This window comes from Cornus florida, unplaced genomic scaffold (genome assembly GCF_030987335.1).
Source record: "Cornus florida cultivar Cherokee Brave unplaced genomic scaffold, ASM3098733v1 CherokeeBrave_3.0.0_Hap2_Chr08, whole genome shotgun sequence".
NCBI lineage: Eukaryota > Viridiplantae > Streptophyta > Magnoliopsida > Cornales > Cornaceae > Cornus > Cornus florida.
In genome coordinates this window covers 30,326,078-30,398,166 of record NW_026775578.1, presented here as the reverse complement: position 1 = coordinate 30,398,166, position 72,089 = coordinate 30,326,078, and positions in this window count along the sequence as shown.

Here is a 72,089-nt window from a genome sequence, read left to right as displayed (position 1 = left end):
AAATCCTAATTTTATGTCGTGTCATGGCAATGAATCAGTTGAGCGGCACTACATTGGTTTGGATGGGAATTTATATATATAAAATATGGTACCGCGATTTGAGCTTGAGTCTCATAGTCGACGGTTAGGGTGCGTATATGCGGTAGGATGCGTAGCTAGTATGTTGGTTGAGGTATACCCTGTTAGGCTTAGGTAGTTATGCCCACTCAGGTGCGTATTGCATGTTACCTTCTATTCAGGTTGAGACCCTCAGCAGAGTTACTGAGAGTCCTGTAGTGTGGATATATATTTATCTATTACGGACTATATAGATATGATTGAGATGTCTAGGATGTATCTGCGTATCGGGTCTCTGTTTTGATTGTAGTTAGGATAGAACTTGTTCGTGGGCCTGACTCACTATTATTTTTCAGGTAACGGACGGTTCTGGGTCTTAGAGCTTGTTCGTGCTGAGCAGAAACGTCTACTCATTCTACCGACGATGTAGGAGGTTCTTCATGGTTTAGCAGTGGACTTCTTTTTGGTTGTTCGCTTTCTAGTATTGGCTTTTGATTAGGGGTCCACCAGATGGATTCCCGAGTTGTATTATAATTGGAAAAGTTGGTTGTAATAGACTAGTTCTTATTTATAAGATTTATTCTGAAGTTTTCAATAAAGGATTTTCATTTAGTTTCTTTCCAGCGAATTTTAGTTACTCATGTTTATCTTAATTATATTCTGTGTTCGATTATTGCTAATTGATTTGATATCCTCGGGTTATCGGGCGTGGGCCTGGCCAACCCGCATCCGGAAATCCGGGGGTATCACAATTAGCGAACTAAATGGACTAGTATGAGAATACTTTTGGGGTTTCATAAAAGGTAGTCCGTGTAGATTTTTGAGTGTCGTTATATCAGACACAGGATTGATAGTGAGGATTAAAGGGACGTCATGTAATTTAAGTATTACTTGACATGCCGTCAAGGATTGTGCAAGTTTAATTGCTAGTTTGATTTTAGCAAACGAACAGGACTAGTATGGAGGTATTTTTGGCATTTTAGTATAATGTGTTCAGTTATAATTCTGGTTGTCATTATGTTGCGCTATGGATGTTAATTGATGAATTGTTATAACTTATGTTCGATCAATTATATGGATGTGAATAATTTAAATTGTTTATTGTTACTTTAACAATCTAAAAGGATGATTTATGATTATAATTATATACTGGATGCATGATAGGATCTTATTTATATTTTTGATTGCTATTATGTTGGTTTCTAGATATACTTGATGTTCATTTGAGTGTGCATCATTTATAGATCATATGCATTATATGCACCGGTATGGGACGATGGCATATCGGAGGTGGATTAGATCAAAAAATTAAGTCCTACCTCTTCATACATACGGAATGGATTAACTAAAACAGTTAAATCCTACATGGTTTCATGTCTTGTCAACTAAAACAGTTGAACGACATATTGGATGGTTGTTTATATTTCTGTATTAGGAAGGATAGTGATTTAATTTAAACATTTAAATCCTAATTATATATCGTGTCTGGACGACGAACATTTGACTGACACAACATTGTATTTGGATGGAATTTATATATATATACTTATGGTACTGTGATATGAGCTTGAGTCTCAGGTTCATAATTAGGGTGCGTATATCGCAAACGATGGGTAATTGGATATTGCTGATGTTCCCTGACAGGAGATGTACATAGCCACTGGAAAATGTGATTCACATGTTTCCTTCTATGCAGGCTGAACTACACTATAGGCTAGTGAGCATCCTATAATGTGTATCTATATATATATATATAGACTATTTTAGCTATTGCTGAGCTGTTTAGGATGTATCTGCGTATCGGATTTATGTATGGATTATAGTAGGATGGAACTTGCATGTGGGCCTGACCCACTCTTACTTTTTCAGGTGTTCGTTAGTACCAGGCTTAGAGCTTGATCGTGATGAAGCAGATACAGTCACTCACTCTTCCGACTATATAGGACTTTCTTCCTTATTTTAGTTTTGGATTTTGTTTCTGTAAATTTATTTATCATTTGGGATTATTAGGGGTTCACTAAATGGATTCCCGAGTTGTACGGATTGGGAAAATTAAATTATATTAATATTTGTATTTAGAGGATTCTCGTATTTAATATTCTTTTCAGCTTATCATTTTATTTTTAAATCTTTTGTATTCTTGCTTGTTTACATATTAATTGTCTGATATCCCTCAGATCTGTGCTCGGACTTGATCACTCGTGGCTCTAGAATCGAGGTGTGATGTTTCTGATTTTCAGCATTTTTTATTTTTTTCAGGATTTTGTCGCCGCAAGGGCATTTTCGTCTTTTCACATTTCACGTACGGGATTTTAGTTGGGTTTAATTGCATTTCATACTTTTCATTTTATGTGAATTATGTAGCATTCCTATAGTGGTGCATTGCATGTATTTGTATGGTGTGGATTATAAGATAAAAGAAAAAGGGAAAAGAAAATGATAATGGTGGGACCCACCACTATCACATTTGTAGGCTAGAGACCACATTTTTTTGGTCTCTTATCTCTCACTCTCCCGTAGCTCTCTCTTCTTCCTCTCTTTTCTTCTTTATTTCATTTTATTTTGCAACAAACTTTGAATCAAGATTACTCCTTCAATATTTGGAATTTTTGAGTGCCGTTTGCGGCAAAACGAAGAGCACGGCGAGCTCTATACGTGTATACCAGCGATTCCAGCTTTGAGCCTCCCTAGGAATTTCGAAATTCTTGACCCACTTTGAGGGTTTTGCACAATTAAGAGGTAGAGATCCTTAATCCATGAAGTCATGTGCTTTAATGAGTTAATCTACTTGAATTGTGCTTTAGAATGCTTAATTGTGTTGATTTTAGTTTAAAATGACTTGATTGAGATATGTGAACATAAGAGGATGTGTATTAAATAGGTTGTATGAAAAGCATGTTTGTATGTTAAGTTCCTATGTTTATTATGTTGTTAACATGCTTAAATTGTATAGAATCAAGCCAATTGCTTAGTTGATGTGTATATTTGCTAATTGAGCAATTGTGGTATTAAATGATCTATGTGAAGAACATATCTATGTGTTGATTCTTTATATGTCTATTATGCTAGATTTTATTGTATGAAAATATGTTGTAGTTCATTAAAAATTCTTTTGAATTGTGCTTTGCCAATTAAATTTTGAGTGATTATAGAATGATGGGCATAAACATGATATTGATACATTCATGCATTGACATTGGGCATGAAAAAGGGAAGAATTGTTTTGATACGAAAAAATGAAGAATTGTTTTGATACGAAAAAGGGGAATTTTTGGGAACGTGTTTTGATGAAATGGTTTTATGAAAACCCGGTCGCCGCGGAGTCACCAAAGGGCCGGTAGGTTAATATAACCTAGAGGGAACTAGGGACTGCCCTAGCGTGGTTGAGCTATTTGGGCCCATAATGACGCTGCGGAGGTACCAACAGTTAAGGACAGTAGCCAATTCTTCTCTCGGCGCTGAAGGGGTACTAAAGGGGGTTACATTAACAGTTTGAAAGTGATTGATTTTGAATGAGAAAATGGGGAGTGACATCGGCATGCATTGCATTCCATTGCATCAGATTGATTAGGTTGAGATTGGTTGTTATGTTGTATTAACCCGGCTTAGTATGATCCCCATTTCCATTGCTCTAGTCTATGTTTGGATTCACGGAGATACAAGAGATATGTCTTAAGTGCCACCTGCTGAACAAATTGCTGACCCTACATACTTAACATTTTTTTTCAGGTCTTGGAAAGGAATTGGCTGATGACAATCCACCTTATGCTTGAAAGCACTTAGGTAGCATTTTGGATGTATTTTTGTAGAGCTTGAACTTATTTTGTAAAGATGTTGACTTAGGATGTATTACTTTTGCAACATGTAAAATATTTGGATTTTAGCATGTGCATGGCTAATGGGGTAATATAATTGAATTGTACTAACATTTAATCCTTAGTGTATTTTGGCAACGTGTGGTAAATTATGTCAACGTTGTAGTTGTTGTTATTGTGGATGTTGAAATGTATTTACGTATGTACGTGAATGTAGTGGTGTGGGTGATTGGCTTTCAAAGTTGGTGTTTCTTGGTGACAGTGAGTGAGGATAACCCAAACCAGTCAACCTAAAACTCCATACGTCGACCGAGTTGCATGAACCAGTCGACGTGTAGCTTCCCACAAGTCGACCGGTATCCTGATAGTAAGTTTTTCACTGTACACTGAGGATACAATAAGTAGTATAGGCCGGTTATAGTTCGCAGACGTGGCATCGGGGCGAACAATTGAAATGCAGCCCATACAAGAGCACCACAGAATGGGCCGAGCTCGGAGGATCCACCAAAGAATACCAAGCCCATTGGAAAGAAGGCCCAAAACTGATAGTCCAGCAGCACTTGTAATTGCCTATAAAAAGGCAGCGAAGAGAGTGAAAGAGGGGGAGATTTATTTTTAATTGAAAATGTAATGAAATTCTGGCTAAAGAGAGAGAGAAAATTCTTTGCATCTTCAATTGGCGCCGTCTGTGGGAAGCGTTGGAGGTTAATTCTTGTCTGATCAACGTCATGTTGATTCAGACTGATTGGTGACGACAAAGCTTGATTTCTAGAAGTTTAATCCAGATCTAAGAGATTGCGGTTTGCTCTTGAGAAGTTCTTGATTCTTGATTGATTTTGAGAAATTGGCGTTAGGTTTACGCAGCTGTGATTCACTTTATCGCAGCTTGATCCAGCAAGCTTAGACGCCGGAAAAGCTCTGATTTATCAAAGGGAGAACATAACTCGTAAAATTTGAGTCCAGATCTGACGTGATTCGCGTCAGCAAGACTCAGATCTAACTTAGAATTTGTGATTCATGCATTTGCTCCATTCTGGAATGATGACTGGGGGTGAGAACTCCAACACGGTAGAGAATGTCCAGCAGATGAAACTTGACGAGTTGATGAACATGATCGAAGCTCTCAGGAGAGAGAATGCAGATCTAAGGACTGAAATGCAGCGTCAAGAAGAGGTTGTACGTACCGATGCGGCATATCACGGTGAGAAGGTAGGGAACAATCAGACAGATCTTCACCGCGAGCTTTGTTCAAATTGGTGAAGTCAATGCACACTCGCCATTTCCCATTCTTCTTCTGCACAACAACAACGTTTGACAACCAGTCTGGATAATACACTTCTCTTATAAATCCCGTATCAAGTAGCTTATCAACCTCCTTGGCTATGATCCGGTTACGCTCTAGAGCAAACCTTCGCTGCTTCTGCTTTACAGGTCTTGCATTGGGATTAACATTTAAGGAGTGACAGGATACGGAAGGATTGATTCCAGGCATGTCTAGGTGGCTCCATGAAAATACATCGGCGTTCTGAGACAAGAAATCAACTAACTCCTGTTTCTCCTCCTCAGCAAATCGTTCCGCCATTCTGGTTGTTCGTTCTGGTCGGAACCGATCAATCTGTACATCAACAAGGGGTTTTTCGGTCAAGTCCACTCGCTCCTCCTCCCCATTCTGCTTGGGGGGAGGTTCCTGTAATTGCTATCTCGGGCTGGCCGAACGGATGGGTGCTTTCCCTTTTCCAGCATACTTCAGCGTTACTGAATAACATTCCTTAGCTGCAACCTGGTCCCCATGAATATCAATCACCTTGGCTCCGTCTGGCCCTATGCATCTCATTATTTGATGCAGAGTGGAAGGAACACATTGAACTCTGTGGATCCACCCTCTGCCCATCAGAAGGTTGTAAGAGGGATGAATCTCGACAACTACAAAGGTCTCCATTAGAACCCTCTCTGCAGCATGTACTGCTACCTCCACCGTACCGATGGGCTCCATTCGTTTTCCATCAAACCCTAGCAAAGGATTCCCAGTGGGCTTGAGCCGGTCTGGCTTGATCTCGAGCCGATCAAATGTGTCCCTCGGCATGACGTTCGCACTACTTCCAAGATCAATCAGAACTCTACGTACCAAACATTCAGCCACTGTCAAGCTGACGACTAACGGGTCCTCATGAGGGATTTGAACACGCAACAGATTTGTCCTGTCAAACTTTATCTTTGTTCATGCGCTCTGTTGGTGCAGAGTGTTTACACTGCCTATCCTGCTCTTCATCTGTGCTTCGCGAAGACGAGTTCAAAGCAGTTCATTTAACTCCTTAGTAGGTTCAGGCTGACCATGAATTGCATTGATTATTCAAACTTGTTGCACATTGTGGAAGTTCGACTTCTGATTCCTCTTCACTTGCTCTATCGGTCGGTTCTGTTCCATCGCCGGGCCTTGAATATAACTTGCGAACTCCTCTCTGGCTATCAGCATCTCTACCTGTCTCCTTAAGTTCCTGCATTCATTAGTCTGATGGCAAAAGTCAGAATGGAATGCACAATGTTTAGACTGATCCCTCTGCTCGAGGAGTTGTCTGATTGGTAAAGGAGATCGGAACTTATCTTTATTTTCTTGGTACAGCCTTACTAAGGTGACTTTCAATGGAATAACCAGCTCTTCCTCCCTGGGCCTCTTCTCAGATTTCCATGAGGTATGACGCTGTGGCTGAACCCGCTTTTGTCTGATATTTGCTTTGGTTTTCTCTTCTATTGATATGATGGATGTCTTCCGAGTGTTAGCTGCTGTGATACCTCCGGATTCTTGGATGCGGGTTGGCCAGGCCCACGCCCGATAACCCGAGGATATCAAATCAATTAGCAATAATCAAACACAGAATACAAATAAGAAAAACAAGAATAAATAAATTGCTGAAAAGAAACTAGAATCATAATCCAAAAACCTCAGAATAAAATTTAATTAACAAAGAATGATTCTGATACATCCTACTTCTCCATTTCTATTATAACTCGGGAATCCATCTAGTGGACCCCTAAAATATCTCACTGAACTCAAAAGATTGGAAACGAATCCAAAGTCTAAAATATGAAATAAAACCCAGGTCATCGGTGGAGTGAATAACTGTATCTACTCAGCACGATCCAGCTCTAAGTCTGGAACTAACGAACACCTGTAAAAATAAGAGTGGGTCAGGCCCACATGCAAATTCTTCTCTAACTACAATTCAAACAGTGACTCAATATGCAGATACACCCTAGATGTCTCAACAATAGCTATCTAGTCCATACATATAGATATATCCACACTAAGGGACATTCACTGGACTACAGTAGGGGTCTCAACCTGAATAGAAGGCAACATGCGAAACGCACCCAAAGGTGGGCATGAGTACCTAGACCTAACAGGGTACACCTCAACCTACTATAGCCAGCTACGCATCCACTGCATATACGCACCCTAACCAACGAGTCTGAGACTCAAGCTCATCTCGTAGTACCATAAACATATATTTAAAATCCATTCATATCCATCCATAGGAAATCCAATAAGTCGTTCAGCTTATTCAGCTGCACAGACTTAAATATAAGGAGAATTATGTTTTTATAATTCGAACCCTTAATCCAAAATAGGTAGGACTGAGTTATTTTGAATCAGTCTGTCCCTAGTATGTCACCGTCCCATACCAGTGCATACAATCCACAAAATCCATATAATTGATTGAACAGGTAGAACTGTTCACCAATTAAAATCCATAAGGTAGGAATGAGCGTTTTGAGCTAAACCATACCCAGTATGTCACCGTCCCATACCGGTGCATACGATCCTCCATATCCATGTAAATTACAACATATAAATAATAAGCAAGTAATTTACAGTCCAAAACCAATTATCCATATCATTGCAGAATAGTTTATACAATGCGACAACAATTACAGTTCAAAACCATAATCCAATTAACTGTAGAATAATATATAAGATTCCACAATTAACATCCAACCCATATAAGTTACGACACATAATTAACAGTTTAGCAATTTACAATCCAGAACCGTCCCAAATACTTGCAGGAGACTATTTATAGTTACAGCAATTTAAATCCAAGAGTTAAACCATGTATTTGCAGGAAACGGTTTAAAAGTTCAACAACTAGCATCTAAAGCATGCGTAGATCACATCTAATATATATATGACTCTATCATGCATTACAAATAAGTTTTATAATCATAGTATAGTCCAATTAATTGCTAAACTAATCTAGGCAATTTAGTTCCTTTCGTCCGATAACAGCGTACTAAGTTGTATACTCGTATTCTGTTTCATCTTTTAGCACGGAGCCATACACTATGCCACAAGTCCAATTGGTTATTAAAATACTTCACCATGCATATAAAATAAGTTTAAATAACTTACTAAATCCCATAACAATTGCTGAAATTTAATTAAGCAATTTATTTCTCTTCCATCCGTTAACAGCATAAAAAATTCCTTAATTTTATACTGTTTGTCCCATTGACTTAGAGGTCAACTTTAATCAACTTAAGGTCTTAATTACACCCAAAATAAATTTCTTAATACCTCTGTGTAGACCCAAACGCATCCAAACAGTTCCCATGCTCCAACAGTTGCAAACAGATCGTAAAAAAAAAATTCAGAAAATCCCTATTTGAAAGAGCCTGCTCTAAATTCCAAGAGCAGGCTCTTTTTTGAACCTGGAGCCGGCTCTAAGAATGTAGAGTCGGCTCAATGAGTATGGGAGCCGGCCCCCACATCCATGGAGCCGGCTCTCACCTCCTTTGAGAGCCCCTGTCCCCGTTCTGCGCTGTTCTGACTTTTTGCTTCTTCTTCGGCATGTTTCTGCCATTCAGTTGGTTTCAAAAAAACTTATCCTAAGGTCTTATTAATACCAAAATAGACTCCCAATGGTTTTAGAACAATAATTTGAAATCAATTACAGAGATTAAACAAAGCCATTAAACCAATATGTTTGAAGAACAACACTGAAACTAATTTAAGAAATTTCAGTTCTCTTCCAAACCCTCTGTTCCTCTTCACCACTGAACCTAAGGATCCTATATAAATCCCTATGACATCCCCATGGTTCGTTTGCAGTAGATGAAATAAATTACAAAGTCTAAAGTTACAACAGAGCAACATGCTTAAAGAATTGAAAATTGAAACGAGACATGTAGAAATTGTAACAGTTTTGATTTCAACACAACCAGATCATTAATATAACATATATTGAACATGTAAATTCCAGTTACTGATTGATTAAACCCTAGAGATTATCTAGGTGCACAGAACACGAGCCAAAGGGAAGGAGAAAGTAGAAGAACTTGCCTTTCGGTTTCGGTTTGAAACCTTTCAACGTCATCTTCTTCCTAAACTTTCCGGCGATCGTGACCGCCGTCAAGGATTCCTCTGCTCCAGTTCTAACCCTCAAACAGCTCTCAAGCTTCCTCCTTTGTTCGGCTTACAATCCTTGGCTCAAACCCTACCTTCATCTCCTTTAGTTTTTCCCTTAAACTCTCTGTTTCACTCTCTGTATTTTCACTATTCGTGAATAAGGTTTTTGCTTACAACCCTAAGCAGACCCTTATTGTTTTATTTATGGGCTTAGGAAAAGATATCAACCCTAATTCTACTTTAATCGTAGAGACAGAAATCAACAATTCCTTACATCTCTAAAGCGGCTTAATTAAACAAGGCGGCTTTATTCAAACGTGATGGTAAAGAGACAAAACCCTAATAATTTAACCTATTTAATTAAATAAAATAAAATAAAATAAAATAAAAAAACCAATTATTCAATCAATTAAAACCCCATTTAAATTACATAAAATAATTAACCAACAAAACAATTCAAAAACAACCCAAATGACAATTAAATCAATTAAAGACTAAACAATTAAATAAAATAAAAAACGAACAAATAATTTAATCAATTAAACCTAAACACATATCCACATAAACACATAAAACACTTAAAATAAATAGTAAAATCCCAATTATATCCTCTTTAATTTTAGGGGTATTACATTCTTCCCCCCTAACAAACGGAATTCCGTCCTCGGAATTCATGAAACTCTGAATTTTTCTCATTAATATTCATTATCGTTCCATTGTGGACGCTGCTGTTGCGTAGGAGCTCCACTGAATTCCAAAACTTCCCAGAACCATCTACGGGTCCCATATAAAGAAAACACAAAATTATTCAATATATAAGTTGGAGTTAGCAACTACTCATTCGTACCTACATTTGTTTATGTAGGATAAAGATCCACATTCCTCCAAATTCCATAGCATAAACTGGCAAAACGTCTATGCATCCATCCTAGTGTTTTAGTAACACCTTCCCTGAAAAGAAATTTAATACCTAAAAATTGACCTTCCCAGATAACACACCTTGCTTCCTCCGCAAACCTCCTGGTGCCATCAAGATAAGAAATGAAGTAAACACTTCCAACTTCCCATAAAAACCTAGGATATCTATCCCAAGTATCTCCTCCATTATCAAATATACATTCTCGACCCAAGCCCCCGTTAAAAGATATGAAGCACAGCTATCCCTCTATTATCAGTACAATGTAGAACTAATACGAAATTCTAAAGTGAACATTATGAGAATTAGCCATACTCCCATTGTAATTTAGGCAGTGCCAAAAATCGCCAATGACCTCTGGTTATCTTTCTAACTGGGGAGACTCATTTAGACAGTTATATACATGTCTCTTTCTAAACCTAGTCACTAGAACGGACATTTGATGTCCTGATGTTTCGTATAACCGTCCGAGTGTACCAAGAAAAATTTCTACAAATTTTATATCTTAGTCACTCCGACAGTATTCACAGATGCGACAAATCCTCCTCTAGTACCTTATACTCTGTCTAAGTAAGGTAACACTGCCTCCAGGGTCAGCTCTGATATTTGAATTTGACCCCCTTTATTGCCTTGGTAAAAGCAAGTGTCATTAGTGTATAAACTAAGACCCCAACTCCGAATGTAACAACTAACCGAAAACTCCTATCAATTGTTTCGAGCGTCCTCATCCATGTTCCCTTCCACCAACCAGAACGTAACGCAAAATGTGAATTACCACTTTGATGCATCTAAGTCGTCTTATAATCCCTTCTATTTATATGAACTGATATTTCACTAGTTCGAAATAAACAAGATCTGAGCTGATTTAATTTAGAAATCATATTATCCGCCAGAATGAAGAAAGAACTAAGCGTTGTGAATCTCAGTCCCGTCATCCTCCTCCCAATCTGTCTACCAAAAGTACCATTAGTCTGGTATCACCAAATTCCATCTGCACCCAGTACTTAATTTGGAGCATCGTCAACAGCTAACCACGCAGTATAACTTTTTCACGCACATTGTGCACCGTTTCCTTATGATAGCTAACCGGTCTCACCATCCTATCTTTGACACCCTACCTTTATAATATAAATAGTGTTAATTTGACTGCTTTTCCTGCTTCAAAAGCTTATAAAACTTTCCCCATCCTCCATATAGTCATCAATGTCAAAGCAACAACTAATTGTTGCAAATTAGGACCCTAAAAAAAAAAATTCACATTTTTATGTAGTGTAGAAACTTTGGTTCCTCCTCTAGGTACAATTCCAGCCACCCCTCCAAATGACACCCTCGTAAAACCATGTCTGAATTACGAATAGACTGATATAACTTAAATCAGTCCACTATCCTCAGTCGGCGTCATTCCAATAAGTACCTACCAGCCCGAAATCCTCCGTCCGATCCGTAGTGGCATTACAGTGATCTTTACCTGCCACAACCTCACGAATCCCCCAAACATTCACAACCACGATTCTTATAATGTTGTAAAAACAAATCCCTACCTAGCGTAGACTATATCCAACTAATCATTGTAAATTATTGGACTCGTATTGGTAGTTAAGCTATCCCATCCTAATTAATGTACTCTATTGACGCACATCCAAGTCCAATAGATTGGCTAGGAGTTTGTGTTTCTACCCAATCATATGACCATTTATTTACAAATCCTAGCGTACATAGCGCTATTATCCACGTCATCAACACAATAGTTGGTTGATCACATACTTGTGTTCCCAACCAATCCATACTCCCAATCCGGACTAATTAACAAAAATAAAGCACGTAACAACAAAATGCAACACATAGTAGTAAAATGCAACACAAAATAACAAAATCAACACATAGATACACACAATGCAACAAAACAACGAAAATATAATTTCTAATTAAAACATCCTCCATTCCAGAGAAAAACCTCATTTGAACTCAAGTTCACAAATTATGTCGCAAAAGTTCATTTCGTAGTTTCGTTGGCAATCATCCAACCTTGAAACCTGTTTGTAACCATAGCTTAAAAGCAACATTCTTTTGCCTAAGCAAATACCAAAGGCTTACCCCTTATCCTTCTTATACGCGGAATGTAAACCGTCTATCGTGGTTTTACAACGTATCATAGAACATCACAACCTAATCCCCATTCGCTCCAAAATGTGATATAAAATCATGTCTTTGTTCTAATGAGAACTCTATCCGATTTCTAACCGAAGAGTACTGTTTCAATTGACTCTCCGAGAGACGACAAAAATTTATCCACATGTAGATTGATTTACACCAATTCTACTAGTATCATTCACCATACTGCTGATGAATGAGATCACCTCCATGCGATCCTTCATCTTCAAGCTTTAATATCCCCTTTCTTGGAGACACTGAAATTTCATCCCGTAGGACCCTTTTCAGAATCCTACTATTCGTCTGTCTCCTTTCTGAGAATATCTGAAATTTGTGTTGGCCCCGATATACAGACCTAACACCGACATCTTAATCCAGTCTTGGCGTATACTGTCTAAGTAATGCCAACCTTAGGACTAAATCTTTGATCCCCAAGTTCTGTTTCTGACAAAGAACTTGACAACATCCTCCTTTACTCTGTTGGGTCCATATCGCTTTCACCCTGAACCAGATCCTTCTCCTAGTGTCAACCATTCCATAACTATGGAATATAATTGACATCAGCTCCCCCTATCGAACCGTAACAAGAGTACAACAAATCCTAATATGGCTCTAAGTTTTTAAGAGACGCAACGCGGAAGTCCTATAACGAAAACACTCCTAAGGACACTAGAACCTGGAGAGCTCTGATACCAACTGTGATACCCCCGGTTCCCGGATACGGGTTGGCCAGGCCCACGCCCGATAACCCGAGGATATCAAATCAATTAGCAATAATCGAACACAGAATACAAATAAGAAAAACAAGAATAAATAAATTGCTGAAAAGAAACTAGAATCATAATCCAAAAACCTCAAAATAAAATTTAATTAACAAAGAATGATTCTGATACATCCTACTTCTCCATTTCTATTACAACTCGGGAATCCATCTAGTGGACCCCTAAAATATCTCACTGAACTCAAAAGATTGGAAACGAATCTTGTAATACCCCTAATTTTTAAAAGGATAGTCTCGGCATTTTTAATATTTATTGTATTGCATTTTTCTTTATTTTATTGTCTTAATCGCATTTTTATTTGTTTTATTGTTTTTCATTTGTTTAAATTGGTTGTATGTGCATTATTTGGTTTAATTAATTGCTTAATGGTTTATTTGTTTAATCAGTCATGTTACTTAATATGTTTTTGGTAACTGTTTATATAATTTTATTTATTTATTTAATTGTGTTTATTTAATTGTTTAATCAATTTTATTTAATGGAAATTTAAATTTAAGGGAATTTAGTTTTTCGTTCTTTACGTGAATTTAGGGTTGCAATTTACATAGGTGGCCGACGTAGGTTTTTATCTTAGGTCGGTTTATGGGCTGAGATGGGCTCTGGCTTTAAGGTTACATGGATTAGGGTTTAATCACTAAGCCTATAAGTATGTGTGTCACGGTGGTTTAGGGTTTGAAAATAATTAAACGTAATTTCTGTAAAAACAACAGAGACCTTGGGATACAGAGGGAGAATAGAGAGAGATATGAGAGGAAGGATAGGTGGAAGCAAGGTAGAAGGAACGTGGGTTTGTGGAACAGCAATGGGGAATTGAACGGGTAATACAGAACTGGGAATTTAGAGTTTCAAGTCTGAAACTTAAAGGCAAGTTCTTATCTTCCTCCTTCCCTTTGATTTGTAATTTGTGCACCTGGACAGTCTCTAGGAGATTAATTGGCCTTAAACTGAACCATGTATGTTTTATATATGTTTTACTTGATCGATTTATCTGTGAGTTTTTATTTACCAAACAATTATAGCATGTATGTTTTCCTTGTCTCTGTTTTGACATGAAACGTTCCACGGTTTTACTTTTGGTTTTGAACCTTACTGCAATGAACCAAGATCTGACTAGATATTAGATGTAATTTAAGTCCTTTAAATTCAAATTTAGAGGAAGAACAAATGAGTTGGAAGGGAACTGTTGTCGTAAATCCGTTTCAGTTTGGTTTTAAAGCTTAGGCAGTTCAATAGCCATTTTAATTCAAATGTAATCCTGGTAATTGATTCTAGTTACTGTAATTAAATTAATAGGGAGCTACTGGGTGTTAATTAAACTTCTAAAAATTAGTTTTAGAGACTAATAGTGGGTTAGGACTGGATCGGAGATGGAGAAGATGAGCTGAAACGGAGCAAAGACAGAACGGGAGGCTCTCAAGAGGGAGAGAGCCGGCTCTGGAAAGCAAGAGCCGGCTCTCCTTCAACAAGAGCCGGCTCCAAGGGAATGTGGAGCCGGCTCCAAGTAAGAAAGAGCCTGCTCTTTCTTTTTAGAGCAGGCTCCAACCTTTTGTGAATTTTGGAATTTGTTTTTACGGCACTTTTTAATACTTTTGTCACTGTTTGGGCATTCTGTGTCATTAATCAGTTTTAAAATTTTAATTGGGTGTTTAAATAATAATTTTAACATGTAATTAAGGTCTTGAATTGCATAAATTTACCCCTTAGTTTTAAATAGAATTAACAGTACGCTATTTGACAACTTTGCGTACAGTTAACGGCTGAAAGGGGATTTGTTGATTAATTTTAATCTGACGGTTTAGGGTGCTATAAAATGATTTTAAATTTATTTTAGATGCACGATGAAGTCTTTTAAAGTAATATATTGGACTTGTGGCATAGTGGAGGCTCTGTGCTAAAGGATACAATAAAATATAAGTATATGACTTAGTACTCTGTTACCGGATGGAGGGAACTAGATCGCTTAGTTTAATTTAGCGATTTTTTGGACTATAATATTATTATAGAACTAATTTTAAATACATGATAGGGTCACTGTTTTATTAAATTTGACTATGCATGTGTTGGATGTTAATTGTTAGAATAGTTTATTCTTCGATGCAATTACATGGATTACTACTGGATTTTATTTGCTGGATTGTTAAGATTCCTTCTACAATTATTGGATGGTGGTTTTTGGTCTGTAAATTATTGAACTGTTATATATGTTGTAATTTACATGGATATGGAGGATTGTATGTACTGGTATGGGACGGTGACATACTAGGGACGGTTTAGCTCAAAACGCATAAACCTAACCTAATGGATTAATGGAATGGATTGAAAGATATCGAATCCTAATTGTGACTAGGTCAGACCAGCTGTAACCAAGTTGGATGACTTCCTGGATTAACGGATGGTAGTTAAGTCATATCCACTGAATAAGTTGAGTGACTAACTAGTTTGTTTATTGTAGGTCAGTTTAATAAATAGTTGAACTGCTTACCCTGGATTTGGACAGACTTTATATATATGTTTATGGTACCACGAGTTGAGCTTGAGTCTCAGACTTGTTGGTTAGGGTGCGTATATGCAGTGGATGCGTAGCTGGTTATAATAGGTTGAGGTGTACCCTGTTAGGTCTAGGTACTCATGCCCACCTTTGGGTGCGTATTCGCATGTTACTTTCTATTCAGGTTGAGACCCCTATTATAGACTAGTGAATGTCCCTTAGTGTGGATATATTTATACGTATGGACTAGATAGATATTGTGAGGTGTCTACGGTGTATCTGCGTATTGGGTCACTGTATGGATTACAGTTAGATTAGAACTTGCTCGTGGGTCTGACCCACTCCTTTATTATTCTTTTCAGGTACAGGACGGTTCCAGCCTTAGAGCTTGATCGTGCTTGTCGAGGACAGTCTCACTTTCATCGGATTACGTAGGACTTTCCCCGATATTTCTAGTATTATCTATTTTCAGTTTCAGTCTCAATTGAATCTTTAGTTAGGGGTGCATCAGTGGATTCCCAAGTTGTAACTTTGAAGTTTTGGAGGATTAGAGTTTTAAATTTTCAGTTACACATGGAGGATTTCATTATTATTATTTCTTTCAGTTTTATTCCATCTTTATTGGTTTTGTCATCTGTGTTCCTTTTAAAATACTTTAATTGTTTGATATTCCCTCGGGTTTGGGCCTGGGCCTAATCAACCCGTGTCTCGAATCCGAGGGGTATCACAGTTGGTATCAGAGCACTCCAGGTTCAAGTGTCTCTAGGACGTTTCGTATTAAGACTTCCGCGTAGCGTTTTTTTTTATAGAGCTTATGTTTAGGATTCATTGAATTCTTTTACGGTTCGTTTAAACTCATACTGATGTCTGTCATTCTATGTTAACAGCATGGTTAACATTGGAAGAGGATAGAACATGAACAGTCGACAGAGGAGAGCGGCACGTAGACAGCAGGAATGTCTACAACGTCGGCAAATGGAAGAAGAGCAGCAAATGCCAGGGTTTCAGGAGGAGCAGGAGGAAGTTCAACAGACTCAGGGTCGGGACAGAGATCCAGAGATTCCTCCACACCTCAATGACCTTGTTGCTCGGGCTATAGAGGCTGGGGTAACAGCTGCACTCCGGAACCAACCACAGGTTCAGCAGGTACCTGTACCAGCACTAGTGGTTCAGACGGATTCTTGGGGATAGGTTAGGAGCTCTTTCACAAAGGGGAGTCCACCTGTGTTCTCAGGCTCAACCGATGCGAGAGCAGCTCACCAGTGGAAACAGGACATTGAGCGTCATCTTCGTTTGGTTCAGTGCACGGAGGTTTAGAAGCAGATGCTTGCTACTTTCAAGCTAGTTGGGGATGCACTACAGTGGTGGGAGTCAGTTACCACCTCAGAGGAGAGGATAACATTGTCTTATGATAAGTTCAGTGCTCACTTTGATGAGAAATATTTTTCCTATGCAGTCAGGGCAGCTATGAAGATCGAGTTTCTAAATCTGCAGCAGGGAAACATGACAGTGGCAGAGTATGAGCAGCAGTTCACACGCTTGTCTCTCTTTGCACCGGAGGAGGTGGATACAGAGGAGAAGAAGTGTAATAGTTTCGTCAAGGGACTGATGTGGTCTATCAAGAGAGCTATTACAGGTAGTCCAGCCTATACTACCTATGCTCAGGTGGTAGACGCCGCTCTACAACAGTATCAGTTGACTGTGGACATCAGACAGGCTCGTGGTGAGAAGCGGGGTAATAAAGACTCTACTAATTAGTCAGCTGAAAAGGGGAACGACAATGGTCACCGGCAGAATGACAAAAGCAAGTTCCAAGGACAACAGCCTTGGAAGAAGCACAAGGGTGGTTCAGATGCTCATCGAAATGGGGCACCTATTCAGAGGCAACAGAATGGGGGACCACAGGCAGGGCAGGGTCAGCCGCAGGCTAACCGACAGAGGAGGCCATTTAGTACTTTCCAGGGTAGTTGTTACACTTGTGGAGAGTATGGTCATACCACCAGGCTGTGTCCTAAAGCAGGACAGGGACAGGGACAGACAGAGGGCGCCAGTGCCTCTACCAGCTCCACAGGTTCCACGGATTCAGGGACAGACACATCTGGCTTTACTGGCACCGCCGCAGACTCAGGGACAGGCACCACAGTAGTTGCACTATGGCAGGGTGTATAACCCCAAGCCACAGGATGTTCAGGCACCTCAGACTATTGAGGGTAAGTTTCCTATTCATGGTTTACATGGACGTGTTTTATTTGATACGGGTGCTACACACTCATTTGTAGCTAGGACTTTTGTTACTTTATCTGGGATGAGGACGAGGGTATGCACTAGACCTCAGGGTATTTCTACACCATTGGGTGATACAGCTATTATACATGAGAGTGATGGGCCTGTGACACTAGATATTGGTAGACTCAGATTTCTAGCCAATCTATTGGTCCTGGACATGCACACTTATGATGTGATACTTGGGATGGATTGGTTGCCTCACTACCATGCCCAAGTTGATTGTTTTGATAGATCTATTATTTTTACCATACCTGGTCAGGATATGTATGTAGTAGCTATGCCACGTTCTAAAGGAGGCGGTAGCACCTATTTGTTCCATGTGGAGGAGAAAAAGGATGAGGGAATTACTATGTCATTGGATAACATACCAATTGTACAGGAATTCCCGGATGTATTTTAGGAGATTCCAGGATTGCCACCTAGGCGCGAGATCAATTTTGTGATAGACTTAGCTCCAGGCACTATGCCTATTGCTAGGGCACCCTATAGGATGGCACCCGTAGAGATGAGAGAGTTGAGGGATCAGATTCAGTAGTTACTCAGCCAGGGTTTTATTCGTAGGAGTACATCACTGTGGGGAGCACCGGTTCTATTTGTGAAAAAGAAGGATGGTTCGCTTCGTCTGTGTATAGATTACAGGGAGTTGAACAAGGTTACGATTCGTAACAAGTATCCTTTGCCCAGGATTGATGACTTGTTTGATCAGTTAAGGGGAGCCACATACTTCTCTAAGATTGATCTGCGTTCTGGGTATCATCAGCTGAGGGTTAGGGAGCAGGATGTTCCTAAGACTGTATTTCTTACGAGATATGGTTCTTATGAGTTTCGTGTTATGCCGTTTAGGACGACTAATGCACCTGCAGTATTCATGGACTTAATGAATAGAGTCTTCCGGGCTTATTTGGATCAGTTTGTTATTGTCTTTATTGATGACATCTTGATCTATTCTCGGTCGGAGGACGATCATGCTAGATATCTTCGCATAGTCTTGCAGACGCTTCGTGAGCACCAGTTATATGCCAAGTTCGAGAAGTGTGAATTTTGGCAGCGGGAGGTGAAATTTATGGGTCACGTGGTATCAGAAAAGGGGATAGCAGTGGATCCGACCAAGGTTTCAGCGGTGGTTGAGTGGGGACAGCCTACATCACCTACTGAGATTCGGAGTTTTCTCGGTCTAGTAGGATATTACAGGAGATTCATCCAGGGGTTCTCCAAGATAGCCGGACCACTCACTCATCTGACCAAGAAGGGTGTACAGTTCGTGTGGAAAGAACACTGTCAGCGAGCTTTTGATGAGCTGAAAAGGAAGCTGACTTCTGCACTGGTTCTGGCTACTCCGCAGAGCGGGATAGAGTATCTTGTTTACACGGATGCTTCGTTGCAGGGTCTTGGATGTGTATTGATGCAGGAGGAGCGACTAATTTCTTATGGATCTCAGAAACTTAAGCCTCATGAGCTTAATTATCCAACACATGATTTGGAGTTGGCAGCAGTGGTTTTTGCCTTGCGTATTTGGAGGCATTATCTGTTGGGTGAGTCCTTCAGATTATTCAGTGATCACAAGAGTCTGCAGTACTTGTTCACTCAGCGGGAGCTGAATATGAGACAGCGCATGTGGTTGGAGTTTGTAAAAGACTATTATTTTTCTATACAGTACCATCTAGGGAAAGCGAATGTGGTGGCAGATGCACTCAGTCACCGACCTGTTGGTAGTCTTTCTGCTCTGTTCATTACTGAGTGGAATGCTTTGAAGAGTGTAGATGAGTTATCGGATGCTTTTATGGCTTGCATGGTGGTTACACCTTCCATTATTCGCAAGGTTTTACAAACACAACTCACTGATCAGCAATGTGTCGACAAGGTCACAGAAATAGCTTCCGGAGAGGTTCCATTCTACTATGTTGGGGCTGATGGAGGTTTAAGGTACAAGGGACGGTTAGTGGTACCTTCTGCTGATAATTTGAGGAAGGATGTGATGACTGAGACTCACCACTCTGAGTTCTCTGTTCATCCAGGAGGCGATAAGATGTATCAGGATATGAAGCGGCAGTTTTGGTGGGCAGGTATGAAAAGGAACATTGCTCTTTTTGTTTCTCAGTGTAGTACTTGTCAGATGGTTAAGATTGATCATCAGAGGCCGCCAGGAGCTCTACAGTCACTACCAATTCCGGAGTGGAAATGGGAGAGCATATCTATGGATTTTGTGGAAGGGTTGCCAAATTCTTTCAAGGGGCATAATTCCATATGGGTCATTGTAGATAGGTTGACCAAATCAGCTCATTTCTTGCCTATTTGCACTGACTACACTTCGGAGCAGTTGGCGAGGCTTTACATTTCAGAGATTGTGAAGCTATATGGCATTCCATTGTCTATTATATCGGACAGGGATTCGAGCTTTGTATCTGGATTTTGGAAGAGTTTTCAGCAGGCTTTAGGTACGGAGTACACCTTAGTACTGCTTATCATCCTCAGACTGACAGACAGACTGAGAGGGTGAATCAGATTATTGAAGATATGCTTCGGTCGTGTGTCTTGGATTTCAAGGGCCACTGGGAGGAATATTTGCCACTTGTGGAGTTTGCTTATAACAATAGTTTCCAAAAGACTATTGGGATGGCACCTTTTGAGGCGTTATACGGTCGACCGTGTCGATCACCTATTTGTTGGATGGAGGTTGGAGAGAATCGATTCTTAGGTCCTGAGTTCATCAAGGATACCTCTGAAAAGATTGCTCTTATTCGAGATCGCATGCGTACTGCCCAAAGTAGGCAGAAGAGTTATGCTGATCGTCGCACTCGTGCTTTGGATTTTTGGGTTGGGGATCAGGTTCTTCTCAAAGTATCTCCTATGAAGGGTGTTATGCGCTTTGGGAAGAAAGGGAAGTTATCTCCGCGGTTTGTCGGTCCATTCATGATTACGGATCGAGTTGGAGCTGTTGCTTATCGGTTGGCACTGCCGGATAATTTGGATCGCGTACACAACGTATTCCATGTGTCCATGTTGTGGAAATTTCTGCGAGATGAGGATCGGTATCAGCATATCGATGTTGGGGAGATTGAGTTGCATCCGGATACAACTTATTTGGAGCCACCATGTCGTATTGTTGACCGTCGGGATCAAATCCTTCGCAATAAGGTTATCCCTTTGGTTCGTGTGCAATGGAGTCATCACAATGAGGCTGAGTCCACTTGGGAACGGGAGGATGTCATTCGCTCGCAGTTTCCTGAAATATTGGAAGACGGTAAGAGCGAATTCCGAGGATGGAATTCCTTTTGTTAGGGGGGAAGAATGTAATACCCCTAATTTTTAAAAGGATAGTCTCGGCATTTTTAATATTTATTGTATTGCATTTTTCTTTATTTTATTGTCTTAATCGCATTTTTATTTGTTTTATTGTTTTTCATTTGTTTAAATTGGTTGTATGTGCAATTTTTGGTTTAATTAATTGCTTAATGGTTTATTTGTTTAATCAGTCATGTTACTTAATATGTTTTTGGTAACTGTTTATATAATTTTATTTATTTATTTAATTGTGTTTATTTAATTGTTTAATCAATTTTATTTAATGGAAATTTAAATTTAAGGGAATTTAGTTTTTCGTTCTTTACGTGAATTTAGGGTTGCAATTTAAATTTCGTTCTCATACCGGTGCATACAATCCACAAAATCCATATAATTGATTGAACAGGTAGAACTGTTCACCAATTAAAATCCATAAGGTATGAATGAGCGTTTTAAGCTAAACCATACCTAGTATGTCACCGTCCCATACCGGTGCATACGATCCTCCATATCCATGTAAATTACAACATATAAATAATAAGCAAGTAATTTATAGTCCAAAACCAATTATCCATATCATTGCAGAATAGTTTATACAATGCGACAACAATTACAGTTCAAAACCATAATCCAATTAACTGTAGAATAATTTATAAGATTCCACAATTAACATCCAACCCATATAAATTACGACACATAATTAACAGTTTAGCAATTTACAATCCAAGACCGTCCTAAATACTTGCAGGAGACTATTTATAGTTTCAGCAATTTAAATCCAAGAGTTAAACCATGTATTTGCAGGAAACGGTTTAAAAGTTGAACAACTAGCATCCAAAGCATGCGTAGATCACATCTAATATATATATGACTCTATCATGCATTACAAATAAGTTTTATAATCATAGTATAGTCCAATTAATTGCTAAACTAATCTAGGCAATTTAGTTCCTTTCGTCCGATAACAGCGTACTAAGTTGTATACTCGTATTCTGTTTCATCTTTTAGCACGGAGCCATACACTATGCCACAAGTCCAATTGGTTATTAAAATACTTCATCATGCATATAAAATAATTTTAAATAACTTACTAAATCCCATAACAATTGCTAAAATTTAATTAAGCAATTTATTTCTCTTCCATCCGTTAACAGCATAAAAAATTCCTTAATTTTATATTGTTTGTCTCATTGACTTAGAGGTCAACTTTAATCAACTTAAGGTCTTAATTACACCCAAAATAAATTTCTTAATACCTCTGGGTAGACCCAGACCCATCCAAACAGTTCCCATGCTCCAACAGTTGCAAACAGATCGTAAAAAAAAAATTCAGAAAATCCCTATTTGAAAGAGCCTGCTCTAAATTCCAAGAGCAGGCTCTTTTTTTAGCCTGGAGCCAGCTCTAAGAATGTAGATCTGGCTCAATGAGTATGGGAGCCGGCTCCCACATCCATGGAGCCGGCTCCCACATCCTTTGAGAGCCCCTGTCCCCGTTTTGCTCCGTTCTGACTTTCTGCTTCTTCTCCGGCATGTTTCTGCCATTCAGTTGGTTTCAAAAAAACTTATCCTAAGGTCTTATTAATACCAAAACAGACTCCCAATGGTTTTAGAACAACAATTTGAAATCAATTACAGAGATTAAACAAAGCCATTAAACCAATATGTTTGAAGAACAACACTGAAACTAATTTAAGAAATTTCAGTTCTCTTCCAAACCCTCTGTTCCTCTTCACCACTGAACCTAAGGATCCTATATAAATCCCTATGACATCCCCATGGTTCGTTTGTAGTAGATGAAATAAATTACAAAGTCTAAAGTTACAACAGAGCAACATGCTTAAAGAACTGAAAATTGAAACGAGACATGTAGAAATTGTAACAGTTTTGATTTCAACACAACCAGATCATTAATATAACATATATTGAACATGTAAATTCCAGTTACTGATTGATTAAACCCTAGAGATTATCTAGGTGCACAGAACACGAGCCAAAAGGAAGGAGAAAGTAGAAGAACTTGCCTTTCGGTTTCGGTTTGAAACATTTCAACGTCGTCTTCTTCCTAAACTTTCCGGCGATCGTGACCGCCGTCAAGGATTCCTCTGCTCCGGTTCTAACCCTCAAACAGCTCTCAAGCTTCCTCCTTAGTTCGGCTTACAATCCTTGGCTCAAACCCTACCTTCCTCTCTTTTAGTTTTTCCCTTAAACTCTCTGTTTCACTCTCTGTATTTTCACTATTCATGAATAAGGTTTTTGCTTACAACCCTAAGTAGATCCTTATTGTTTTATTTATAGGCTTAGGAAAAGATATCAACCCTAATTCTACTTTAATCGTAGAGACGAAAATCAACAATTCCTTACATCTCTAAAGCGGCTTAATTAAACAAGGCGGCTTTATTCAAACGTGATGGTAAAGAGACAAAACCCTAATAATTTAACCTATTTAATTAAATAAAATTTAAAAAAAAAAAAAAACCAATTATTCAATCAATTAAAACCCCAATTAAATTACATAAAATAATTAACCAACAAAACAATTCAAAAACAACCCAAATGACAATTAAATCAATTAAAGACTAAACAATTAAATAAAATAAAGAACGAATAAATAATTTAATCAATTAAACCTAAACACATATCCACATAAACACATAAAACACTTAAAATAAATAGTAAAATCCCAATTATATCCTTTTTAATTTTAGGGGTATTACAGCTGCCTCTTCTTCTTCCAAGCGCACAAATCCATCAGCTCTTTCATTAAGTTCATCCATAGTCTTCGGCATATTCACTACCAAGCTTGTGTGGAATGGAGTGCCACGAGTGATGACCAATATAAACGCTTGAACTGCCGTAGAAGGATCACATTCAATCACCATGCTCTTAGTAAGGTATAACCTGGTTAGGAAAGCTTGGAGACGCTCGTCCTCATGCTGCTTTATTGTGAATAGGCTCGAAATGTCCTTTGCTGGATGTTTATTTCCATAATATTGGCTTATGAACCGATCACACAAGCTTCGGAAACTATCCACTGAGCCCCTCGGTAGGTTCTTGAACCAATTGAGCGCTAATCCAGCTAGACTTGTAGGGAAGCACTTGCATATCAAGGAATCATTCTTAGTGTTCAGAGCCATTTTCAACTGGATGTGATACATGATCAATCGGATCGGTCGTTCTGTAGAACAGAATGAAAACGGGCATAGAAAACTTCCTCGGACTCAGAGCATTCAGAATTTCATCAGTGAATGGCGAATCAATCGTCCGGGCTGCTGAACGGAGGGCTTCATTTTCCCTCTGGAACCCCGCGGTTGCTCTCTGATCTACAGATCTCCTTTCTGAGCTGCGATAGTCGAGCGTCGCCAGGGAAGGCCGATAAGTCGGATTAAATGATCTTCCCTCAATAAACTCTTTGTGCCACGGCGGTATAGCTTTATGGCAACCAAACTCCATTGTTTCTTCTCGGCTGAGCATTTCTTGATGCGGATTGAAAGTCATGGCTTCGTTTCGCCTGATCTGTTCATGGCGTAAATCCACATGAGTTGATCCTTCACGATCATCAACACGACGTGGATTTGGCGGCAAATTGTTTGGCCAGACCTCCTCATATATGGAGATAAAAATCACATACATTCATACACAACACAATATTTTACGTGGTTGATCCAACTCTAGGGCTACGTCCATGGAGAGTGAGATTTCACTATTATGTATCAAGGAAGAGAATATACAACTAGATATCAAACTCTACTCACTCACTCACTCATCATCTCTTTTAAGGCTATATCTATACACTCGAGACTCTCCAATGTCCTCACAACACTCACCCATAAATCCCTTACATCTTTTCTTTCTTCTCTCTTTCTCTGCCCAAACTCATCTTTATTTATAGATTCTTCAAAACCTAATTCCTTGTTAAACAAGAATTCCACAACTTGCTTAAAATGAGTTATTTTATCAATCTTCAACTCTAAAATAGCAGACACAACTTCTTCGTCAAATCTTTAACGTTTTCCCCAAGTCTCTAGCCTTTCAAAATTGATTAGGAAACTATTTCTTGCGCATATCAAGTAATCGCAACCAATCCCGCTAAAGCACAACCGGTTTCACTTCTTTAACCATCTTTCCTACCACTATGTCAAAGTGCAACCAGTTCCATTAAAGTGAAACCAGTTCCACTTGTCCAGAATAAAATTCTCCATCAAAATTTGAGCCACAATAACATATATATATATATATATATATATATATATATATTGCATATATTTTTGTAAGTAAACTTTTTATTGCCAATAACTTTCAGAATATTATTCTCTACTTTAAATACCTATATTTGCCAAAAGCATCTATAGTATGATGGTAGTTTATAACATCGTTGGGGGACTAATCAAAAGATGACCTTAGCAAACCGGACTTCTAATTATTATCTATTTTTTGTTGTTGGGATTGGTTGTGCCCTTCAAGCTAATAACTAGAATGTATTCGATATATTTTTAGATATCTCATTTTATAGTTTACATGCTTATATACATATTTGGTGAATGCTTTTATATTGATTAACTCAATAGGCGAGTAAAGATTACTAAATGATTTATGTGTATCCACGATGATGAAGATAAATGCATATGAGAAGTCATAGAAATTAGTTTCTCATAAAAGAGTAAGTTCGCACCCCTTGAGTATGAGTTGGTCACTCTATTATAGTAAGGTGTAATATGTAACTATTTATTTATTGATTGACTTATCTAGGTCGGTATAAATAATGGCACTTATATCTTTTGATACGTCGGACACATTGAACCGGATCTACAATAAGTTTTTGAAATTATGATAGTTATTGTTGATGATGGATTCTGCGCAACCTGGATCTGATCTGACTTCCTAAATAAAGAGAAGAAAAAGTGATCCTACGAACACTGGTGTGTTACCGGTGGAGTAGGCTCCGACGAACAAGTCAGTGTGAATGATAATCTCCCTGGAGAAATCGAGAAATTGAGTTAGGGTTTATTGCGTACCTCAACCCCCCCCCCCCCCCCCCCCTTTTTATAGGGCTTAGGTTAAGATGTCACGTAGAATTACCTTATTGTAATCTGTCAACTTAATCTTCATCATAATCTTTAATCCTTATCACAATCTTTAATCCTTATCGTAATCTGTAAAGCCTATCTCAATCTGTAATCCTTATCGTAATCTGCAGAGCCTATCTCAATAGTGCGTTAATTTAGTAATCTTCCCTTAATTATGAATATTTAAATTATTCATCCATCAGTTATCATTCTAATTTCACTTTATTTATGTTATAACTTAATTACTCTTTAGTATGAGAGATTAGTAGACTTACATATTAATTAAGTAATTCATTTGATTTATTCAGAGGATCATTTTTTAAATACGGGGTACTTTGGATAATTATTAGTTAATTTATGAAAGTTTGTGCAAGTATTCTCAATATGACATTTATAATAGTTCCTTCATTATTTTGATCACAAGAAAATTTACCGGTAGTTGAATAGATATATAATTTATTTATTTATTAAATATATTATTTTAACAAGAAATACTTTTGTAATTAAATAGTTTAATTAAGAAGTCAATAATAAATGATAAATTAGTGATTGGATTGATCACTATACAATTTGTCGGATATTCTAATTTGTGCATAAAGGGATAGTAAAGTATTTTAACCTTATTGAGATTTACTCTTATGAGTACAGTTATAATTAATTTATTATTTAAAGTACAACTATTTTTTTTTTGTATGGTGAAATTAATAAATAGTTAATGGATTCGTGAAGGAAAAAAAATTAACGGGCTAAATTAATTTAGTCATTTTTTTATTGGTACTTTAATTAGACTATTGAGAGCCAAATAATAGTCCCATTAGATCCCACTTCCAGCCCAACTTGTAAGCAAGTAATTTACAAAGATAAGACATACATTCGAGAGAGATAAGAAAAGTTAGGGTTGCTATTCCTTATATGGAAAGAGAGTCTTATTCCTTGCCTAAATATGTGTAATAGGCATGAGACATGATTTTTTATAAGTTCACATACTCTCTCTCCCTTTGTTTAACTTCTCTATTGATAGGATCTCATACCCCATGATAATGTAGCTAAGTCACATAAATTGAGAGCGGGACAAATTTGAGAGTGGGAGTCTGAAAGCGGTAGAATTAAGTTATAAACAGTGAGAATTTGAGCGAGAGCACGCGAAAAGGTGAGAGCGGGAGCACGCTGAGAGCGACACTAAAGATTGTGTGACTTAGGATATTAGTGGATATGGTTAAATAAAAATTATGTATAATCCCGTTGACAATTTTCCTATAATGCACACTGTTACAGAAATAGGCTTAACTTTCTTGTTTTAAATTGAAATTGGGTGTGGTCGGAAGCGTAGGAAACCTAACGAAAAGATCTAGGTTTCAAATGAGTTTTTTTTCAGCAAGCAGATTAATTTTAGTTTTTGTTTGAAGTTGTTATTGTTGTTCGAGGTTTTGGATTGAAACACATAAAGATTAATTTTTGTTGCCAGCATTTGAATCTTAAACAAGGTATGAATTTTTAATACCATAATATATAATCATGAATATACTATAATTAATGAAAAATAAAATTCTAATAGATTTCGCATAGACCTGTTGCCAATCATTTTTGATACCTTGGTAAATGATAAAATAAAAATGTCGAACTATTAGTCAAAGGGAAGGCAGATATTGGACAAAAGAGGAAACCAATATCCTATCATGACATCCAACATTCCAACAAGAAAACATAAGTAATATTGTTATTAAATAATTCACTATTTGCTTTTCAAAACTCAATGTGTTAAGTACTATGCAGCCATATGTAAATGTGTACAGTGTATATGTTAAAGTAAAATACTTTTTTTTTTTTTTTTAATTTGACAATGGTTAGTGGGGTTAGAAAGTTGGAGGTTAAAGAGAGAGGAGAAATGATGTTGGTGGGTTTCAAATATGACCCAAAAACCCCAAACAATATGCTCATATATCCTAAAACAACTCTAAAATCTCACTGCCCAAATCTGAATGCCTGTCAAAAAGTCCATCCACATGCCATAAGAAGTTCAATATTTTTATTACAGGGTAAAGGGTTACAACTCGAAGCCTTATGAAATGATGAAGAAAAGGGAAGCATTTTATTCCTAAGAAGTTCAATATTTTTAGGCTGGAGTTGTGCTCTAAGCCAAGACACATACAGTCCAATCAACGGAAGTAACAACAACATTGATTTGGTTTATGTCCAACATAGATGCATTCTCCCCTTTTATATACTAGGGATCGGCAATAATCGTTGCAGTGCTTGGCATCACGACAATCTCCCACAGGATCACAACCTCCTGCACTCATTTCAACAATCCCATCTTCTTTAGCTGCTTGCCCACCTACTAAATCAACAAAATATTATAGATAGTGACCAATAATTTTTATGGATATATATATATATATATATATATATATATATACACATCAATGTTTACCTGAACCCAATAGCAAAAGGGTTAATAAGATTGCCATCAAGAGTTGGATGCGTGGAGAAAGATTGCTTCTGGCCATCTATGATCTCTTGTTACTTGAAACTTTACTTGAAACTTTGCTTGTTTGTGTGAATTGTGTCAAACCTAAATTAGTCAAACCTAATTTATAGATAAACTCCGCTGGCTATATTAATTTCAGAAGAAATTATTTATTATAACCATTGCAACGATGACGTGTCTTATTTTTCTTCATAAATTTAGTAACTATTCAACCTATTGTCCTGTATGGGCAATACTTAGGTCCACCTGTCCACCTACACATACTAATTACTAATGTAGACCAATACTAAACGAACACATCCTATTTTAATTACCAAATCATAAATAGTAATCAAATCATTATTACTGATTTGGTAAGTGAGTATCTACCCACCATCTTTAATTTAGTAATTAAAAATGATATGTCTATTTATTATTGGTACACATCAATAGTCAATATGTTGTAAATCCTCATTAATGAGGACCCAAATATTGTCTTTTTATAAAATGTTATATAAAGTTAATTAATTGTTGGTTATTTTAACTTTTTAAATTTTTTTGTGACCCAATTAAATTGCTACGTCTCCGCAACAGCTTGGCAGTGCAATCTAGCTAGCATTTTAAATGCATATATGGTATGTTGATATGAATAAGTTCAATTAAAGTAATTAATTCTTGCTTATTTATAGAGAGGAGCTTTAATATGAAAAAGTTCAATTAAAGTAATAGATGGTGTGTTGATATGAATGAGTTCAATTAAAGTAATTAATTCTTGCTTATTTATAGAGAGGAGCTTTAATATGAATAAGTTCAATTAAAGTAATAATTTATTATTTATTCATAGAGATAAGTATTTTTTTTAATATATTTAAATTATTGCCTATTATAAGAGAGGAGTATTTGTTTATATAATTAAATATGTTACAACAAAATCTTTTATTGCCACCCTTACATAATTAGTCCTTACTTATCTGTAAAGCGGATAATCCTTTTTGTAACTAGAAAAATGAAATAAATGTGGATGGATTAAATATGGATTGGTATGGATTAATAAAGCGAATATAGAGATGCCTTAGTGCCTTACCATTTTTGTAGAAAACATGGGCAAACTTGAAAAATGTCTTGTTATCTTTAAACTTGAACAAATTTTTTTATTATGAGTAGTGCTATATCAACAGACAAATTTATCTGACTTTAGAACCGACTGATGATGTGGCAATATATTAGTTCAGTTTTTGTAACAAATTGAAAACCTAATTGTGGAGGGAAAGAATCTCCCTTCCAGTAATAATCATCCACGTCATCACACTACAAAATTAATTCAGATACCACAATGGCCCAATCGGTACCAAGCCCAAATTAGATCAGCCCAGTCCAGGGCAAGCCCAGACAAGGCCTTGGCTTCCACATAAATCGCAGACCCGAGTCACCTGGCCCAACTTCTAAGCCCAGACAGCGACAGCCCATCATACCAAGAGTGAACTCCAAGCCCATTAGCCGAATCGTCGGGGCCAGCCTACATTCAACCCAATCTTGGTAAAGGGAAGTCATGTCCTACTAGGCCAAGGAATCACAAAAGAGAGCAAGTTCTGTACAAGGAAAACTCAACATAGAAAGAATTATAGAAATGAAAGGATTATAGATGTAAAGAAAATCATATATGGAATGAATTGGAGGACAAGCCATGCGAATCCTACCAAAATTCTACCACTGTATTTCTTATAAATAGAGGCCTAGACCTCCAATAAAATCATCAAGCATTATATACTGATTCTGAGTTTTATTCTTACTTGTTTTGAGTGAGTTATATATTTCTTTTTATTTATTCTAAGAGAGAAATTTTGCACCTACATTTTGGCGTCGTCTGTGGGAAGCGTATAGAAAGATACTCCCACTTTTTGTTTCAAGTTGTTTTTGTTTCCACGATTCGGAATGTCGAACGGAGAATCAATGGCGGCAGATCAACAGATGGAGTTGATGCAAAAGATTCGAGAAGAGTTCTTGCACCAGTTCGAAGCGCTTCGTCAAGCGAATGAGGCCAGCGTAGCCCAAATTGCATTGCTTCAACAGCAGAACGATACCCTTCAAACGGCTTTGGCACAGTTGACACCTCAGCCACCACCAGTTGACAGGGCTGCGCCTTTTCCCAACCAAAACGAACCTCTGGGCAATGGGGTTCGGCCCAATGAAGTTCGGCCACCACCAGTTGACGGAGCTGCGCCTCTTCCTAACCAAAACGAACCTCAGGGCAATGGGGTTCAGCCCACGGAAGTTCAGCAAGACCAGAGGGCCAGATCCGAGGCAGTAGCCTCGGACAATCTTACTCGTCGCACGCAGGAGGAACAGGCCGAATCCAGCCGTAAACTCACAGTATGGTCTAATGATGTTCCAGATGGTGCAAGAGTAAAGGAGGCCTTTGACGAGAAGAGACTCTTGAGGGTTCAAACGCCTGCATAGATGGCCAGGGAACATAAGAACTCTCTCGTGAAGACTCCATTCACCAACGATGTGTACCTCGTCAAGAGACCCAAGAAATTCACTATGCCTTCCTTCACTCAATTTGATAGTACAGGAAATCCTTCCCGGCACTTAGATCACTACGCGCGAAAGATAGCTCTGGATGATCACAATGACCCATGGATTTGCAAAGTCTTCCCTACCAGTCTAACCGGGGCTACGCTGGAATGGTTCAGGAATAGGCCGCACAAGTCTATTCCAGATTACGAAACTCTATGCACTATGTTCCTGGCGCAGTATTGCGGTAATAAGAAGCAAAAGAAAAGTATTGCTAGTCTTTTTACTATAAGGCAAAAGAAGGGCGAAACACTACAAGACTTCTTGTCTAGATTCAATATGGAGGCTTCGGAAATAGCAAATTGTCACCCTGCTACCGCAATAGAAACATTCAAACTTGCAATTATTCAGGGAACCAAGTTTCATATGTCCTTAGTTAAGTATTCTCCTCCGAAAATGTAGACTCTCAATGCTAGAGCACCGATCTACATCCGACTAGAAGAGAATGTGGCTCACCGAGCTCAACATGCCACCCTCGTCACGGTGGAGAACAAGCCTCAGGAAAAGGTTTCAAGTTCAAAAGGCCGAAGAAGCCAGCACGCTTCGGCACTAGCCACTCAAACACCCAAAAAAGGGCAAAGGACAAAAGAAAGAATCACGCCCCTTCGCACAACCTTGACTCGATTATTCCAGGAGAACAAAATGAAGTTTGCAGCCCCTCAGCCAATAAAGCAACCAATGGACAGAAAGACAAGACCAAGCACTACGCTTACCACAGAGATTATGGACATACGACTAATGATTACAGATCCCTTAGGCGACAGGTGGAAAACATAATATTGAGGGGTGAATTGGCAGATTACCTTACAACAAATGAGTACGTGAAGCCTCAAGAGGTCAACCCTCGGAGAGTCGAAGGCAATCAAGTGAAGGTCATCCATGCAATACATGGAAAATCGGAAGATGATTAGGAGTTAGAAAAGGTTTATAGATCCTGACTGAGAACAGCCCATAAGTTGAGGAAGCTATCTTCGGTAAACGCTATTGCTTCAGGAAGTATCAACATCGGGTTCGGCGATGGAGATCTATCTAGAATTCAACTTCCTCACGAAGATCCGTTGGTCATCAGTCTCCTGGTGGCGAATTGCATGATTAAAAGGGTTTTGATAGACCCAAGGAGTAGTGCCAACATCGTCACAAAGGCAGTCTTTGAGCAACTAGAGATCCCGTCATCGTCAATTTGACCTACCTCCAGCCCATTGATGGGGTTCGATGGTACAAAAGTGGATCCCCTTGGGGTGATTGACTTATCTGTAATCACGGCAAAGAAGACTCTGAAGGAAAACTTTGTCTTAAAATAAATCCACCATTCCTATAATCTTATTATGGGAAGAGGTTGGATCGACCGAATGAACGGAGTTCCATCCACCCTTCACCAGGTGATGCAATGTTTGTCTCCGGACGGGAAAGAGGTTATAGACCTCAGGGGAGATCAAGTAGCTGCCAAAGAGTGCTATATGTTAACACAGAATGAGGCAAAGAAGGTGGTGAAACAGTCCCAACCGATCAGACCTCCGGGAAGCAAATCCAAATAGTAATTACAGAATCCTCTGCCTAGGTATTTGAGAGTAGAGGATGAGGCTGAAGCGGAGAAGCCTACCGAGGAGTCTCTGGAAGCTGTCGAGGTAATCCTCGGCGATACGCAGAAAATCACCTACATGGGTTCTTCCCCTACAGCCGAAGAAAAAGAAGCGTTACTCAATGTCATTCGACGAAATGCAGATGCATTTGTTTGGGAGCATTCAGACATGGTGTGGATTGATCCTTCAGTCTCATGCCATAGCCTGAAGGTGGATCTGGCATACAAACCAGTCAAACAGAAGCACATAAGGTTTGCTCCAGAACGCAACCAAATTATAGCTGAAGAGGTAAGCAAATTATTTCAAACAGGTTTTATCCGAGAGGTGTACTACCCATAATGGCTCTCCAACGTGGTGGTAGTTTAGAAGAAGAATGGCAAATGGATGGTTTGCATTGATTTTACCAATCTCAACAAAGCCTGCCCTAAAGACAGCTTCCCGTTACCCAAGATTGATCAAATGGTTGATGCCACTATTGGTTTTAAGAGGCTTACGTTTCTTGATGCGTACTCCGGCTACAACCAAATTCTTATGAATCCGGAGGATGAAGAGAAGACTGCTTTCATAACGGAGAAGGGTACCTACTGTTACAGAGTTATGCCCTTCGGGCTCAAAAATGCTGGAGCAACTTACCAGCGCCTTGTTAACAAGATCTTTGATGAAATGTTGGTAAAGACGATCGAGGCCTATATCGACGATATGGTAGTTAAAAGTGTGAAGAAAGAAGAGCATCCTAGACACCTCCAAGAGGTCTTTGATACTTTAAGAAAAAATGGCATGAAGTTAAATCCTTCGCAGTTTCTTCAGGACAGTTCCTCGGCCATATTGTGAACAAAAGGGGAATTGAGGTAAGTCCGGCTCAGGCTCAAGCCCTCATACAAAATCAAGAACCAAAGACCCGCAGGGAAGTACAAATTCTGACCGGTCAAATCGCAACTCTCAGTCGATTTATTTCTCGATTGTCCAATAAGTGCAAACCATTCTTTGATGCAATAAGGTCCAAAAACAAAGACATATGGGGCCACAACAGCAAGATGCTCTCAATCAATTGAAATGTTACATGGCGAAACCCCCAATTCTGTCAGCTCCGAAGCCTGGTGAGACTCTTATCATGTACTTAGCCATCTCCAGCATAGCCATAAGTGCAGTATTGATCAGAGAAGAAGGTAAGAGTCAGTATCCAATTTTTTACACCAGCAAGACAATGACAGATGCAGAATCTTGGTACAGCAAAGCCGAGAAGATTATACTAGTATTGATATACGCGAAAAAGAAAATTCGACACTACTTTGAGTCACATAGCATAAAAGTTCTTACCAATTACCCCATGTGAGTCATTCTTTCTAAACCAGATTTGTCCAAAAGGATAACTAAATGGGCGATTGAGCTTAGTTCCTTTGACATATCCTACGAGCCGAAGGTGTCGCACAAAGGGCAAACGCTAGCTGATTTCCTTTTGGAGTATGAAGATAAGCCCGATGAGCCAGGCCCTTCTGAACCATAATGGGAGCTTCGGGTAAATGGTTCCTCGAACTTAATTAGTTCTGGAGCAAGAGTCGTTATCGCAACTCCCGAAGGCACCAAAATGCAGTAGTCAATTCGGCAAATTTTTCCAGCCACTAACAATGAGGCGGAATTTGAAGCCCTGCTTGCAGGACTCCAGTTAGCAAACTAGCTTCAGGTAAAGTGCCTAAAAGTTTTTAGTGATTCTCAGCTTATTGTGAATCAGGTAATGTAATACCCCTAATTTTAAAAGGATAGTCTCGGTAATTATTTATTTGTTTTAATTGTATTTTTAATTATTTAATTGATTATTTGACTAATTGCTTATGTGTTTAATTGAATTAGATATTACTTGATTATTTGATTATGTATCTGTGTATTATTTGTATTTGTCTATGTGTTAATTATTTAATTAGATTATGTGCTTAAATGGTGTTTCGATTAATTGTAAATTAAATATTTTCTTTTCTTTTATTATTTTATTTTATTTTTCTTTTATGGTTGTGGTTTGTAGTAATGGGCCAACCAATTAGGTCCCATGGACTACTTGGATAGGAGGTTGGATGTGTATGAATTATTACCCATGGATAATGTATGTGTATATATAGATATATATTATATACATATATAAAAAGGAAAGTAATTTATTAATTATTTTTATGGTAACTTGGGTAGTAATATTTAATCTGATGTATATGTTTTATATTTAAATAATAAAAATATACATAGATTTGATACGTGTTATGTTTTAAGTTACTTTATAATATTATGGTAACTTAAGTATTATTGGATAATCCATTAATAAATAATGGAATGTGTATAATTTATTTATTTAATAAACATATATATAAATTATATACGTAACATATTTTACTTACCTTTTTAATATATATATAAAAGAGAAAGTAATTTATTAATTACTTTTATGGTAATTTGGGTAGTATTATTTAATCTGATGTATATGTTTATTTAAATAATAAAAATATACATAGATTTGATACGTGTTATGTTTTAAGTTACTTTATAATATTATGGTAACTTAAATATTATTGGATAATCCATTAATAAATAATGGAATGTGTATAATTTATTTATTTAATAAACATATACATAAATTATATACGTAACATATTTTGCTTACCTTTTTAATATTTTTTTTTTCATTTTTTTTTTTAGTTGACTTGGATTGGGAAAAGGGTTAGGGTTATTTTATTTAGCCTATAAATATATAGCTATAGGTTGTAAAAGGGGGTTAGAAATATTCACGTGATATATACTGGAGATATAGTGTTAGAGAGGGAAGGAGGAAAAGGAAGGAATGAGGAGAAAAACCCTGTAGAGAGAATATGAAGGAAGAAGAAGTTTAACTTTCGATCCAAAAGTTTAAGGCAAGTTCTTCTTCTATCTCTTTCCCTTTGATTCGTGTTTCTGTACATGCCTAGGAAATTCTGGGTTTTATTAAACACATAAAATTAAATAATTATGCATGTTTAATTGGTTTAGAACATATGTTTTATGAAATCGGTTCATATCTGTTCTTGTGTTATGAATTGATAAATGCATGATTTTGATTTAATTTTCGGTGTGAATTTTTATATATTTACATTATGTATTTTTTCATATCAGTGGAATGATGGAACGTAGAAACATGCCTAGGATTCCTGAACATTAAATAGGAACTAGGTTTGGGTTTAAATAAATTTAAATAGACTCAATCATAATGATGCTTGCTATTTGAATGTTTTAAACAAACGAATGAATTTAATCTTTTAATATGTTTAAGCAATTGAGATTAAATGTGTAGGATGAATTGGATACGGAGGATACTTATTTGACGGTATAATAAAATATCATCATGTATAAGATTCAGTTTGTGTAGGACATATGATATAGGAAACTTAAATAAATAATAAGTCATTCCTATTTTGTGATAACTTGATATCATATTATCATAGTTATTTCTGAATTGTTTGATGTATTTCCTTAATCGTTACATTAATGGTTGGATTGTGTGGTTTAATGCACCGGTATGGGACGGTGGCATTTTAGGGACGGATTAACTTATCAGTTAAGTCCTACCTATTTTATATAAGGGAATGAATTAACTAAAATGTTAAGTCCTACTTATATTCAAGTCAGGTCAGCTGAACAAGTTGAATGACTTATGGAGGATTAATTTATTATATAAGGGAATGCATTAACTAAAATGTTAAGTCCTACTTATATTCAAGTCAGGTCAGCTGAACAAGTTGAATGACTTATGGAGGATTAATTTATATTGGATAGGATGGTTACTAGATTTTATATATATAAGTATGGTACCATGGTATGAGCTTGAGTCTCAGGATCAATGGTTAGGGCGCGTATATCGCTAGGGATGTGTAGCTAGATATAGTGTAGTTGTGTACCCTGGTAGGTCTAGGTACTCATACCCACTATATGTGCGTTTTGCATGTTGCCTACTATTCAGGTTGAGACAACCCTACAGTCTAGTGAGGTTCCTTTAGTGTGTATATATATATATATACAAACTACTAGTTACTGTTGGATTGACTAGGATGTATACGTGTATCGGATCTCTGCTTGGACTGTAGTAGAGTAGAACTTGTTTGTGGGCCTGACCCACCATTATTTTTCAGGTGTTCGTCACGAGTAGAGGTTGTTCGTGCTGAGCGGGGATCAGTCTACTTCATTCTTCCTATGCTACGTAGGAGTTCCTTTATGATTCAGTTTCCTATTTTAGATTACTGTCATTTATTTAGTTTGGATTTTCTAGGGGTCCACACATTATGGATTCCCGAGTTGTATTTTGGAGGATCAGTTGTATCAGAAGAGTTTATTAATTAATGGAAATATATTATGAGCTTTATTATTAGATTATCATTTTAGTTTCTTGTCAGCATTTTATTTATTCTTCTTTATTCTTTTGTACTCTGTGTTCGTTTATTATCAATTTGTTTTGATATCCTCGGGTATTCGGGCGTGGGCCTGGCCAACTCGCATTCAGAAATTCGGGGGTATCACAGGTAACAGGTCAATACCAGCCTAAGGAGGATAGAATGAAGGCCTACAGAGAAGCTGTGGAGATTGCCTCATGAGGGTTCGACCAGATCGAGTTTCATCGAATACCTCGCGAGGAGAATTCTGAAGCAGATCAGTTGGCTGCAGCAGCATCTTCTTCGGATAAAGATTTGGTTCGGATTGTACCAATCGACATCCTGGACGAACCTAGTATAAGCCTTCGACAGGAGATAATGGTGATCCTAGATGTCCTACACAAACCATGCTGGATGGATCCATTGGAAGCTTACCTTAAGGAAGGGACTCTCCCAAACTAGAAGGCCGAGGCACGGAAACTCAGACTCGCCGCAGCTAAATATATTATCATCAATAACCAGTTATATCGAAAATCATTCTCAAGTCCTTACCTGAAATGTTTAAGCCCCACAGAGACTCTTACGATATTACAGCAGATTCATGATGGGGATTGTGGCAATCACTCCGAAGGTAGATCTTTGGCACATAAAGTTCTGACTCAAGGTTATTTCTGGCCATACCTGGCTCGGAATGCTGAAGAGTGTGCTAGAAGGTGTGATAAGTGCCAGGGACATGGTCCAATGAAGCATCAACCCACCGAAGATCTGCACGTAATGGCTAATCCATGGCCATTCGCTCAATGAGGGATCGATATGGTCGGTCCTTTGCCGAAAACGGTGGAAAAGAAGGAGTATGTGTTGCTAGCCACCGATTATTTCACTAAATGGGTAGAAGCCAAAGCCTACTCAAGCGTGACCTATGAACAAGTATAGAGTTTTCTATGGAATAATATAATCTGCTGATTTGGGGTGCCACATGTGATCATGATGGACAATGGCCCAAATTTAGATAACCAAAGCATAAGAAAGTTCTTTGCCGAGCATGGGATTAGGCAGAAGTTGGCTGCGGTTAGCCATCCTCAGGGGAATGGACAGGCATAAATAACTAATCGGACCATCTTCAGCTGCTTAAAGAAAATGTTGGAAACGCTCAAATCCAAATGGTACGAGAAGCTACCTCAGGTACTTTGGGCATATCGAACCACCCCTTGCCGGCTAACAAGAGAAAGCCCTTTTGCCATGGCCTATCGGTCAGAGGCTGTTATACCTACAGAATCAATAGTTCCGACTATTCGGACTCACTTGGTACTCGAAGGTGACAATGATTAGTAGCTCGAGCACAGCCTCGATCTCTTGAAAGAAAAGAGGGATGTCGCGACAATTAGGCTCGCTTCGTACCAGCAGCAGTTGTGTAACAATTACAACAAACGCGTTAAGTTCAGACGTTTTGTGGAAGGAGATTGGGTACTGAAATAGGAAACGGGCCATATAAAAAAGTTACAACCCAATTGGATCGGACCTTACAGAGTCACTGAAGTAGTAGGAAAAGGAGCTTACCGATTGGTAGAAGCTGATGGGCGTCCAATTGCGCGTCCATGGAATGCAATACACTTAAAAAGGTACTATCATTAGATGATATAGTTTATTTACTTTCTATTTACAGACAACATACGTCTGTTTTTTATCCAAGTATGGCTGCTTATAGGCCTATTTAATAAAAGTTTCTTGAGTTATGCACATCTTTGCACATCTTTACTCCTTTAGTAGAGTGGGGCCTTATTTCTCTTGTCGTAATAGAGGGCAATATACCCTACTGTTGATATTAGGACTACGACAAAAGAAGGATATAGACAAAAGAAGGATATCAACACAAAACAAACAAAATGAATAATTTTAACTTTTTGCTGATACTTGCAAGTCCTTTTTTATACAAGGCGCAAACAAAACGAATAATTTTGACTTTTTATTGACACTTACATGTCCTTTTTTATGCAAGTGCACCAAATTACAAGTATGTACCCTAATATTGATATCACAAGTCCTTTGTTAATGGACATTTAGGCCCTATTCATGAGCCCAAGGTTGCTTTACAGTCTTTTCATTTTTTAACGCAAACCACAAATATGTGCAATTCAGAGCACTTATCTGCCATGGTCCTACATGAAAAAAAAAACTGTTTCTATGCTACCTTTATATAAGGAAATATTAAAGTATTTGGATGCATTACAAAGAGGGCCCGTTGGTAATAGTAACGGCCTAGCCCAAGTTGTGTTCAAAGCCCCAGTACCAACGGGCATTCTTTGCAATAATTTTTATTCTTTCCAAACAAACCAATTTAGTGGCTCATATATCCTTTGTCCCACATCGGATAGGAATACAAAAGGTATATAGTAAATATAGAGTTGACAAACTGCATTTGATTGCCACGAAGAGAGTCCCTGTGCAGGAAAGCCTTCCAAAACAAGTGTATGTGGGACTTCCCAGTTACAGTTACTCTCTTTCTTGGCCTCATATCATTTTTGAATCCTCGGCCAAGCCTGGCATACTTGATGATTTTTCTAGATCCGGCTCATAGCCGAGGACACTTCGCTTTGGACCCCAAGAGTCCAGCTCAGAAAAGTTCCTCTCCGGTGCACAGTCGAGGACACTTCGCTTCGGACCCCAAGAGTCCAGCTCAGAAAAGTTCCTCTTCGGTGCACAGCCGAGGACACTTTGCTTCGGACCCCAAGAGTCCAGCTCAGAAAAGTTCCTCTCCGACGCATAGCCGAGGACACTTTGCTTCGGACCCCAAGAGTCTAGCTCAGAAAAGTTCCTCTCCGGCGCATAGCCGAGGACACTTTACTTCAGACCCCAAGAGTCCAGCTCAGTAAAGTTCATCTCCGACGCACAGCCGAGGACACTTCGCTTCGGACCCCAAGAGTCCAGCTCAGTAAAGTTCCTTTCTGGCTCATAGCCGAGGAACATAACTCCTCGGACCCCAAGTGTCCGACACAATATAATTCTTCTTAAGGTGATTGCCAAGAACACAACGCTCGAACCTCGGGACTCCAGAGCAATACAGCTCCTCCCGGGTTCATGACCGAGGAGCTTATTGCGTCGGTCGTTAGGAGTCCAGCACAATACAACTTTTTTCAGGCTCTTGGCTAACTATTATATCACCTCGGACGATTCAAGTTCAATGTTCATCCAAAGGGTGCTACTTCGAACAATTGAAGTCCGAAGCTGCGCTAGCAAGGTATAAGTCAAACCAGGGGTAAAAGTTTTCTATGGTGACATACCCACAGATCCTTACTTAATTGGCTAAACGATGCATAGCCCATGGAAAATTTCATCCCGCATCGAAATAATATAAGGAAAAACAAGCATTGATATATTCATTCCTTGTAAATCAGTGGCAAGAAGGGTTCCCTTGATAGTTGAAATGTTAGATAAAGAAGCCTTCCTCAGGTAATAACTAAATGGTTAAAGGGATTCCCTTCTTATCATCTGTCCTGTTTTTACTTCGGACCACAAAAGATCCAAAGCTCTCAGGCAATAAGCCTTCCTCCCGGCGAAGAGCATATTATTACAATGTAAATGTATAAAAACCAGAGGAATTCATAAACATGAAGAAGACTTTAGAATAAATGTAGTCATTGCATTGCAAAAGTAATGGTTTTTACATTTGTTCTTTCAAAAAAAAAAAAAAAAAAAGACAATTACATAACTCTACTTCCTTTTTGGATCAAAGGGAGTAGAGTCAAAGGCGTCCACCACATTTGGATTAGTGGGAAGAGGGGTCAGCAGGTCAGAAGATGGAGGAGCTGGCAAGCTTGAAGCTGGAGGAACTTCTGGATGAGCTTTCACCATTTCGGCAAAGAGCACCTCAGCTTCCTTAGCCTTGGGTTCCTCAGCATAAGGAAATGACACCTCCATGTTAGCATCAAAGGCTTCTGGGTCCTTCGATTTATCACCAGAGCCCTAGTTGAAGCCGAACCTAAAAGCTTTTGCGCTGGATAAACGCATGATGGTGGAGTAACGTCCTTAGATTTGCCTTCCAACAGTAATGCAGGTACCAATGGCATCGTTTAAGCGCTGGACTTCAGCCTCCAGAGCTTGCACCTTCGCCTCAGAAGCTGTCAGGCGATTCTTATAAACATTCCTCGCATCAGAAGCAATCTTCACATTCATAGCCCAGTGCGAAGACTTCTTCTCAGCATTGCCTAAGTCCCTTTCCAATTTCTTAATGGAAAGGGACTGAGCTTCAGCAGTGGCATATAGTGCCATAGTCTGGTACAGACTCTGCATGATCAATAATAGCAATATTAGTAAATTTGTGGTAAAGAGAAATTTGAAGAATTGAACAAGTAAATGAAAAATAATAAACATTCATGGCATCTACAAGGGCAGATGGCAGTAGTTGGTCCAGTCCCAGGTTCCCAATGATCTCCTCATCCTTGGGAAGCCACATACCTTGAGTAACTGCCAAAGCAACAGAGGGGTCAGAGACTATGGAATCCTGGGAATGAAGAACTGACTTATCAGCCCTTGAGAAGATAGGCCTCCAGGGTTCTCCAAACTCAGCCTGAACGTAAGCCCGGACTTTTTCCTCTGGGTCAGTCTCTCCAGCTTTCTTCCCCTTGCTTTTGGGGATGGTCTTGTTCTTACTGCTGGAAGGAGGATTAGATCTAGTCTTTTTGAGAGGGGGTTCATCCACCTCTTGCTCGTGTTCGGTTGATCTAATAACCAACAGAGGTTGCTCCTCAGCAGCTTTCTTCTTCAGAGCTTCAGCTCTCAGCTTTTCCTTCTCAGTCAAGGGAAAGCTATCGAAAGAGGGGAGCGCCAAATCCATGAGATCTGCAGCGGAAGCACTAGCAGCGATTTCCTGAAGGTTAGATGAGGTGAGTAACTCCTCGATCGAAGGGGGCTCACTCCAAATTTGTGCTTCGAGAAAGACGAGCCTCTTCTTAGCTATAGTGGAAGGAAAAGTTGCTAAAAGAAGACCAAGAAATTCATAAGTCTGGCGAAATAATAAAACTTGACATGGTAAACAACCAGAACATTTTTTATGAAATAAATGAAGGTACTCTATACCTAACTTCCCAAATTTGCGAGGAATGGGAAGGGAATTCGATTTGTCCACAAACCAGTTTCCCTTCACAATTATCATCCTCTCCTTCCACTTCTTCTCGGAGGAAGGGAGGTCCATGCATATTCTCTGATGAAGGGGAGAAGTAAGGTAGAAGCGGCCAGGCTCAGTCCCATGCCTGGCAATGATATAGGTAGTAAGTAGATTGGCAAGAGTCAAGTCGAGACTTTCCAACCTTTAGCGAACTAGAAAAGCCGAAATCACTCGAAGGAAGTTAAGGTTCACTTGGAGAGGGGCAATCCCTAACTTGTTAAAAACTAGGTGATAGAAGGGATGAAGAGGGAAACGAAGAGCGTTGAGATGCCCAACTGATAGAAGCAATTCATTATCTCCTACGCCTTCACCGGAACTAAAGTCAGCCCCTTCTGGGTATACGACAATATCAACTCGTTCAGGAATTTCATAATCATTTACTACAGACTCGATAGAGAACTTGATACGATGAACAAACAAAATCAACTCTCTCTCTCCCTTAGTAAACACGCAATCGGACCCTGAAGTGGATGCTTCAGCTTGTGAAGGGGAGATATCTATCTGAACAACTGAATCGTTCGTGGTTTCAACAAGGTCAGAAACCCTAGGGGGGGAATCTTAATGAGATTAGGGGAAGAAGAAGGGGTGGAATCCGAATCTACCAGGTCTATATGATTGTGAGTGGATGAGGAGCTCATGATGCGAAAGAAATTAGATAAATGAATGAGGGACTAACCTGAGATCGCGCTGAAGCAAAGAGCAAAGTGAACGTCGCGGGGTCAGAAACGAACTATGAAGAGGCCCTTTTTTTGTCAGAATGGCAACAGGCACACCTCGAACCGTCTTTTGAAGAGTTGGCAACCGTGTAACTTCAATTCCCATTTAATAAAGAACCGTGGCCCAATTAAAAAGAGAATTGGGGGCAAAGTGTGAGGGAAAAAATCCCCCTTCCAGTAATAATTGTAATACCCCTAATTTTAAAAGGATATTTCTGGTATTTAATTGAGTATTTAATTGCATTTAATTGGTTTGTTATTTGATTTAATTACTTACTTGAATTAATTTTGGATTTAATTAATTATTTGAATTAATTGGCTTATTTGATTTAATTGCATTCTTTGTTTTTGATTTAATTGCATCTTTTTTTATTTTTATTTAATTGACTTATTGGATTACCTGTTTTAGTTACCATACTTAGTTAATTGGTTTTTCATTATGCTATTTTACTTAATTGGATTTTAACTTATTTATTTCATTTAATTATTGAACATTTTAAACTTACAGTTAACTTTGGATTATATTTCACGTATAGGTGAGCCGCTGTAGGTTAGAACTTAGATAGTTTCATGGGCCGACTAGGGTTGGAATTAGGGCTTAGTCTAATTATTCATGGACTAGGGTTATTAATATACACCTATAAATATACGTAATACGGTGGTTTAGGGTTTAGTAGAAAACATAATTCTGTAATTACAAGCAGAGAACCTCTATTCTCGTTGTGGAAAAACCAGAGAGTTACAGAGAGGGATAAAGGGAGGAAGCTAGGGTTTTGGGCTTCAACTAAGACTAAATCAAGGAGGGGAGGTTGGTGTATGTTACTGGACTGAACTAGGAGCAGCAGAGGGCGTTTAAACACAACCAACGTTGCAGGAGTTGATAGAGACGACAGTTAGAGATTTTAAACCAAAGTTTCGAAGTCAAGTCTCTATTCTTCTCTTTCCCATGAATCTGTGTTCTGTGCATGCTCAGTTAGACTCCAGGAATTAAACTAAGTCTTAATTACATCGATTATACATGTTAAATCAGTTTCTAGTATCATTGAATTAAATCTGTTGCTCAGTTGTTACAAGTTCAGTGTATATATAGTTGTTGTTTGCTTTAAACATTGATGTGTAGTTAAATTCTTAGTTGTATAACTCTGTCTTGTGATCAATCTGGGATGAGGATGGGACTTTAAAACCTATAATAAAACTGAATTCAAAGACTGGAAACCACCGGAGTCGGAGAAGACAACAGAAGAACAGACGCTCTCCTTGAAATGGAGAAGGCTCTCTTGTTTCAGAGCCTTCTCTTTCTCCTTTAATACGTAAAACTGATAAATTGAGGTCTGTTTAGTTAAACTGGATTTTTCTAAGGCTGTCTATGTGCTTCTGAATAATGTAATTCACTACTTAAGACTTATAAAATTGTTGGGAAGCAAGCTTACATTTAGATATTTAGGATGGGATTAATCTAAGCTTAAACAGAAAGTTCGTAGGTAGATTGGAGAATTAACTTCTGTTGCTTACTGTTTTTGAAACTTTGATTTCTCTGCAAAGTCTTAAATTGAGAATCATGTTTTCAGCTGTGATTTAGGCATATAGTAATTTAAATATGTGTATGCTTAAATGGAGTTAATTGGTGTTTAAATCTGTTATACATTGCACTAGTATGGTACTGTTTGGAGAGGTAAATTGTGTAATCTTATTTTACAAATTTAAAGGACTGGGTTTTGGATTCTAACTCTGTTAGTGGATGCATGATTTAGTTTTACACATGTGAAATTGTATTTGTCCTTATTTTGGAATGTAGTTGATAACTATTTATACTGTTTTTGGTCAATTATGGTAAATGGAGGATAGTGTGCACCAGTATGGGACGGTGGCATACTAGGTATGGACTAGTTCAGACACTAAACCTACCTAATCTGGATTGAGGTTCGGATTAACAATAAAAGTTAAGTCCGACCTCTATTAGTGTCAGGTCAGTAAATAACTGAATGACATAATTTGATTTCTGGGATGAATTGTTGAACAGATATCAAGCCACTATACCAGATGTACTAGAAGGACACGGACTTTATATACTTATGATATGGTACCGTGGTATGAGCTTGAGTCTCAGGACCATGGTTAGGGTGCGTATATCGCCTAGGATGGATAGCTGGACAGATGTATTGTTCCCTGGTAGGTATAGGTACACATGACCACGTAATGTGCGATTTGCATGGTATCTCTACTCAGGCTGAGACAGACCTATTGGACTAGTGAGCGTCCTATAGTGTGTAATATATACATATATGGACTACTCTAGATATTGTTGAGTCTATCTAAGATATATCTGCGTATCGGATTCCTGTTTGGATCGTAGTAGATCAGGACTTGCATGTGGGCCTGACCCACTCTCTTATTTTTCAGGTACTCGTCAGTTCCAAGGTTAGAGCTTGATCATGCAGAGTAGATACAGACTTCCATTCCACCAACTACGTAGGACTACTATCTTATTAATTTGGGTTTTGGATTACAGTTATATTATTTTACAGTTGGGATTGTTATTAGGGGTCCACTAAATGGATTCCCGAGTTGTTAAATAATTGGAGGTTTTGGAGTTTGGATTTTTATAATATTACATTGAGGATTTGGCGGCAAATCGTTTGGCCAGACCTCCTCATATATGGAGATAAAAATCACATACATTCATACACAACACAATATTTTACGTGGTTGATCCAACTCTAGGGCTACGTCCATGGAGAGTGAGATTTCACTATTATGTATCAAGGAAGAGAATATACAACTAGATATCAAACTCTACTCATCATCTCTTTTAAGGCTATATCTATACACTCGAGACTCTCCAATGTCCTCACAACACTCACCCTTAAATCCCTTACATCTTTTCTTTCTTCTCTCTTTCTCTGCCCAAACTCATCTTTATTTATAGATTCTTCAAAACCTAATTCCTTGTTAAACAAGAATTCCACAACTTGCTTAAAATGAGTTATTTTATCAATCTTCAACTCTAAAATAGCAGACACAACTTCTTCGTCAAATCTTTAACGTTTTCCCCAAGTCTCTAGCCTTTCAAAATTGATTAGGAAACTATTTCTTGCGCATATCAAGTAATCGCAACCAATCCCGCTAAAGCACAACCGGTTTCACTTATTTAACCATCTTTCCTACCACTATGTCAAAGTGCAACCAGTTCCATTAAAGTGAAACCAGTTCCACTTGTCCAGAATAAAATTCTCCATCAAAATTTGAGCCACAATAACACACACACACACACACACATATATATATATATATATATATATATATATATATATATATATATATATTGCATATATTTTTGTAAGTAAACTTTTTATTGCCAATAACTTTCAGAATATTATTCTCTACTTTAAATACCTTAATTTGCCAAAAGCATCTATAGTATGATGGTAGTTTATAACATCGTTGGGGGACTAATCAAAAGATGACCTTAGCAAACCGGACTTCTAATTATTATCTATTTTTTGTTATTGGGATTGGTTGTGCCCTTCAAGCTAATAACTAGAATGTATTCGATATATTTTTAGATATCTCATTTTATAGTTTACATGCTTATATACATATTTGGTGAATGCTTTTATATTGATTAACTCAATAGGCGAGTAAAGATTACTAAATGATTTATGTGTATCCACGATGATGAAGATAAATGCATATGAGAAGTCATAGAAATTAGTTTCTCATAAAAGAGTAAGTTCGCACCCCTTGAGTATGAGTTGGTCACTCTATTATAGTAAGGTGTAATATGTAACTATTTATTTATTGATTGACTTATCTAGGTCGGTATAAATAATGGCACTTATATCTTTTGATACGTCAGACACATTGAACCGGATCTACAATAAGTTTTTGAAATTATGATAGTTATTGTTGATGATGGATTCTGCGCAACCTGGATCTGATCTGACTTCCTAAATAAAGAGAAGAAAAAGTGATCCTACGAACACTGGTGTGTTACCGGTGGAGTAGGCTACGACGAACAAGTCAGTGTGAATGATAATCTCCCTGGAGAAATCGAGAAATTGAGTTAGGGTTTATTGCGTACCTCAACCCCCCCCCCCCCCCCCCCCTTTATAGGGCTTAGGTTAAGATGTCACGTAGAATTACCTTATTGTAATCTGTCAACTTAATCTTCATCATAATCTTTAATCCTTATCACAATCTTTAATCCTTATCGTAATCTGTAAAGCCTATCTCAATCTGTAATCCTTATCGTAATCTGCAGAGCCTATCTCAATAGTGCGTTAATTTAGTAATCTTCCCTTAATTATGGATATTTAAATTATACATCCATCAGTTATCATTCTAATTTCACTTTATTTATGTTATAACTTAATTACTCTTTAGTATGAGAGATTAGTAGACTTACATATTAATTAAGTAATTCATTTGATTTATTCAGAGGATCATTTTTTAAATACGGGGTACTTTGGATAATTATTAGTTAATTTATGAAAGTTTGTGCAAGTATTCTCAATATGACATTTATAATAGTTCCTTCATTATTTTGATCACAAGAAAATTTACCGGTAGTTGAATAGATATATAATTTATTTATTTATTAAATATATTATTTTAACAAGAAATACTTTTGTAATTAAATAGTTTCATTAAGAAGTCAATAATAAATGATAAATTAGTGATTGGATTGATCACTATACAATTTGTCGGATATTCTAATTTGTGCATAAAGGGATAGTAAAGTATTTTAACCTTATTGAGATTTACTCTTATGAGTACAGTTATAATTAATTTATTATTTAAAGTACAACTATTTTTTTTTTTTGTATAGTGAAATTAATAAATAGTTAATGGATTCGTGAAGGAAAAAAAATTAACGGGCTAAATTAATTTAGTCATTTTTTTATTGGTACTTTAATTAGACTACTGAGAGCCAAATAATAGTCCCATTAGATCCCACTTCCAGCCCAACTTGTAAGCAAGTAATTTACAAAGATAAGACATACATTCGAGAGAGATAAGAAAAGTTAGGGTTGCTATTCCTTATATGGAAAGAGAGTCTTATTCCTTGCCTAAATATGTGTAATAGGCATGAGACATGATTTTTTATAAGTTCACATACTCTCTCTCCCTTTGTTTAACTTCTCTATTGATAGGATCTCATACCCCGTGATAATGTAGCTAAGTCACATAAATTGAGAGCGGGACAAATTTGAGAGTGGGAGTCTGAAAGCGGTAGAATTAAGTTATAAACAGTGAGAATTTGAGCGAGAGCACGCGAAAAGGTGAGAGCGGGAGCACGCTGAGAGCGACACTAAAGATTGTGTGACTTAGGATATTAGTGGATATGGTTAAATAAAAATTATGTATAATCCCGTTGACAATTTTCCTATAATGCACACTGTTACAAAAATAGGCTTAACTTTCTTGTTTTAAATTGAAATTGGGTGTGGTCGGAAGCGTAGGAAACCTAACGAAAAGATCTAGGTTTCAAATGAGTTTTTTTTCAGCAAGCAGATTAATTTTAGTTTTTGTTTGAAGTTGTTATTGTTGTTCGAGGTTTTGGATTGAAACACATAAAGATTAATTTTTGTTGCCAGCATTTGAATCTTAAACAAGGTATGAATTTTTAATACCATAATATATAATCATGAATATACTATAATTAATGAAAAATAAAATTCTAATAGATTTCGCATAGACCTGTTGCCAATCATTTTTGATACCTTGGTAAATGATAAAATAAAAATGTCGAACTATTAGTCAAAGGGAAGGCAGATATTGGACAAAAGAGGAAACCAATATCCTATCATGACATCCAACATTCCAACAAGAAAACATAAGTAATATTGTTATTAAATAATTCACTATTTGCTTTTCAAAACTCAATGTGTTAAGTACTATGCAGCCATATGTAAATGTGTACAGTGTATATGTTAAAGTAAAATACTTTTTTTTTTTTTTAATTTGACAATGGTTAGTGGGGTTAGAAAGTTGGAGGTTAAAGAGAGAGGAGAAATGATGTTGGTGGGTTTCAAATACGACCCAAAAACCCCAAACAATATGCTCATATATCCTAAAACAACTCTAAAATCTCACTGCCCAAATCTGAATGCCTGTCAAAAAGTCCATCCACATGCCATAAGAAGTTCAATATTTTTATTACAGGGTAAAGGGTTACAACTCGAAGCCTTATGAAATGATGAAGAAAAGGGAAGCATTTTATTCCTAAGAAGTTCAATAGAAAAGGGAAGCATTTTATTCCTAAGAAGTTCAATATTTTTAGGCTGGAGTTGTGCTCTAAGCCAAGACACATACAGTCCAATCAACGGAAGTAACAACAACATTGATTTGGTTTATGTCCAACATAGATGCATTCTCCCCTTTTATATACTAGGGATCGGCAATAATCGTTGCAGTGCTTGGCATCACGACAATCTCCCACAGGATCACAACCTCCTGCACTCATTTCAACAATCCCATCTTCTTTAGCTGCTTGCCCACCTACTAAATCAACAAAATATTATAGATAGTGACCAATAATTTTTATGGATATATATATATATATATATATATATATATACACATCAATGTTTACCTGAACCCAATAGCAAAAGGGTTAATAAGATTGCCATCAAGAGTTGGATGCGTGGAGAAAGATTGCTTCTGGCCATCTATGATCTCTTGTTACTTGAAACTTTACTTGAAACTTTGCTTGTTTGTGTGAATTGTGTCAAACCTAAATTAGTCAAACCTAATTTATGGATAAACTCCGCTGGCTATATTAATTTCAGAAGAAATTATTTATTATAACCATTGCAACGATGACGTGTCTTATTTTTCTTCATAAATTTAGTAACTATTCAACCTATTATCCTGTATGGGCAATACTTAGGTCCACCTGTCCACCTACACATACTAATTACTAATGTAGACCAATACTAAACGAACACATCCTATTTTAATTACCAAATCATAAATAGTAATTAAATCATTATTACTGATTTGGTAAGTGAGTATCTACCCACCATCTTTAATTTAGTAATTAAAAATGATATGTCTATTTATTATTGGTACACATCAATAGTCAATATGTTGTAAATCCTCATTAATGAGGACCCAAATATTGTCTTTTTATAAAATATTATATAAAGTTAATTAATTGTTGGTTATTTTAACTTTTTAAATTTTTTTGTGACCCAATTAAATTGCTACGTCTCCGCAACAGCTTGGCAGTGCAATCTAGCTAGCATTTTAAATGCATATATGGTATGTTGATATGAATAAGTTCAATTAAAGTAATTAATTCTTGCTTATTTATAGAGAGGAGCTTTAATATGAAAAAGTTCAATTAAAGTAATATATGGTGTGTTGATATGAATGAGTTCAATTAGAGTACTTAATTTTGCTTATTTATAGAGAGGAGCTTTAATATGAATAAGTTCAATTAAAGTAATAATTTATTATTTATTCATAGAGATAAGTATTTTTTTTAATATATTTAAATTATTGCCTATTATAAGAGAGGAGTATTTGTTTATATAATTAAATATGTTACAACAAAATCTTTTATTGCCACCCTTACATAATTAGTCCTTACTTATCTGTAAAGCAGATAATCCTTTTTGTAACTAGAAAAATGAAATAAATGTGGATGGATTAAATATGGATTGGTATGGATTAATAAAGCGAATATAGAGATGCCTTAGTGCCTTACCATTTTTGTAGAAAACATGGGCAAACTGGAAAAATGTCTTGTTATCTTTAAACTTGAACAAATTTTTTTATTATGAGTAGTGCTATATCAACAGACAAATTTATCTGACTTTAGAACCGACTGATGATGTGGCAATATATTAGTTCAGTTTTTGTAACAAATTGAAAACCTAATTGTGGAGGGAAAGAATCTCCCTTCCAGTAATAATCATCCACGTCATCACACTACAAAATTAATTCAGATACCACAATGGCCCAATCGGTACCAAGCCCAAATTAGATCAGCCCAGTCCAGGGCAAGCCCAGACAAGGCCTTGGCTTCCACATAAATCGCAGACCCGAGCCACCTGGCCCAACTTCTAAGCCCAGACAGCGACAGCCCATCATACCAAGAGTGAACTCCAAGCCCATTAGCCGAATCGTCGGGGCCAGCCTACATTCAACCCAATCTTGGTAAAGGGAAGTCATGTCCTGCTAGGCCAAGGAATCACAAAAGAGAGCAAGTTCTGTACAAGGAAAACTCAACATAGAAAGAATTATAGAAATGAAAGGATTATAGATGTAAAGAAAATCATATATGGAATGAATTGGAGGACAAGCCATGCGAATCCTACCAAAATTCTACCACTGTATTTCTTATAAATAGAGGCCTAGACCTCCAATAAAATCATCAAGCATTATATACTGATTCTGAGTTTTATTCTTACTTGTTTTGAGTGAGTTATATATTTCTTTTTATTTATTCTAAGAGAGAGAAATTTTGCACCTACATTTTGGCGTCGTCTGTGGGAAGCGTATAGAAAGATACTCCCACTTTTTGTTTCAAGTTGTTTTTGTTTCCACGATTCGGAATGTCGAACGGAGAATCAATGGCGGCAGATCAACAGATGGAGTTGATGCAAAAGATTCGAGAAGAGTTCTTGCACCAGTTCGAAGCGCTTCGTCAAGCGAATGAGGCCAGCGTAGCCCAAATTGCATTGCTTCAACAGCAGAACGATACCCTTCAAACGGCTTTGGCACAGTTGACACCTCAGCCACCACCAGTTGACAGGGCTGCGCCTTTTCCCAACCAAAACGAACCTCTGGGCAATGGGGTTCGGCCCAATGAAGTTCGGCCACCACCAGTTGACGGAGCTGCGCCTCTTCCTAACCAAAACGAACCTCAGGGCAATGGGGTTCAGCCCACGGAAGTTCAGCAAGACCAGAGGGCCAGATCCGAGGCAGTAGCCTCGGACAATCTTACTCGTCGCACGCAGGAGGAACAGGCCGAATCCAGCCGTAAACTCACAGTATGGTCTAATGATGTTCCAGATGGTGCAAGAGTAAAGGAGGCCTTTGACGAGAAGAGACTCTTGAGGGTTCAAACGCCTGCATAGATGGCCAGGGAACATAAGAACTCTCTCGTGAAGACTCCATTCACCAACGATGTGTACCTCGTCAAGAGACCCAAGAAATTCACTATGCCTTCCTTCACCCAATTTGATAGTACAGGAAATCCTTCCCGGCACTTAGATCACTACGCACAAAAGATAGCTCTGGATGATCACAATGACCCATGGATTTGCAAAGTCTTCCCTACCAGTCTAACCGGGGCTACGCTGGAATGGTTCAGGAATAGGCCGCACAAGTCTATTCCAGATTACGAAACTCTATGCACTATGTTCCTGGCGCAGTATTGCGGTAATAAGAAGCAAAAGAAAAGTATTGCTAGTCTTTTTACTATAAGGCAAAAGAAGGGCAAAACACTACAAGACTTCTTGTCTAGATTCAATATGGAGGCTTCAGAAATAGCAGATTGTCACCCTGCTACCGCAATAGAAACATTCAAACTTGCAATGATTCAGGGAACCAAGTTTCATATGTCCTTAGTTAAGTATTCTCCTCCGAAAATGTAGACTCTCAATGCTAGAGCACCGATCTACATCCGACTAGAAGAGAATGTGGCTCACCGAGCTCAACATGCCACCCTCGTCACGGTGGAGAACAAGCCTCAGGAAAAGGTTTCAAGCTCAAAAGGCCGAAGAAGCCAGCACGCTTCGGCACTAGCCACTCAAACACCCAAAAAAGGGCAAAGGACAAAAGAAAGAATCACGCCCCTTCGCACAACCTTGACTCGATTATTCCAGGTGAACAAAATGAAGTTTGCAGCCCCTCAGCCAATAAAGCAACCAATGGACAGAGAGACAAGACCAAGCACTACGCTTACCACAGAGATTATGGACATACGACTAATGATTACAGATCCCTTAGGCGACAGGTGGAAAACATTATATATTGAGGGGTGAATTGGCAGATTACCTTACAACAAATGAGTACGTGAAGCCTCGAGAGGTCAACCCTCGGAGAGTCGAAGGCAATCAAGTGAAGGTCATCCATGCAATACATGGAAGATCGGAAGATGATCAGTAGTTAGAAAATGTTTATAGATCCTGACTGAGAACAGCCCATAAGTTGAGGAGGCTATCTTCGGTAAACGCTATTGCTTCAGGAAGTATCAACATCGGGTTCGGCGATGGAGATCTATCTAGAATTCAACTTCCTCACGAAGATCCGTTGGTCATCAGTCTCCTGGTGGCGAATTGCATGATTAAAAGGGTTTTGATAGACCCAAGGAGTAGTGCCAACATCGTCACAAAGGCAGTCTTTGAGCAACTAGAGATCCCGTTATCGTCAATTTGACCTACCTCCAGCCCATTGATGGGGTTCGATGGTACAAAAGTGGATCCCCTTGGGGTGATTGACTTATCTGTAATCACGGCAAAGAAGACTCTGAAGGAAAACTTTGTCTTAAAATAAATCCACCATTCCTATAATCTTATTATGGGAAGAGGTTGGATCCACCGAATGAACGGAGTTCCATCCACCCTTCACCAGGTGATGCAATGTTTGTCTCCGGACGGGAAAGAGGTTATAGACCTCAGGGGAGATCAAGTAGCTACCAAAGAGTGCTATATGTTAACATAGAATGAGGCAAAGAAGGTGGTGAAACAGTCCCAACCGATCAGACCTCCGAGAAGCAAATCCAAATAGTAATTACAGAACCCTCTGCCTAGGTATTTGAGAGCAGAGGATGAGGCTGAAGCGGAGAAGCCTACCGAGGAGTCTCTGGAAGCTGTCGAGGTAATCCTCGGCGATACGCAGAAAATCACCTACATGGGTTCTTCCCCTACAGCCGAAGAAAAAGAAGCGTTACTCAATGTCATTCGACGAAATGCAGATGCATTTGTTTGGGAGCATTCAGACATGGTGTGGATTGATCCTTCAGTCTCATGCCATAGCCTGAAGGTGGATCCGGCATACAAACCAGTCAAACAGAAGCACATAAGGTTTGCTCCAGAACGCAACCAAATTATAGCTGAAGAGGTAAGCAAATTATTTCAAGCAGGTTTTATCCGAGAGGTGTACTACCCATAATGGCTCTCCAACGTGGTGGTAGTTTAGAAGAAGAATGGCAAATGGATGGTTTGCATAGATTTTACCAATCTCAACAAAGCCTGCCCTAAAGACAGCTTCCCGTTACCCAAGATTGATCAAATGGTTGATGCCACTATTGGTTTTAAGAGGCTCACGTTTCTTGATGCGTACTCCGGCTACAACCAAATTCTTATGAATCCGGAGGATGAAGAGAAGACTGCTTTCATAACGGAGAAGGGTACCTACTGTTACAGAGTTATGCCCTTCGGGCTCAAAAATGCTGGAGCAACTTACCAGCGCCTTGTTAACAAGATCTTTGATGAAATGTTGGTAAAGACGATCGAGGCCTATATCGACGATATGGTAGTTAAAAGTGTGAAGAAAGAAGAGCATCCTAGACACCTCCAAGAGGTCTTTGATACTTTAAGAAAAAATGGCATGAAGTTAAATCCTTCGCAGTTTCTTCAGGACAGTTCCTCGGCCATATTGTGAACAAAAGGGGAATTGAGGTAAGTCCGGCTCAGGCTCAAGCCCTCATACAAAATCAAGAACCAAAGACCCGCAGGGAAGTACAAATTCTGACCGGTCAAATCGCAACTCTCAGTCGATTTATTTCTCGATTGTCCAATAAGTGCAAACCATTCTTTGATGCAATAAGGTCCAAAAACAAAGACATATGGGGCCACAACAGCAAGATGCTCTCAATCAATTGAAATGTTACATGGCGAAACCCCCAATTCTGTCAGCTCCGAAGCCTGGTGAGACTCTTATCATGTACTTAGCCATCTCCAGCATAGCCATAAGTGCAGTATTGATCAGAGAAGAAGGTAAGAGTCAGTATCCAATTTTTTACACCAGCAAGACAATGACAGATGCAGAAACATGGTACAGCAAAGCCAAGAAGATTATACTAGTATTGATATACGCGAAAAAGAAAATTCAACACTACTTTGAGTCACATAGCATAAAAGTTCTTACCAATTACCCCATGTGAGTCATTCTTTCTAAACCAGATTTGTCCAAAAGGATAACTAAATGGGCGATTGAGCTTAGTTCCTTTGACATATCCTACGAGCCGAAGGTGTCGCACAAAGGGCAAGCGCTAGCTGATTTCCTTTTGGAGTATGAAGATAAGCCCGATGAGCCAGGCCCTTCTGAACCATAATGGGAGCTTCGGCTAAATGGTTCCTCGAACTTAATTAGTTCTGGAGCAAGAGTCGTTATCGCAACTCCCGAAGGCACCAAAATGCAGTAGTCAATTCGGCAGATTTTTCCAGCCACTAACAATGAGGCGGAATTTGAAGCCCTGCTTGCAGGACTCCAGTTAGCAAACTAGCTTCAGGTAAAGTGCCTAAAAGTTTTTAGTGATTCTCAGCTTATTGTGAATCAGGTAATGTAATACCCCTAATTTTAAAAGGATAGTCTCGGTATTTATTTATTTGTTTTAATTGTATTTTTAATTATTTAATTGATTATTTGACTAATTGCTTATGTGTTTAATTGAATTAGATATTACTTAATTATTTGATTATGTATCTGTGTATTATTTGTATTTGTCTATGTGTTAATTGTTTAATTAGATTATGTGCTTAAATGGTGTTTTGATTAATTGTAAATTAAATATTTTCTTTTCTTTTATTATTTTATTTTATTTTTCTTTTATGGTTGTGGTTTGTAGTAATGGGCCAACCAATTAGGTCCCATGGACTACTTGGATAGGAGGTTGGATGTGTATGAATTATTACCCATGGATAATGTATGTGTATATATAGATATATATTATATACATATATAAAAAGGAAAGTAATTTATTAATTATTTTTATGGTAACTTGGGTAGTAATATTTAATCTGATGTATATGTTCTATATTTAAATAATAAAAATATACATAGATTTGATACGTGTTGTGTTTTAAGTTACTTTATAATATTATGGTAACTTAAGTATTATTGGATAATCCATTAATAAATAATGGAATGTGTATAATTTATTTATTTAATAAACATATATATAAATTATATACGTAACATATTTTACTTACCTTTTTAATATATATATATAAGAGAAAGTAATTTATTAATTACTTTTATGGTAATTTGGGTAGTATTATTTAATCTGATGTATATGTTTATTTAAATAATAAAAATATACATAGATTTGATACGTGTTATATTTTAAGTTACTTTATAATATTATGGTAACTTAAATATTATTGGATAATCCATTAATAAATAATGGAATGTGTATAATTTATTTATTTAATAAACATATACATAAATTATATACGTAACATATTTTGCTTACCTTTTTAATATTTTTATTTTCAATTTTTTTTTAGTTGACTTGGATTGGGAAAAGGGTTAGGGTTATTTTATTTAGCCTATAAATATATAGCTATAGGTTGTAAAAGGGGGTTAGAAATATTCACGTGATATATACTGGAGAGATAGTGTTAGAGAGGGAAGGAAGAAAAGGAAGGAATGAGGAGAAAAACCCTGTAGAGAGAATATGAAGGAAGAAGAAGTTTAACTTTCGATCCAAAAGTTTAAGGCAAGTTCTTCTTCTATCTCTTTCCCTTTGATTCGTGTTTCTGTACATGCCTAGGAAATTCCAGGTTTTATTAAACACATAAAATTAAATAATTATGCATGTTTAATTGGTTTAGAACATATGTTTTATGAAATCGGTTCATATCTGTTCTTGTGTTATGAATTGATAAATGCATGATTTTGATTTAATTTTCGGTGTGAATTTTTATATATTTACATTATGTATTTTTTCATATCTGTGAAATGATGGAACGTAGAAACATGCCTAGGATTCCTGAACATTAAATAGGAACTAGGTTTGGGTTTAAATAAATTTAAATAGACTCAATCATAATGATGCTTGCTATTTGAATGTTTTAAACAAACGAATGAATTTAATCTTTTAATATGTTTAAGCAATTGAGATTAAATGTGTAGGATGAATTGGATACGGAGAATACTTATTTGACGGTATAATAAAATATCATCATGTATAAGATTCAGTTTGTGTAGGACATATGATATAGGAAACTTAAATAAATAATAAGTCATTCCTATTTTGTGATAACTTGATATCATATTATCATAGTTATTTCTGAATTGTTTGATGTATTTCCTTAATCGTTACATTAATGGTTGGATTGTGTGGTTTAATGCACCGGTATGGGACGGTGGCATTCTAGGGACGGATTAACTTATCAGTTAAGTCCTACCTATTTTATATAAGGGAATGGATTAACTAAAATGTTAAGTCCTACTTATATTCAAGTCAGGTCAGCTGAACAAGTTGAATGACTTATGGAGGATTAATTTATTATATAAGGGAATGCATTAACTAAAATGTTAAGTCCTACTTATATTCAAGTCAGGTCAGCTGAACAAGTTGAATGACTTATGGAGGATTAATTTATATTGGATAGGATGGTTACTAGATTTTATATATATAAGTATGGTACCATGGTATGAGCTTGAGTCTCAGGATCAATGGTTAGGGCGCGTATATCGCTAGGGATGTGTAGCTAGATATAGTGTAGTTGTGTACCCTGGTAGGTCTAGGTACTCATACCCACTATATGTGCGTTTTGCATGTTGCCTACTATTCAGGTTGAGACAACCCTATAGTCTAGTGAGGTTCCTTTAGTGTGTATATATATATATATACGAACTACTAGTTACTGTTGGATTGACTAGGATGTATACGTGTATCGGATCTCTGCTTGGACTGTAGTAGAGTAGAACTTGTTTGTGGGCCTGACCCACCATTATTTTTCAGGTGTTCGTCACGTGTAGAGGTTGTTCGTGCTGAGCGGGGATCAGTCTACTTCATTCTTCCTATGCTACGTAGGAGTTCCTTTATGATTCAGTTTCCTATTTTAGATTACTGTCATTTGTTTAGTTTGGATTTTCTAGGGGTCCACACAGTATGGATTCCCGAGTTGTATTTTGGAGGATCAGTTGTATCAGAAGAGTTTATTAATTAATGGAAATATATTATGAGGTTTATTATTAGATTATCATTTTAGTTTCTTGTCAGCATTTTATTTATTCTTCTTTATTCTTTTGTACTCTGTGTTCGTTTATTATCAATTTGTTTTGATATCCTCGGGTATTCGGGCGTGGGCCTGGCCAACTCGCATTCGGAAATTCGGGGGTATCACAGGTAACAGGTCAATACCAGCCTAAGGAGGATAGAATGAAGGCCTACAGAGAAGCTGTGGAGATTGCCTCATGAGGGTTCGACCAGATCGAGTTTCATCGAATACCTCGCGAGGAGAATTCTGAAGCAGATCAGTTGGCTGCAGCAGCATCTTCTTCGGATAAAGATTTGGTTCGGATTGTACCAATCGACATCCTGGACGAACCAAGTATAAGCCTTCGACAGGAGATAATGGTGATCCTAGATGTCCCACAGGAACCATGCTGGATGGATCCATTGGAAGCTTACCTTAAGGAAGGGACTCTCCCAAACTAGAAGGCCGAGGCACGGAAACTCAGACTCGCCGCAGCTAAATATATTATCATCAATAACCAGTTATATCGAAAATCATTCTCAAGTCCTTACCTGAAATGTTTAAGCCCCACAGAGACTCTTACGATATTACAGCAGATTCATGATGGGGATTGTGGCAATCACTCCGAAGGTAGATCTTTGGCACATAAAGTTCTGACTCAAGGTTATTTCTGGCCTTACCTGGCTCGGAATGCTGAAGAGTGTGCTAGAAGGTGTGATAAGTGCCAGGGACATGGTCCAATGAAGCATCAACCCACCGAAGATCTGCACGTAATGGCTAATCCATGGCCATTCGCTCAATGAGGGATCGATATGGTCGGTCCTTTGCCGAAAACGGTGGAAAAGAAGGAGTATGTGTTGCTAGCCACCGATTATTTCACTAAATGGGTAGAAGCCAAAGCCTACTCAAGCGTAACCTATGAACAAGTATAGAGTTTTCTATGGAATAATATAATCTGCCGATTTGGGGTGCCACATGTGATCATGATGGACAATGGCCCAAATTTAGATAACCAAAGCACAAGAAAGTTCTTTGCCGAGCATGGGATTAGGCAGAAGTTGGCTGCGGTTAGCCATCCTCAGGGGAATGGACAGGCATAAATAACTAATCGGACCATCTTCAGCTGCTTAAAGAAAATGTTGGAAACGCTCAAATCCAAATGGTACGAGAAGCTACCTCAGGTACTTTGGGCATATCGAACCACCCCTTGCCGGCTAACAAGAGAAAGCCCTTTTGCCATGGCCTATCGGTCAAAGGCTGTTATACCTACAGAATCAATAGTTCCGACTATTCGGACTCACTTGGTACTCGAAGGTGACAATGATTAGTAGCTCGAGCACAGCCTCGATCTCTTGAAAGAAAAGAGGGATGTCGCGACAATTAGGCTCGCTTCGTACCAGCAGCAGTTGTGTAACAATTACAACAAACGCGTTAAGTTCAGACGTTTTGTGGAAGGAGATTGGGTACTGAAACAGGAAACGGGCCATATAAAAAAGTTGCAACCCAATTGGATCGGACCTTACAGAGTCACTGAAGTAGTAGGAAAATGAGCTTACCGATTGGCAGAAGCTGATGGGCGTCCAATTGCGCGTCCATGGAATGCAATACACTTAAAAAGGTACTATCATTAGATGATACAGTTTATTTACTTTCTATTTACAGACAACATACGTCTGTTTTTTATCCAAGTATGGCTGCTTATAGGCCTATTTAATAAAAGTTTCTTGAGTTATGCACATCTTTGCACATCTTTACTCCTTTAGTAGAGTGGGGCCTTATTTCTCTTGTCGTAATAGAGGGCAATATACCCTACTGTTGATATTAGGACTACGACAAAAGAAGATATAGACAAAAGAAGGATATCAACACAAAACAAACAAAACGAATAATTTTAACTTTTTGCTGATACTTGCAAGTCCTTTTTTATACAAGGCGCAAACAAAACGAATAATTTTGACTTTTTATTGACACTTACATGTCCTTTTTTATGCAAGTGCACCAAATTACAAGTATGTACCCTAATATTGATATCACAAGTCCTTTGTTAATAGACATTTAGGCTCTATTCATGAGCCCAAGGTTGCTTTACAGTCTTTTCATTTTTTAACGCAAACCACAAATATGTGCAATTCAGAGCACTTATCTGCCATGGTCCCACATGAAAAAAAAACTGTTTCTATGCTACCTTTATATAAGGAAATATTAAAGTATTTGGATGCATTACAAAGAGGGCCCGTTGGTAATAGTAACGGCCTAGCCCAAGTTGTGTTCAAAGCCCCAGTACCAACGGGCATTCTTTGCAATAATTTTTATTCTTTCCAAACAAACCAATTTAGTGGCTCATATATCCTTTGTCCCACATCGGATAGGAATACAAAAGGTATATAGTAAATATAGAGTTGACAAACTGCATTTGATTGCCACGAAGAGAGTCCCTGTGCAGGAAAGCCTTCCAAAACAAGTGTATGTGGGACTTCCCAGTTACAGTTACTCTCTTTCTTGGCCTCATATCATTTTTGAATCCTCGGCCAAGCCTGGCATACTTGATGATTTTTCTAGATCCGGCTCATAGCCGAGGACACTTCGCTTCGGACCCCAAGAGTCCAGCTCAGAAAAGTTCCTCTCCGGCGCACAGCCGAGGACACTTCGCTTCGGACCCCAAGAGTCCAGCTCAGAAAAGTTCCTCTTCGGTGCACAGCCGAGGACACTTTGCTTCGGACCCCAAGAGTCCAGCTCAGAAAAGTTCCTCTCCGGCGCATAGCCGAGGACACTTTGCTTCGGACCCCAAGAGTCCAGCTCAGAAAAGTTCCTCTCCGGCGCATAGCCGAGGACACTTTACTTCAGATCCCAAGAGTCCAGCTCAGTAAAGTTCATCTCCGACGCACAGCCGAGGACACTTCGCTTCGGACCCCAAGAGTCCAGCTCAGTAAAGTTCCTTTCTGGCTCATAGCCGAGGAACATAACTCCTAGGACCCCAAGTGTCCGACACAATATAATTCTTCTTAAGGTGATTGCCAAGAACACAACGCTCGAACCTCGGGACTCCAGAGCAGTACAGCTCCTCCCGCGTTCATGACCGAGGAGCTTATTGCGTCGGTCGTTAGGAGTCCAGCACAATACAACTTTTTTCAGGCTCTTGGCTAACTATTATATCACCTCGGACGATTCAAGTTCAATGTTCATCCAAAGGGTGCTACTTCGAACAATTGAAGTCCGAAGCTGCGCTAGCAAGGTATAAGTCAAACCAGGGGTAAAAGTTTTCTATGGTGACATACCCACAGATCCTTACTTAATTGGCTAAACGATGCATAGCCCATGGAAAATTTCATCCCGCATCGAAATAATATAAGGAAAAACAAGCATTGATATATTCATTCCTTGTAAATCAATAGCAAGAAGGGTTCCCTTGATAGTTGGAATGTTAGATAAAGAAGCCTTCCTCAGGTAATAACTAAATGGTTAAAGGGATTCCCTTCTTATCATCTGTCCTGTTTTTACTTCGGACCACAAAAGATCCAAAGCTCTCAGGCAATAAGCCTTCCTCCCGGCGAAGAGCATATTATTACAATGTAATTGTATAAAAACCAGAGGAATTCATAAACATGAAGAAGACTTTAGAATAAATGTAGTCATTGCATTGCAAAAGTAATGGTTTTTACATTTGTTCTTTCAAAACAAAAAAAAAAAAAAAAAAAAAAAGACAATTACATAACTCTACTTCCTTTTTGGATCAAAGGGAGTAGAGTCAAAGGCGTCCACCACATTTGGATTAGTGGGAAGAGGGGTCAGCAGGTCAGAAGATGGAGGAGCTGGCAAGCTTGAAGCTGGAGGAACTTCTGGATGAGCTTTCACCATTTCGGCAAAGAGCACCTCAGCTTCCTTAGCCTTGGGTTCCTCAGCATAAGGAAATGACACCTCCATGTTAGCATCAAAGGCTTCTGGGTCCTTCGATTTATCACCAGAGCCCTAGTTGAAGCCGAACCTAAAAGCTTTTGCGATGGATAAACGCATGATGGTGGAGTAACGTCCTTAGATATGCCTTCCAACAGTAATGTAGGTACCAATGGCATCGTTTAAGCGCTGGACTTCAGCCTCCAGAGCTTGCACCTTTGCCTCAGAAACTGTCAGGAGATTCTTATAAACATCCCTCGCATCAGAAGCAATCTTCACATTCATAGCCCAGTGCGAAGACTTCTTCTCAGCATTGCCTAAGTCCCTTTCCAATTTCTTAATGGAAAGGGACTGAGCTTCAGCAGTGGCATATAGTGCCATAGTCTGGTACAGACTCTGCATGATCAATAATAGCAATATTAGTAAATTTGTGGTAAAGAGAAATTTGAAGAATTGAACAAGTAAATGAAAAAGAATAAACATTCATGGCATCTACCAGGGCAGATGGCAGTAGTTGGTCCAGTCCCAGGTTCCCAATGATCTCCTCATCCTTGGGAAGCCACATACCTTGAGTAACTGCCAAAGCAACAGAGGGGTCAGAGACTATGGAATCCTGGGAATGAAGAACTGACTTATCAGCCCTTGAGAAGATAGGCCTCCAGGGTTCTCCAAACTCAGCCTGAATGTAAGCCCGGACTTTTTCCTCTGGGTCAGTCTCTCCAGCTTTCTTCCCCTTGCTTTTGGGGATGGTCTTGTTCTTACTGCTGGAAGGAGGATTAGATCTAGTCTTTTTGAGAGGGGGTTCATCCACCTCTTGCTCGTGTTCGGTTGATCTAATAACCAACAGAGGTTGCTCCTCAGCAGCTTTCTTCTTCAGAGCTTCAGCTCTCAGCTTTTCCTTCTCAATCAAGGGAAAGCTATCGAAAGAGGGGAGCGCTTAATCCATGAGATCTGCAGCAGAAGCACTAGCAGCGATTTCCTGAAGGTTAGATGAGGTGAGTAACTCCTCGATCGAAGGGGGCTCACTCCAAATCTGTGCTTCGAGAAAGACGAGCCTCTTCTTAGCTATAGTGGAAGGAAAAGTTGCTAAAAGAAGACTAAGAAATTCATAAGTCTGGCGAAATAATAAAACTTGACATGGTAAACAACCAGAACATTTTTTATGAAATAAATGAAGGTACTCTATACCTAACTTCCCAAATTTGCGAGGAATGGGAAGGGAATTCGATTTGTCCACAAACCAGTTTCCCTTCACAATTATCATCCTCTCCTTCCACTTCTTCTCGGAGGAAGGGAGGTCCATGCATATTCTCTGATGAAGGGGAGAAGTAAGGTAGAAGCGGCCAGGCTCAGTCCCATGCCTGGCAATGATATAGGTAGTAAGTAGATTGGCAAGAGTCAAGTCGAGACTTTCCAACCTTTCGCGAACTAGAAGAGCCGAAATCACTCGAAGGAAGTTAAGGTTCACTTGGAGAGGGGCAATCCCTAACTTGTTAAAAACTAGGTGATAGAAGGGATGAAGAGGGAAACGAAGAGCGTTGAGATGCCCAACTGATAAAAGCAATTCATTATCTCCTACGCCTTCACCGGAACTAAAGTCAGCCCCTTCTGGGTATACGACAATATCAACTCGTTCAGGAATTTCATAATCATTTACTACAAACTCGATAGAGAACTTGATACGATGAACAAACAAAATCAACTCTCTCTCTCCCTTAGTAAACACGCAATCGGACCCTGAAGTGGATGCTTCAGCTTGTGAAGGGGAGATATCTATCTGAATAACTGAATCGTTCGTGGTTTCAACAAGGTCAGAAACCCTAGGGGGGGAATCTTAATGAGATTAGGGGAAGAAGAAGGGGTGGAATCCGAATCTACCAGGTCTATATGATTGTGAGTGGATGAGGAGCTCATGATGCGAAAGAAATTAGATAAATGAATGAGGGACTAACCTGAGATCGCGCTGAAGCAAAGAGCAAAGTGAACGTCGCGGGGTCAGAAACGAACTATGAAGAGGCCCTTTTTTTGTCAGAATGGCAACAGGCACACCTCGAACCGTCTTTTGAAGAGTTGGCAACCGTGTAACTTCAATTCCCATTTAATAAGGAACCGTGGCCCAATTAAAAAGAGAATTGGGGGCAAAGTGTGGAGGGAAAAAATCCCCCTTCCAGTAATAATTGTAATACCCCTAATTTTAAAAGGATATTTCTGGTATTTAATTGAGTATTTAATTGCATTTAATTGGTTTGTTATTTGATTTAATTACTTACTTGAATTAATTTTGGATTTAATTAATTATTTGAATTAATTGGCTTATTTGATTTAATTGCATTCTTTGTTTTTGATTTAATTGCATCTTTTTTTTTATTATTTAATTGACTTATTGGATTACCTGTTTTAGTTACCATACTTAGTTAATTGGTTTTTCATTATGCTATTTTACTTAATTGGATTTTAACTTATTTATTTCATTTAATTATTGAACATTTTAAAGTTACAGTTAACTTTGGATTATATTTCACGTATAGGTGAGCCGCTGTAGGTTAGAACTTAGATAGTTTCATGGGCCGACTAGGGTTGGAATTAGGGCTTAGTCTAATTATTCATGGACTAGGGTTATTAATATACACCTATAAATATACGTAATACGGTGGTTTAGGGTTTAGTAGAAAACATAATTCTGTAATTACAAGCAGAGAACCTCTATTCTCGTTGTGGAAAAACCAGAGAGTTACAGAGAGGGATAAAGGGAGGAAGCTAGGGTTTTGGGCTTCAACTAAGACTAAATCAAGGAGGGGAGGTTGGTGTATGTTACTGGACTGAACTAGGAGCAGCAGAGGGCGTTTAAACACAACCAACGTTGCAGGAGTTGATAGAGACGACAGTTAGAGATTTTAAACCAAAGTTTCGAAGTCAAGTCTCTGTTCTTCTCTTTCCCATGAATCTGTGTTCTGTGCATGCTCAGTTAGACTCCAGGAATTAAACTAAGTCTTAATTACATCGATTATACATGTTAAATCAGTTTCTAGTATCATTGAATTAAATCTGTTGCTCAGTTGTTACAAGTTCAGTGTATATATAGTTGTTGTTTGCTTTAAACATTGATGTGTAGTTAAATTCTTAGTTGTATAACTCTGTCTTGTGATCAATCTGGGATGAGGATGGGACTTTAAAACCTATAATAAAACTGAATTCAAAGACTGGAAACCACCGGAGTCGGAGAAGACAACAGAAGAACAGACGCTCTCCTTGAAATGGAGAAGGCTCTCTTGTTTCAGAGCCTTCTCTTTCTCCTTTAATACGTAAAACTGATAAATTGAGGTCTGTTTAGTTAAACTGGATTTTTCTAAGGCTGTCTATGTGCTTCTGAATAATGTAATTCACTACTTAAGACTTATAAAATTGTTGGGAAGCAAGCCTACATTTAGATATTTAGGATGGGATTAATCTAAGCTTAAACAGAAAGTTCGTAGGTAGATTGGAGAATTAACTTCTGTTGCTTACTGTTTTTGAAACTTTGATTTCTCTGCAAAGTCTTAAATTGAGAATCATGTTTTCAGCTGTGATTTAGGCATATAGTAATTTAAATATGTGTATGCTTAAATGGAGTTAATTGGTGTTTAAATCTGTTATACATTGCACTAGTATGGTACTGTTTGGAGAGGTAAATTGTGTAATCTTATTTTACAAATTTAAAGGACTGGGTTTTGGATTCTAACTCTGTTAGTGGATGCATGATTTAGTTTTACACATGTGAAATTGTATTTGTCCTTATTTTGGAATGTAGTTGATAACTATTTATACTGTTTTTGGTCAATTATGGTAAATGGAGGATAGTGTGCACCAGTATGGGACGGTGGCATACTAGGTATGGACTAGTTCAGACACTAAACCTACCTAATCTGGATTGAGGTTCGGATTAACAATAAAAGTTAAGTCCGACCTCTATTAGTGTCAGGTCAGTAAATAACTGAATGACATAATTTGATTTCTGGGATGAATTGTTGAACAGATATCAAGCCACTATACCAGATGTACTAGAAGGACACGGACTTTATATACTTATGATATGGTACCGTGGTATGAGCTTGAGTCTCAGGACCATGGTTAGGGTGCGTATATCGCCTAGGATGGATAGCTGGACAGATGTATTGTTCCCTGGTAGGTATAGGTACACATGACCACGTAATGTGCGATTTGCATGGTATCTCTACTCAGGCTGAGACAGACCTATTGGACTAGTGAGCGTCCTATAGTGTGTAATATATACATATATGGACTACTCTAGATATTGTTGAGTCTATCTAAGATATATCTGCGTATCGGATTCCTGTTTGGATCGTAGTAGATCAGGACTTGCATGTGGGCCTGACCCACTCTCTTATTTTTCAGGTACTCGTCAGTTCCAAGGTTAGAGCTTGATCATGCAGAGTAGATACAGACTTCCATTCCACCGACTACGTAGAACTACTATCTTATTAATTTGGGTTTTGGATTACAGTTATGTTATTTTACAGTTGGGATTGTTATTAGGGGTCCACTAAATGGATTCCCGAGTTGTTAAATAATTGGAGGTTTTGGAGTTTGGATTTTTATAATATTACCTTGAGGATTTTCAATTAGAATTCATTTCAGCTTTAGTATTTATTTTTAATTCAATGTTGTATTCTGTGTTCGATTTAAATATTAATTGTTTGATATTCCCTCAGGTTTGGGCCTGGGCCTGATCAACCTGTGTCTCGGATCCGAGGGGTATCACAATAATCATCCACGTCGTCACACTACAAAATTAATTCAGATACTACAATGGCTTAATTGGTACCACGCCCAAATTAGATCAGCCCAGTCCAGAGCAAGCCCAGATAAGGCATTGGCTTCCATATAGATTGCAGACCCGAGCCACCTGGCCCAACTTCTAAGCCCAGACAGCGACAGCCCATCATACCAAGGGCGAACTCCAAGCCCAATAGCCGTATCGTCGGGGCTAGCCCACATTCAACCCAATCTTGGTAAAGGGAAGTCATGTCCTGCTAGGCCAAGGAATCACAAAAGAGAGCAAGTTCTATACAAGGAAAACTCAACATAGAAAGAATTGTAGAAAGGAAAGGATTATAGATGTAAAGAAAATCATATATGGAATGAATTGGAGGACAAGCCATACGAATCCTACCAAAATTCTACCACTGTATTTCTTATAAATAGAGGCCTAGACCTCTAATAAAATCATCAAGCATTATATACTGATTCTGAGTTTTATTATTGCTTGTTTTGAGTGAGTTGTATATTTCTTTTTATTTTTTCTAATAGAGAGAAATTTTGCACCTACACTAATATTTTTAGGACAAAAATATACTTAAAAGTACCCATTTCTCTATCCTAGTATTGTTCATCTTTCCTACGCCATTCCAAAACCCATCGTCTTGTCTAAATCGAAAATGACAATGTTGAAGATATATGATGTATAAGATGTTGATCGAAACATTCGAGTTGAAAATTGTTGTCTTCCTTTGCAAATCGAAAATCTACTCTCATTTCTTTTCTGTGTTTTTTTGGGGTGAAAATCATATATGATATTAAGACAACAGATTAGGATAAAAATCTCATTCAGTTTTTTAGTGGAAAAAATATTTTATAAAGAGCAGAATTTCAAAGAAAAATATAAAGTGGATTAACATACAAAGAGAAAAAGATGAAGAAGATAAAGAAAGAAATAGATTAATCATACTGAGAGAAAAAGCTGAAGAAGACATAGAAGGAAATGGCTTAAAGGGTATTTTTGTCTAGAGAAACTTAATGTATTTAATATGGCAAGGGGCGCCTTGAGAGAACCATTAATTTATTACCACAAATCGACATTTTCTCCCTTTTTTTTTTTTTTTTTTTTTTTGCCCAAAATATCATTTTCCTTTTATACCTAAACATTTTTTTTTAATCAATAGAAAAAGAGTATTTTATTTTTTTTTTCTTAAGTGCCAAGAAACATATACACCCACTCACAACATATCCTCTTTCTTCTTTTGAAGACTAAAGTCTCACTATTCATTTTTGAAGACTGAAGTCTCAATATTCATTTTGAAAAATATAGAAAATACCACTAGGTCATGCTCTTAGTCAATAATTCTTCTTAAAAGGTCTTGTGAGAATTATATATAATATGTGTGTGTGTGTGTATATATATATGGAAGATATATTATAGACATTGTCTATGTGGATATATAGTTAGTTATTAAGGTGATTACTCTATTTAAATATTAGATAAGAGGTTACCTATTTAAAAATTAGTTAAGAGGTTATCGTATATTTTAAGTGATGTAATTGAGCTTTATCTAGTTATTTTAAATTCAAAAGACTTCTTTTAGAACTCAACTACTAGACATATATCTACGTTAAGGTTAGTAGATATATAGTTAAGATAAATTTATTTGTAACGGTATTACCTACGCTAAAATGCAATCAGGGAAAGAAACTTAAGCAAATTCCATTTGCACAGGCAAGCTAATTCTTGCTTGTTACTTTGTATATATTTCTATTTTAATTGTTAGATTATTATCTATAATTTAACTGTAAAACTCATGCTAATTATTTTTTTAATTAGAGATGTGGAGATTACACATGATTTATTAGAATTCAATTATAGATATGTGGTGTGATCTGCTTATATTTTAGTTGATATATATATATATATATATATATATATATATATATGAATTAGAATGATTTATTTTTATCGAGGTATTAGTGTTTTCCTGGTTTAAATTATGGGTACAACAAAAAGGTTGGATTCAATGCCTATGGTTTTAGTTGAATTGATTGGCTAATCTGATATAATTATATAATAGGTATGAATAGCGTTATTTGAAACTGGCGTAGGTGTTATACATTAAGATTACTTAGATTAGGATGGACCTATACATATAAGTATACTAGGAAAAGGCACGTGCGATGCACGTGGTAAATTTTTGCAACTTATCGAATTTTGCTTTTCATATTTGTAACTTATCGAATTTTACTTTTCATGTATTTTTTAATTGTTTATAGTTTTCGCTGTATGATATTATCAGGTATTAAATGAATTCATATCAACAATGTTTAGAGAGAAATAATCGTCATATCAAAAGAAACAAAATAAGGTTTTCCATTGATAGATAAATGAAAACTATAAACAATTAAAAAATATTTGAAAATAAGAATTTTATAAGTTACAAAACATTAATAAATAAATACTCTATAAAAATTTTAAATATTATAAATTCGAAAGGGTACCAACAATTTGTAGATTGAAATAATTGTCACCTAAAAAAATAAAATATATTAGAAAATTTAAAAGGTACTTAAAAGTTACAACAAACTATTTACATTATTCTTTAAGGCATTCTGGGCCGAAACTATTTTGCCTACTTTTTATAAAACTATAAACAATTAAAATATATATGAAAATAAAAATTCTAAAAATTACAAAACATTCATCACGAGTAATAGTTAGTTTTTTTTTTCTTTTTTTTTTTTTTACCCTGAGAGTAATAGTTGTTGATTCACGAAGTTATGGACAAATCAAAACCAAGTTTGCCTTTTGTCTGCTTTTGCATTAAATCTGTGACTAAATTTGTAGTTTGGACCCAGTTATGGTCTAACCCATAGATTGCCGAGCCCTGATCTAGATTTTAACTGGACAGATTCTCAATCTAAGTCCAATCAAGTCATTTTTTGCACCTCTAAACCCAAACAAAAAAAAAAATTGATATTTTGGTCAAAAGATATCATCTGACAATGCCGGCAAATGCTTGACCATTTTTCAATTTTTCACAACAACGCGTCTTTAATTTTACAAAAATAAAATAAAAATACAAAAAAAGGTGGTTGTGGATTGTATTTATTCTCTTATATAAAGAGAATGTTTAGAAATAGAAAAAGAGAGAAAAAAACAGAAAGCAAAGGGAAAGGGAGATAAAGCTTGAGGGAGGTGTTGGATATGGGCGATTCGGTAAGAAAACAACTATTTTATTTTTCAAAAAAATATTCATAATAAATAGATAAATATATACTATATGTGATAGAGTTTTATAGAAAATAAAATAACTAATTTGTGGTACAGTTTTACAGAAATTATTTTATTTCTTTAAATATATTATTACCTAATTAGATTTTATTTTATCATAAAACTCATAATAAATTGATAATGTGATAGAGTTTTATAGAAAATAAAACAGCTAATTTGTAAATATTTTTTAAATTAATAAATAAATACAGAAATATTGAAATACTGAAACTCGTGGTAAAATTTTATATAAATTATTAATTTTCTTTAAATATATATATCCTTATCTAATTATATTTTCTTTTATTAAAAAATTCATAATAAAAGGTAATTTGCGGTAGAGTTTTAGAAAAACAAATTATTTTTTATATCAATTGTTAAATATTTTTTATATTAATAATTCTTGTCTAGTTATATTTTCTTCTATTAAAAAAATCATAACAAATAAATAAATAGGTAATTTTTGTTAGAGTTTTATATAAACTCTTTTAAAAAATTATTTTATTTTCTTTAAATATATTCTTGTCTAATTAGATTTTCATTATTAAAATACTCATAATAAATAGATAAATACAGGTTATATGTAACAAAGTTTTAAAGAAAATAAAATAGATTATTTGTGACAGAGTTTTATAGAAACTATTTTATTTTCTGTCAAAATATTCATAATAAATAGATAAATACATGATAGAGTTTTATAAAAAATAAAATAACTAATTTGTGGTACAGTTTTATACAAATTATTTTATCTTGTTTTAATATATTCTTGTCTAATTAAATTATTTTTTTACTAAAAAACTTATAATAAATAAATAATGTGATAGAGTTTTATAGAAAATAAAACAACTAATTTGTGGTAGATTTTATAGAAATTTTTATTTTCATTAAATATACTATTGTTTAATTATATTTTCTTTTGTTAAACATATAAATAGGTAATATGTGTTAAAGTTTTATAGAAAATCTTTTAAAAAATATTTTTATATTAATTAATAAATATTTTTATATATTAATAATTCTTCTCTAATTAGATTATCTTTTATTAAAAAAAGCTCATAATAAAAGGTAATTTGTGGTAGAGTTTTAAAAAAAATAATTTTATTTTTTATATCAATTAAAAGATATTTTTATGATAATAATTCTTGTATAATGAATTATGAAAAAAAATAATTCTTGTCTAATTAGATTTTCTTTTATTAAAAAAAAATAATAAATAAATAAATAGATACTTTGTATTAGATTTTAATATAAACTCTTTTAAAAACTTTTTTTTATATCAATTAATAAATATTTTTTATATTAATAATTCTTATCTAATAAGATTTCCTTTTATTAAAAAATTCATAATAAATAGATAAATAAATAATTTGTGTTAGAATTTTATACAAACTCTTTTAAAACCTCTTTTTATATCAATTAGGAAAAGGCACGTGCGATGCACGTGGTGAATATGTTGTAACTTATAAAATTTGTTTTCATATTGATTAATAAAAATTTATTTTATATTAATAAATAAATACTGAAATATTTTGAAATTGGTGATAGAGTTTAAGTTTCGTAAATTAATAAATTCTTTTATATTTTTATATTAATACTGAAATATGTATATTTTATTTTTTATTAAATAATAATTTTTAATTTTAATAGTGAAATATTTGAGTTTTCCAAAGTAACAAATTTTATTAGGTAATTTGTAATTTCAATTTTATTAGATAATTTGAAATTTAGTATAATTTTTAATTTACAATAGAAATTCAATTATATTAATGTGATAGAGTTATAGAAATTGTTTTATTTTCTTTAAATATATCCTTATTTAATTAGATTACATTTTATTAGAAAACTCATAATAAATAGACAAATACAGGTTATATG